Source organism: Anopheles coluzzii, chromosome 2, assembly GCF_943734685.1.
Source record: "Anopheles coluzzii chromosome 2, AcolN3, whole genome shotgun sequence".
NCBI classification, from domain to species: Eukaryota; Metazoa; Arthropoda; class Insecta; order Diptera; family Culicidae; genus Anopheles; species Anopheles coluzzii.
In genome coordinates, this window is record NC_064670.1 from 78884964 (window position 1) to 78953208 (window position 68245).

At 40.0% G+C, this 68245-nt stretch overlaps 3 protein-coding genes across 3 annotated transcripts; all 3 read left to right on the plus strand.

The window, feature by feature from the left end:
- The first annotated feature begins 23051 nt into the window (after positions 1-23051).
- LOC125908387 (uncharacterized) lies at positions 23052-45658 on the plus strand. The gene is made up of 4 exons (XM_049611110.1): positions 23052-24149; positions 28912-29247; positions 34503-34566; positions 45024-45658. Exons 1-4 carry the CDS (start codon positions 23076-23078, stop codon positions 45656-45658), a joined length of 2109 nt encoding a protein of 702 aa, XP_049467067.1. The 5' UTR covers positions 23052-23075.
- Positions 45659-47409: 1751 nt separating this feature from the next.
- On the plus strand, positions 47410-49494 carry LOC125906578 (uncharacterized). Its single transcript, XM_049606067.1, has 2 exons — positions 47410-48178; positions 48253-49494. Exons 1-2 carry the CDS (start codon positions 47486-47488, stop codon positions 48256-48258), a joined length of 699 nt encoding a protein of 232 aa, XP_049462024.1. The 5' UTR covers positions 47410-47485; the 3' UTR covers positions 48259-49494.
- Positions 49495-53173: 3679 nt separating this feature from the next.
- On the plus strand, positions 53174-54920 carry LOC120961289 (uncharacterized). The gene is made up of 4 exons (XM_049611111.1): positions 53174-53551; positions 53937-54342; positions 54425-54732; positions 54817-54920. The coding sequence occupies exons 1-4, from the start codon at positions 53422-53424 to the stop codon at positions 54918-54920; spliced, it is 948 nt and encodes a 315-aa protein (XP_049467068.1). The 5' UTR covers positions 53174-53421.
- The last annotated feature ends 13325 nt before the right edge of the window (positions 54921-68245 follow it).

Below are 68245 nucleotides of genomic sequence, written 5' to 3' on the forward strand. Positions count from 1 at the left end.
TTTTCTCCCACAAAACACGGTGCTTTTGCACCTCGGCAATGAAGCGGAGGCTTGTTTCATGATCCTGGAATGAAAAAGAAAATTCAGTTAAATACTTCCCTTTTTTAATTTAAATTAAAACAACAGAAAGGTCGATAATCGCGTGATAATTCGGTCATGCTAGCCGTTACACCGGAACCGCAGTGATAATTATAACACGTGCTATTTTTATATTAAATGTATACAAATAGGCCGGTAAATTTTGCTTACAATTTGATAAAAAAACGTTCTACCAAGTAATACGACAAAGCCGTTCCTCATGAATAAAAAAACACGCTCTATACTAAAAACCGCTACAATACCAAAACCAACAACCAGTTTCACACACTCTGCAATGTAGTTTAAATGATGAAATAGATGGACAAACCCTACACCAAATTATTTATGCACTTGTGAAACCTACAAACACAACATTTCATATAATAAAATCAATCAGTATGTTCAATATGAATCAATAAAATGCTCAGCACAATTGCGGCCCCGAGCCGAGCCTTAACTAGGCGACTCACAGACAACAGTTCACACACACGCACACACATACACGCACGCACACACACGCACGCACACACACGCACACACACGCACACACACGCACGCACACACACGCACACACACACACACACACACACACACACACACACACACACACACACACACACACACACACACACACACACACACACACACACGCACGCACACACACGCACACACACACACACACACACACACACACACACACACACACACACACACATATATTTTCAAAAAAACATACACAACAAAATATCGAACATACTCACCGAGCTGTTTGTTTACTGGTTTGTGATCAAAAGTATAGGCTCCTCGACCCAAAACGCTTTTTGACAGATACAGGCGGTCCCCGAGATACACGGTACCTCTTATACGCGGATTCGGAGATACGCGGTTTTCTAAATTTGACAATTCTTTGAGCAAATTGTACTGATTTGACACATCAATTTCAAATTGCCAAATAATTTCCGTTTTGATCGAATGTTAAAAACTATTTCAAAAGGTTTAAAACAGTTATTTTCAATCAGAATCATATCAAATAATTCATAAAGGGACTAAAACCGCCCCCTACTTGCAAAATTACACAAAAATTTGTGATATTTTAGCAGGAAATCACGAGATTCGACTTACGCGGAAATTCGAGATACGCGGTATTTTGCGGCCGTTTTCGGTCCCCATTAACCGTGTATCTCGGGGACCGCCTGTAAATTATACCAGCCTCTAGCTTCGACCCGCCGCTGCTAGATGGCGTACGCGTTCACAAAAATTACACTCAGGAGTACAATCAATGTAGCCCGGCTGTAAGCTTTTTATTATTTAAAAGCAACAGAAAATTTATACGAATATTACATAGTAAAAAGAAGGGTGTGCACATTTCTATTAATCGTCTTCCAAGTATTCCTCGTGCATTGCCGAATAATCAGGATATTCAGCAATAAGCTGAATAATTCTGTTTTCAATTATTCCCCTTGTCTATCTAATAATGTTCTTGTATAATTTTCAAACGTTTCTTTTTTACGACGAGTAATGTGGTATTTCATTACTTCAGTTGTTAAATCAATAGCCTCATTCAATTTGCTGTTTTCTCCACAGAGGGCATATCTTGACGCTCTTGATATCTTGCAACGCTTCGTCCCTCGATTTGTAATCGTGTCAGGTGTTTCATTTTCATATGAACTTCTAAACGATATTTCTCCCTTCAAGAAAAAAAAATACAATTCGTATTAATATATATTATTAGCAGCAAAGTATAGTTAGGTATAAAGTCATAATTGAAAATTTCTTGTTTCAGCTACCAGCTTACGAAAACGCATGGAAGCAAGTTATCCTCGGATTTCATAACAAATACAACTTCCCCCATGTAATAGGTGCAATAGATGGAACATATGTGAGACTACGGTGTCCATTTTTTCAACTATAAATGATTTTTCAGCATGGTGTTGCTAGCGATAGTAGATGCTGAAGGTAAATTTCTTTATGCTGATGTTGGTGGAAAAGGAGGCACATCGGATGGAGGAATATTGAGGAATAGTGAACTATACCATAAACTCGAAGAACGAATTAAGTATCACAGAGCCTGAGATACTTAGACTTCCATACAATATTAAGATCCCGTACACGTTTTTGGGGGACAAAGCTTTAGCTTTATCTAAATATTGTATGTGGCCATACAGTGTCGGACAAATCAATAGGACCACTGATTAATTTATTATTCAATTATCATATTTCATTACCTAAAGTGATATTTACTAAACTTTCATGGAAGCACTATTAGAATATTGGCTTTAAGGCCGTTTTTAAAGTTTGCATATAAGTTAACAAACAAAAAAATAACGATATAAAATGTCAAATAACTTCACAAATCGTGCGTCAAAATAATAGGACCAGTTCGGGAAATATTAATATAATAATCATTTATTATTAGTGTTAATTATTATTAACGACCGATTCGCTCGGAAGGTGTTGTTCCCAGTAATTATCGATAGAGGGCGACACGGCCCGCGTTTAGAGCGGTGGCAACGCTTTTTTGCATGCGATTTTATCGGACGGTCTGTCAAATTTTTATATGGAATTTGACAGATAACGTCGGACGACGAAATCGCACTTCCGACATTATATGTCAAATCCCATATAAATCTCGTTCGATAAAATCGCATCCGATCAACGTTGCCACCGCCCTTAAGCCCGTGTCTGTTCTCCATCGGATGCGATTTTATCGGAAGGCCTGTCAAAATTTTATAAGGGATTTGACAGATAACTTCGGACGTGCGATTTCGTCGTGCAGCAGAGCAGGGTAAGAATCAAGGCAAAAATGGTTACTGAGGTAATTCGGAATCACTATGCTCGAGTTAAAGATGAAAAAAAAAAGCCCTAAGTGAGGAAATGTGTAGTGAAAATAGTTTGTGTGTGTGCTTACACTAGAGCCACGGATTAAGGACATCGTGTCGTTTTCTTGTACATCTCACCCGTTGCCGGCGATGTAATAGTTCCTAAGGAAATTCGGAATAAGGCCGTGTTGAAGTGAAGTAAAGTAGAAGAAGTGACACTTAAAGGTATCACATTCGTAGTGTTGTATAAGCATACTTAAAACATTTACACTTTGTTCTATTAGTGAAGTATATTTAACATTGTATTAATGTTAGTGAGAATATTAATGCTAGTCATGGCAATTTGTTCAGCGAGTAGTGAACCGCCATTCTTGTCTACAAAAAAAAGCAATAAGACAGGGTAGAACTTACAGGGTTACACTTCTCCAGTGGTAGCGATAGTCGGTAACACCGCGGGATTCTAATCGTTTCTAGGTGAGGGAGGCAGCTGATCGATTCCACCCACTTTCCTTGAAGATCTGTTGGGATGGGTTCATCCCATCTGGCTCCACTTCTCCATATCTCTTGCAGCAATACCTTTAAGTAGAAAAGTAGACCGGCGATCAAACCTAATGGGTCGTAGATTCTCATCAATACTTGGAGGACTTCTCGTTTCGTAGGGACAGTCTTCCCTAGTAGAAGTTCCAAATCGTGAGCGGGAGTCCTGAAATGAAATGTATCCGCTTGGGTGTCCCACCACATTCCCAGGATCTTCTGTGCCACGGGTGTGGTACTAATGTCTAGATCTTTGTGTGTCTGGCCGTCTACACAGCTAAGGACTTCTCGATTGTTCGATAACCAGTTATGTAGCAGGAAACCTCCATCTTCATGTATTTCTGTTCTCTGTCGTGCTAGTTGTTTTGCTTCGTCGACAGTTTCTGTACTAACGAGCAGGTCATCGACGTAGTGATCGCTCTTTGCGGATTCTACTGCGCGCGGGTATAACGAAGCGTATCTGTCCGCGTTCGTATTTTTTACAAACTGCGCGCACCTCGGTGAACACGCTGCTCCAAACGTCGCGGATGAAGGGACCAAATGGTCAAAACTTGGCCACTATCTCACAAGCAGCGACTGGTTTACAGGACCATCCTTTCTTAGCCAACCAGAGTCGGAATGGCCTAAACTGACCATGAGCGAGCGAACAACAAACGAGGAGATTTGAAAAATTGTTTGCAATCATGTCGTCAAGGTGCTGGTGTTCGAAGCCGAACGATTCTCGGGATGGCTAAAACTAAAAAACGCTATGGGTTTTCTTTTTTTCGTTTCCTCAACAATTGCAAGGTGCCCAAAAGACAAAAGGATGGACGATCGTTCGGTCCCCTAAGCATCGCAGAACTGCAGCAGGCGGAGAGAAGTATATTGCGAGAGGTGCAACAGATGGTGTATCCGGAAGAATACTGCATCGTTCATAAAGCCAGAGACAACGCCGAGCCCACACTTTTCGTTCATCGCTCTAGTCCGCTGCGCAAAAGAAGCCCCTACATGGATCGAGATGGTGTCCTTAGGGTCAAAGGTAGAATCGACGCGTGCTCATTCATTAGCGAAGATACAAAACGTCCGGTGATCCTGCCCAAAGCTAATTTCGTCACGGACCTGATCATCGATTTCTACCACCGAAAATATCGACACGCGAACCACCTTGTCCTAATAAATGAAGTTCGCCAACGATACGATATTCCCGCACTAAGAGCAGCGTGTGGTCGAGTACGGGCTAGGTGCCAGCTATGCCGAATAAAAAAAGCGAAACCGAATGTTTCGATGATGGGAGAACTACCGGAATGCCGCTTGTCGCCCTGCACTCGACCCTTCACCTTTACCGGAGTGGACTATTTTGGACCGTTCACGGTAGTAAACGGTAGGAAAACGTAGAGAAGATGGGGAGTTCTCTTTACCTGTCTGGTGGTGCAGGCGATACACATTGAAGTCGCGCATACACTGTCCACTAGTTCCTGCATCCTCGCCCTCCGCTACTTCATAGCTCGCCGAGGAACACCAAACGAGATAGTATCAGACCGGGGCACCAACTTCGTCGGCGCCAATCGGGAACTCCAGGAAGGGCTAAAAGAAATAAACATGAGTAAGATCGTCGAGGAGCTGAACCTTACCAGCGTAAAGTGGACCTTCAATCCGCCAGAAGCACCGCATTTTGGAGGTGCCTGGGAGCGGCTCGTACAATCGGTGAAGAAAACATTGGCAAACATTCAGTTTACCAAACATCCATCAGATGCGGTGTTCAACAGTTGGTTGATGGAAGTGGAATTTATCATCAATTCTCGTCCTCTTACAGATGTTCCGGTTGATCGTGAAGAGGACTCCCCACTTACGCCAAACCACTCGGATCCTCGTGCGGGGCCAAGCCGATAACCAGCTACGATGTGTCGGCCGAGTCTATGGAAAACACCTTGAAGACATCGCAGGTGTACGCCGATATCTTCTGGCGAGAGTGGGTGTCGTGCTACCTGCCCACTCTTACCAAGCGGACCAAGTGGTTTGACACCGTGAAACCTATTACGGTGGGCGACGTGGTGCTAATTGTCGACGAAACACTCCCGCGCGGATGGTGGCCAAAGGGACGCGTAGTTCGAGCCATCGTATCGAGAGACGGCGCGGTCAGATGAGTACACGTGCTAACGGCATCCGGAAAAATAATCGAAAGGCCGGCTGTCAAGATAGCAGTAATTGACGTATCCGCATGAAAGTGGTTGCAATGTTTACAAACACTGGGGGCCAGTGTTGACGCCGTCAACCGTCAATTCGGATGCAAAAGCCTCCTTGCACGGGTCACGCGATAGAGGGCGCTGCCGGTCGCTTCGAAATCAATCGGTTTATCGAAAACCGACCATCGACGGCACGAACCGAAGCCCTAAGGGGGAATGACTGGTGCAGCAGGATGAAGAGCAGATTCCTTCGCGCACCCGAGCATACGCACGGGATTTTTTAGCGCCACCTTGCGAAATATTAATAAATTATACACGTTTCTAATTTCGGCTAAAAAACGTTTTGATTGATCTCTGGGTAGAAAGAATCGGTTGCTTCGCAACAATTAGCAATACGGCCTTTTTGGACCGTTACTCCTGAATAAAAAAAATAATAATTTTTTATTATTAAATAACAGTGTTCTATGTAATTACGTTGTCGGATAACTTAACTTAAATTAATGAAGAAATGCGCATATGTTTTGGGCACTCCCAGCGAAAAATCGCGGAAATACTTGGCCGATCCAAAAGATTTGTGTTTAACGCGCTGCATAGGACGGGCACGAAAAAATTAACGTGTCGCAAGACAACCGATAGGGGTATATATATGTATCACCAGTGGTTCTGCAATATGATACAGTTGCACCCTTTGTTGCTAACATTACGAATGTGGCAAGAAAGTATATTTAACAAACCTATCGTAGGATTTCTATTAAAACTAAACAATTCGCTTGATGCAAATGGTTTATCGAATACCAGCTCTTTTACATTCAGCTTATTACTTTCAATTTACATTTTTTCTAGTACTTCTGGTTGCAAGGATGCTGAATAAAACTTCATGATGCAGTTGTCTATCGTAAGAAACCAACAGTGTTTTTACGTTGTTTTGCAGCAAAAAGCTTGCATAACATTAACAGTCGTCTTTTTCCCTTTAACAATCATCGAAAGATAACAAATCGTGTTGGAATCTTTGGGCATATCAAAATTTTCTAACTCCGATATTCTGTTGATGACTTGTTTCAGATTCTTCCATCCACTGCGAAAAATTGAAATTTGGCCAAGAACGAATATGTTGAAATCTCTATTAAAGAACGATAACTGTTTAGGAATGTGTGTTACGGTTATCCATAGTCCGTGTAATTGAAATATTTCAACTGCGTTTTACGTAATTGCGTTTTTATCGGACTGTGAATATATTTGACAGTTTCTGCTTTATATGTATTGGTGCGATTAGGATAGCGGGAAAAGATCGATCGAATTAAGTTTAAGTTTTAAGTAAATATTAACACAACGTAGGGGTTTGCGCGATAAATACCGTTTAACTTCTTCATGTTGTAAATTGTGAACGTTGCTGTTCTTGTATTATTATTATTATTGTTATTATTATTTATTTATTTATTTAGATACAAATATCTGCCTCAGAGGGCTAAATATAGGGAAACTTATGGACTAAAACTTAAAATTAATGATAACAAACAAATACTTAAATCTAGCTAGACAAAACATATACTAGACAACAAGCAATTTTTAACACAGCCAACACAAGTAAGATGAACGTTCTTCTCGACGGAACTTGAAGGAAATCGCGGCGTCGAAGAAAGCGAGCAGGCGCGTACAGCGGTATTCTGTTAACACTTTGACCGCCGAGTCTGAAATCAATTTGCTTGCTCAGAGCGAAGCGTTCATGATAAGAGAGGAATGAGAGTCACAAATCTGCGCACATTCTGTTCTCTCGCAATGGTCATTGGCGCTCTGTGTTTCATGTCTCCTGCCACCTCTCTGCTGCTTGTAGTGGTGGATATTTTGGCAATGATAACGTGTTTTGTTTTTTTTCTGAGCAGCGGTTTGTGTAGGGTTTCCCATGGGATTGCTTGCCTGTATTTGTTGGCTATTTCATGATTTTCTTATATTTTTCAAGCAATGTATTGAGTGTCTCCCAGATTTTTGTAATTATTTGTTTACAAACCAACCAATCGTGGGAGTTGTAGAGATCGAGAGCAGGAAGGAAAATAAATATATATCATAGATTCGAATAGTGCAAGTAACAACCATTTCATGATGATCAGATAATCAGATAATCAGATAGGAACATACAAATATAAGTTTATTAAGTAGAAGATGAAAACAGTTACGATAGAATAGCGATTAACGAAAAGTATCGGTGCATTCAAAATAAAAATCAGGTTAATCGCAGAGAGAGTGAGATAGCGAGATGCGATACATCCGTTCGTACGGAAGTGTCAAAATAGGAGGCTTTTCGAGGAGAGGAAGAAAATCGTCAGTCTTGTAATTGATCTTAGCAAGGATGGATGCAACTACTCGATTGGACAAAATAAAAAGCTGTTATTAATAAAAATAATATTTCGGAAATCACCACAATGGCGCAAGTTGGTACATCGAACGCTTCTGGTGAAAACAATAAAAATGATCAGCGGATTGAGAAAATGGAATCGATACGGAGACCGGCTGTACGTTCGCATCAAACGGTTCATAGATGCATCATTGTTGCCACGGCATTTCGAAGATGGCTGGTGGTGGAATTGTGCGACGAAATGACGAAAATTGGTATGTACGTTCCTTGTTTTCTTTGCTTCTTGTGGCGGAGTGGAAGGTTCATTGTTTTAGTGCAGTTTTGAAAACGGATCGGTTTGTGTTTGATGGTAAAGAATTGTTAAATTTGCATGCGGTACTGCTTCTGGGGAGACGAAGCACGGCAAACAAAAGATTATTTTGACATTTGGAGTTGATCGCACAGTTGTGATGTTAATGGTCATAATACGATCATGCAAATTGATCACTATGGTAAAACAAGAGTTCAAATCTTAAAAAAAGTCAAAAAAAAAAAACAAAACAAAAATGTGTTAAATAACGGAAATTGAAATTATTGCCTATTGAAACAATTGAAATTAAGCCTATGGTAAGGTTAAAATTGTACTAAAGAATTGATCAACGCCTCTGAATGGGATATTTGAGATATGGCTAGAGTGCCTACTTGCTCACTCGAGAGCGACATATGAACGCATCTGTTTTTGAAAAATGTATACATACAAACCATGGACGCCTCTGGGCGGGCTAGAAGAAGTAATAATAAATAAATTAACAAATATTAAACACTAAATAACTAACTAATAACTAATCACAGAATCAAATAAAATGTTCAAATTCAATGACGCCTCTGGGAGGCCTATATTTGCAATGCAGAACAAACCAGAGAATGACGCCTCTGGGAGGGCTATACTTGTTATAACGAACTAAATCATGGACGCCTCTGGGAGGGCTACATGTAGTTATACTTAAAAAAATGAAAGAAACAATATTAAGATGATGATGATGATGATGATGATGATGATGGTCCCTCCACTTTCCCCTTCAAAGGTTCGAGAAGGACGAAATTATCTTAAAGATATTTAGGTATAAAAATGAAAGTAATATTTCTACATAACACTCGAGTGGATGATTGAATGTTTTCGACCCACTAATGAATCCGATAAGGTGCCGCTAAGTCCTATCATCTTACAACCAGTGGGTCCAAACCCCAAAGTCCACTATACGCGCGCGTGTCTCGAATCTTTGAAGACTCACATTATTTTTTTTTTAATTTTATTCTAACTTATCTTATTTTTTCATAATAGCTGTTAAACAAAAACAAATTAAAAAATGCACCATCATCATCAAGTAGATAAATGCGGTTATGATTAAATACTATTACACAATACAAACAAGCAAGCACTTCTAGAAGTATACATTCTACATTACACTATACTACTATACTAAAACACTTCACGACCACATTACTAAATAACCTGCTTCACATACAGTGCACATTCCTTTTTGAAATTTCCCAGACTTGTGGCGTTAACAACTTTTCTTGGCATCGAATTATACATTCGAATTCCCTTATAGTATAAGGAGTTCTGTGCTTTTAATGAAAGGTAGCTTGGTGTTCTCGGTTCATTTGATCTACGAGTAGGGTAACGATGGACATCCGTTCCTAGAACTATTTGTTCCCCGAGATATCTTGGTAACATTCCGTTCAATATTTTATGTATGAAAATCATTGTTTGATATATTATTCTTTGTTTTACTGACATCCATTGCAGGATGTCAAGCATAACGTTAGAAGAAGTTCTTGAACCAAGACCCAAAATCACCCTCATAATTTTGTTTTGGATACGTTGTAATCTTTGTATCTGTGTTTTATTGCCAAGAAAAAGAATAGAAGCACAAAAATCCAAATGTGGTGAAATAAGCGATGTGTAAAGTTGCAGTTTACCAAAAAAGTTTAAATCTTTGCTAAGCCTGCTAATGACACCACTTTTTTTTGCTACTTTCGCTATGACATTATCTATGTGGGGCCCAAACGTTAATTTATTGTCAATTATAACCCCTAAATATTTTATTTCAGCAGTATTGTCTATTTGTTCTTGATTTATTGAAATACACAGCTGTTCTTGATTATTTTTGTTTGATATGATCATGTATTTGGTTTTATTAATGTTTAGAGCCAGTTTTTTATATTTTAGCCAGCCATCTAAAACATTAAGTTCTAGATTTAATAGAGTCTCTGCTTGTTTTAAATTAGGTTTTGCGATGAATAATACTGTATCATCGGCAAACAGATTTACTTCACAATAATGCAATATTTTCTTTATGTCGTTAATATACATGATAAACAAGATTGGCCCTAAAACACTTCCTTGTGGAACTCCCAGGGTGTTTTCTAGTGGATCTGAAGAACTATTTAAAAAAGAGGTTATTTGCGTTCTTCCATCGAGATAATCTGTAAACCATTTTAGAGGAACTCCTTGAATACCAAAAGATTGCAGGGTGTCCAATAATAAAGGTCTCGCTATAGTTTCAAACGCACGTTTGAGATCCAAAAACACTGCAAGCACCTCATATTTTTGTTCTATAAAACCTTTCCATTTAGACAATACAAGATTAAGTGCAGTTTCACAGGAATGTCCTTCTCTGTATCCAGATTGTTCTGGTATCAATAAGCCATGAGTGGAAAGATGATTCATTAGCTGCTCTTTTACTACCAATTCTAATATTTTTTCAAATATATGCAAGATATTAATCGGCCGAAATTCTTCTGCCTTAATAGTACCAGGAACTTTTGGAATAGGAATTATTTTGGATATCTTCCACACTTTTGGAAATATACCAGTTACCAAAGATTCGTTAATTATTGATAAAAGCTGTCCTCCAATGATATCAAAACTATCCTTAATCACTCTTGAATTTATTTTCCCTATAGCCGCTGTATTTTTTAGATTGAAACAAATTGTTTTTAAATCATTCAGGGATATTGTTTTGAAGTTGAACAAATGTCTCGGATCTTCAGTATGTATTAGTTGATTTGGCTTAGGAACCACTTGTATGTTATCATTAATTGATTTTATGCTGGTAATGAAATATTCGTTAAATTTTGTTGCTATAGCAGACTCATTTATTTCTATTAGACCGTTAAACTTTACTACTGATGTGGATTTTTTCTCAGGCTCTATCAAAGATTTTAAGAATTTCCACAACTGTTTACTATTTCCCTTGTTTTTGTTGATTTCCTCATAATTATATTTCTGACGAGTTGTATTTAGTTTCTTGACATATTCATTTCTTATACATGCATAACGATGCCACCATATTTCACAATTAGTAGTAATGAATTTTTTGTACAACCTATCTCGTTTTTGTTTTAGTGATTTAAGTTCACGCGAATACCATCTATTTGTTTTCGTAGACTTAATCATTGTGTGTTCGGTTAGTTTATCAATCGCTAATTCCATTATTTTTTGTAATCCACTAGCACTTTCTTCAATCCCTACAAAGTTCGATTGTTCCAGTGCTATTGAAACTAACTGACAAATCCCTTGCGGTGAATAGTTCTTCCAGCTAATAATTGACTTTTTGTCCATATTTTTTTTATTTTCATTTATTTTTATACTAATTGTTTCATGATCGGAGATTTTTAAAGATGGTTCAGTTTGTACTACAATTGAATCAATGTTACTATAAACGTGATCAATTAAAGTTCTCGAGCGATTGGTGATTCGAGTTGGCTCGTTTACTCTTTGATGCATATTTACTGAACACATTAAATTTTTTAAATTTCTAGATTTTTCTTGATCCAGCCAATTTATGTTAAAATCTCCTACAATTATACATTGTTTAGTCCAATCAATGAAGCTATCCATCCATATTTCTAGTTGCTCAATCAATTTAGTTTCATTAGAACTTGGTGAATGATATATAACACCATATAAAGCTGGAGACATGCCTCGCAAAATATTGACACCCAAAAACCAATTTCCATCAATTGATTCGCTTAGAATTTGTTTAAAAAGAACAGAATCTCTGATATACAGCGCCACACCTCCTGTATGTCTTGAATGAGATAAACAAAAGGAACATCTATATCCAGGAATATAATATTGTTCAAATGCTTCACTTTCTATGATGTGAGTTTCAGAAATGAAAACTAATAAGGGTTTAATAGTTTCCACAGTTTTTCTTAGCAGAATATAATGTGTAGAAAGACCTGCGACGTTTAAGTAAATTATTTCCCCATTTTTTGGGGTGCTATTCTTTGATTGCTATTGTACAAGTTTGGACATTTTTTCTAATTCTTTTTTATATATTGGACACCATTTACTATTGGCTGCATGGTTTGTATCTAGCATGGCATTATTTTTTAGATTTTCATTTTCACAATTTATACACCTGAAGCATAATGATTTGCACGTTACTGTTAGGTGGTTTTCTCCACATTTTGAACATGTTTCTTCATTTTTGCAAAATGTTTTGGTGTGTCCATATTGTGAGCATTTGAAGCACCGTAATATTCTTATAGAACGGACCAGACGACAATCAGCAAACCCAATACGTATAGTTTTTAGGGTGTTTAGCATAGTGAATGATTTTTCATCTACATCAATAAAAACATTAAACTTTTCATACTTCAAATTTTTATTTTCGTACCTGCCAGCAACTTTGATTTGTACCCATGGTATCATAGAATTCTGCTTTTTTAAAAAGTTGATAATTTCTTCATCAGAGTAATTTTCAGTCATGCCCATTACTTTCATTCTAATCAATGGATTAGATGTTGAATATTCCGCTCCAAGATCCGCTTCAATGTCTTTACGTAATTTTTCTTTATTAGTGTTTAGTGGACATTGTACCATAATTTGACCCCCAGTACCATTTCGAAAATCTGAGAGGTTGTACTTAACAGGGTCCAATTTGGCTCGCAAATATGCTCTGGTTACATTGCATGATTGAATTTTATGAGGAATGATTACAAATTGGTTTTTTATTCTTTTACTTAGTTCTACAGTATCGAAGTCACATGATTTGTTGAGTGCATTGTGTTCACCTGAGTCAATTTTATTTTAAGACCGAAAATTAATAAGAATAAATAATCAAAAAATGGTGAAAGACAACGACTTTTCTAAGAGGACTCTACTTGCCATAAAGAACAAAACCATGGACGCCTCTGGGAGGGCTACATGAAGTAAAAAAAAATAGTTATACAATGACGCCTCTGGGAGGGCTATACTTGTTATAACAAATTAAATCATGGACGCCTCTGGGAGGGCTACATGTAGTTATACTTAAAAAAATGAAAGAAACAATATTAAGACTGAAAATTAATAAGAATAAATAATCAAAAAATGGTAAAAGCCAATGACGTCTCTGAGAGGGCTCTACTTGCAATAAAGAACAAAACCATGGACGCCTCTGGGAGGGCTACATGAAGTAAAAAAAAAAATAGTTATACAATGACGCCTCTGGGAGGGCTATACTTGTTATAACGAACTAAATCATGGACGCCTCTGGGAGGGCTACATGTAGTTATACTTAAAAAATGAAAGAAACCATATTAAGACTCAAAAATTAATAAGAATAAATAATCAAAAAATGGTAAAAGCCAATGACGTCTCTGAGAGGGCTCTACTTGCAATAAAGAACAAAACCATGGACGCCTCTGGGAGGGCTACATGAAGTAAAAAAAAAATAGTTATACAATGACGCCTCTGGGAGGGCTATACTTGTTATAACGAACTAAATCATGGACGCCTCTGGGAGGGCTACATGTATTGATACTGTATTTAAAAAAGAGAAACAATATTAAGACTGAAAATTTAACAAGAATAAATAAGTCAAAAAAATGGTAAAAGACAATGTCGCCACCGAGAGGGCTCTACTTGCAATAAAGAACAAAACCATGGACGTCTCTGGGAGGGCTACATGAAGTAAAAAAAAAAAAGTTATACAATGACGCCTCTGGGAGGGCTATACATGTTATAACGAACTAAATCATGGACGCCTCTGGGAGGGCTACATGTAGTTATACTTAAAAAATGAAAGAAACCATATTAAGACTCAAAAATTAACAAGAATAAATAAGTCAAAAATGGTGAAAGACAATGACGCCTCTAAGAGGACTCTACTTGCCATAAAGAACAAAACCATGGACGCCTCTGGGAGGGCTACATGAAGTAAAAAAAAAAAAAATAGTTATACAATGACGCCTCTGGGAGGGCTATACTTGTTATAACAAATTAAATCATGGACGCCTCTGGGAGGGCTACATGTAGTTATACTTAAAAAAAAGAAAGAAACAATATTAAGACCGAAAATTAATAAGAATAAATAATCAAAAAATGGTAAAAGCCAATGACGTCTCTGAGAGGGCTCTACTTGGAATAAAGAACAAAACCATGGACGCCTCTGGGAGGGCTACATGAAGTAAAAAAAAAAAATAGTTATACAATGACGCCTCTGGGAGGGCTATACTTGTTATAACGAACTAAATCATGGACGCCTCTGGGAGGGCTACATGTAGTTAAACTTAAAAAATGAAAGAAACCATATTATGACTCAAAAATTAACAAGAATAAATAAGTCAAAAATGGTGAAAGACAACGACGCCTCTAAGAGGACTCTACTTGCCATAAAGAACAAAACCATGGACGCCTCTGGGAGGGCTACATGAAGTAAAAAAAATAGTTATACAATGACGCCTCTGGGAGGGCTATACTTGTTATAACGAACTAAATCATGGACGCCTCTGGGAGGGCTACATGTAGTTATACTTAAAAAATGAAAGATACCATATTAAGACTCAAAAATTAACAAGAATAAATAAGTCAAAAATGGTGAAAGACAATGACGCCTCTAAGAGGACTCTACTTGCCATAAAGAACAAAACCATGGACGCCTCTGGGAGGGCTACATGAAGTAAAAAAAAAATAGTTATACAATGACGCCTCTGGGAGGGCTATACTTGTTATAACGAACTAAATCATGGACGCCTCTGGGAGGGCTACATGTATTGATACTGTATTTAAAAAAGAGAAACAATATTAAGACTGAAAATTTAACAAGAATAAATAAGTCAAAAAAATGGTAAAAGACAATGTCGCCACCGAGAGGGCTCTACTTGCAATAAAGAACAAAACCATGGACGTCTCTGGGAGGGCTACATGAAGTAAAAAAAAAAAATAGTTATACAATGACGCCTCTGGGAGGGCTATACTTGTTATAACAAATTAAATCATGGACGCCTCTGGGAGGGCTACATGTAGTTATACTTAAAAAAAAGAAAGAAACAATATTAAGACCGAAAATTAATAAGAATAAATAATCAAAAAATGGTAAAAGCCAATGACGTCTCTGAGAGGGCTCTCCTTGGAATAAAGAACAAAACCATGGACGCCTCTGGGAGGGCTACATGAAGTAAAAAAAAAAAAAATAGTTATACAATGACGCCTCTGGGAGGGCTATACTTGTTATAACGAACTAAATCATGGACGCCTCTGGGAGGGCTACATGTAGTTAAACTTAAAAAATGAAAGAAACCATATTATGACTCAAAAATTAACAAGAATAAATAAGTCAAAAATGGTGAAAGACAACGACGCCTCTAAGAGGACTCTACTTGCCATAAAGAACAAAACCATGGACGCCTCTGGGAGGGCTACATGAAGTAAAAAAAAATAGTTATACAATGACGCCTCTGGGAGGGCTATACTTGTTATAACAAATTAAATCATGGACGCCTCTGGGAGGGCTACATGTAGTTATACTTAAAAAAATGAAAGAAACAATACTAAGACCGAAAATTAATAAGAATAAATAATCAAAAAATGGTAAAAGCCAATGACGTCTCTGAGAGGGCTCTACTTGCAATAAAGAACAAAACCATGGACGCCTCTGGGAGGGCTACATGAAGTAAAAAAAAAATAGTTATACAATGACGCCTCTGGGAGGGCTATACTTGTTATAACGAACTAAATCATGGACGCCTCTGGGAGGGCTACATGTATTGATACTGTATTTAAAAAAGAGAAACAATATTAAGACTGAAAATTTAACAAGAATAAATAAGTCAAAAAAATGGTAAAAGACAATGTCGCCACCGAGAGGGCTCTACTTGCAATAAAGAACAAAACCATGGACGTCTCTGGGAGGGCTACATGAAGTAAAAAAAAAAAAAGTTATACAATGACGCCTCTGGGAGGGCTATACATGTTATAACGAACTAAATCATGGACGCCTCTGGGAGGGCTACATGTAGTTATACTTAAAAAATGAAAGAAACCATATTAAGACTCAAAAATTAACAAGAATAAATAAGTCAAAAATGGTGAAAGACAATGACGCCTCTAAGAGGACTCTACTTGCCATAAAGAACAAAACCATGGACGCCTCTGGGAGGGCTACATGAAGTAAAAAAAAAAAAAAATAGTTATACAATGACGCCTCTGGGAGGGCTATACTTGTTATAACAAATTAAATCATGGACGCCTCTGGGAGGGCTACATGTAGTTATACTTAAAAAAAAGAAAGAAACAATATTAAGACCGAAAATTAATAAGAATAAATAATCAAAAAATGGTAAAAGCCAATGACGTCTCTGAGAGGGCTCTACTTGGAATAAAGAACAAAACCATGGACGCCTCTGGGAGGGCTACATGAAGTAAAAAAAAAAAAATAGTTATACAATGACGCCTCTGGGAGGGCTATACTTGTTATAACGAACTAAATCATGGACGCCTCTGGGAGGGCTACATGTAGTTAAACTTAAAAAATGAAAGAAACCATATTATGACTCAAAAATTAACAAGAATAAATAAGTCAAAAATGGTGAAAGACAACGACGCCTCTAAGAGGACTCTACTTGCCATAAAGAACAAAACCATGGACGCCTCTGGGAGGGCTACATGAAGTAAAAAAAATAGTTATACAATGACGCCTCTGGGAGGGCTATACTTGTTATAACAAATTAAATCATGGACGCCTCTGGGAGGGCTACATGTAGTTATACTTAAAAAAATGAAAGAAACAATATTAAGACCGAAAATTAACAAGAATAAATAATCAAAAAATGGTAAAAGCCAATGACGTCTCTGAGAGGGCTCTACTTGCAATAAAGAACAAAACCATGGACGCCTCTGGGAGGGCTACATGAAGTAAAAAAAAAAAAAAATAGTTATACAATGACGCCTCTGGGAGGGCTATACTTGTTATAACGAACTAAATCATGGACGCCTCTGGGAGGGCTACATGTAGTTATACTTACAAAATGAAAGAAACCATATTAAGACTCAAAAATTAACAAGAATAAATAAGTCAAAAATGGTGAAAGACAATGACGCCTCTAAGAGGACTCTACTTGCCATAAAGAACAAAACCATGGACGCCTCTGGGAGGGCTACATGAAGTAAAAAAAAAATAGTTATACAATGACGCCTCTGGGAGGGCTATACTTGTTATAACAAATTAAATCATGGACGCCTCTGGGAGGGCTACATGTAGTTATACTTAAAAAAATGAAAGAAACAATATTAAGACCGAAAATTAATAAGAATAAATAATCAAAAAATGGTAAAAGCCAATGACGTCTCTGAGAGGGCTCTACTTGCAATAAAGAACAAAACCATGGACGCCTCTGGGAGGGCTACATGAAGTAAAAAAAAAAATAGTTATACAATGACGCCTCTGGGAGGGCTATACTTGTTATAACAAATTAAATCATGGACGCCTCTGGGAGGGCTACATGTAGTTATACTTAAAAAAATGAAAGAAACAATATTAAGACCGAAAATTAATAAGAATAAATAATCAAAAAATGGTAAAAGCCAATGACGTCTCTGAGAGGGCTCTACTTGGAATAAAGAACAAAACCATGGACGCCTCTGGGAGGGCTACATGAAGTAAAAAAAAAAATAGTTATACAATGACGCCTCTGGGAGGGCTATACTTGTTATAACAAATTAAATCATGGACGCCTCTGGGAGGGCTACATGTAGTTATACTTAAAAAAAATGAAAGAAACAATATTAAGACCGAAAATTAATAAGAATAAATAATCAAAAAATGGTAAAAGCCAATGACGTCTCTGAGAGGGCTCTACTTGCAATAAAGAACAAAACCATGGACGCCTCTGGGAGGGCTACATGAAGTAAAAAAAAATAGTTATACAATGACGCCTCTGGGAGGGCTATACTTGTTATAACAAATTAAATCATGGACGCCTCTGGGAGGGCTACATGTAGTTATACTTAAAAAAATGAAAGAAACAATATTAAGACCGAAAATTAATAAGAATAAATAATCAAAAAATGGTAAAAGCCAATGACGTCTCTGAGAGGGCTCTACTTGCAATAAAGAACAAAACCATGGACGCCTCTGGGAGGGCTACATGAAGTAAAAAAAAAAAAAATAGTTATACAATGACGCCTCTGAGAGGGCTCTACTTGCAATAAAGAACAAAACCATGGACGCCTCTGGGAGGGCTACATGAAGTAAAAAAAAAATAGTTATACAATGACGCCTCTGGGAGCACTACATATAGAAATAATAAAAAATAATGAAAGAAATATTATTGATGCTGTAAGACGTACCAGGATTACATAATTTACATTATATTCATCTGAGTTTGCTTGAATATCACATTTCAAACATTGAACTAAAACATGGACTAGGAGGACTAGAGGAGAAACTTCTAGAGTTACTGATTTAACGTACAAACACGATACATAGAGTGGATATGGGTTCATCCATTGAGGTTTTATTAATGCGATCCATAGTAGCGATCGTGGCTTTGCTCGAGATGGTTTACTTTAGACATCTTTTTTGGGTAGGAATATTGTTGGAATTGGACTGAAATAATTCTATATTTAGCCGTAAATTGATCGCATATTGAATATATTCCTACGATGAACATGAAAAATTATATATTTTAAGTTGATATTTTGTAAAGAAAGCATCTTTCATTTAACCTTGAATCCAAACGGGATGGATTTTTGCAATGTTACCCAGTTGATGGTCAATAATCATAATTAAAAAAAAACTTTAAAATGTATGAAATTATTTTTTAATCTATTTATCCTTGAATTGTCATCAAAAATTATGGCAGATATTTTAATTAATATTGAGAATAGTTAATGGCAAAGAAAAATGTTTAACATCCAGAGATCGGTAACTACTAATAAGGCCTTTACAGAATCGCTTACTGGCATTACCGTGGACAAATTAAGAATATACAGTTTTGAGATCTTTTCTAAGATGAACTGGAATTGAAAGAGCTGTGAAACAACCAATAGAAATTAGGCAAATTGAAGAGCCAGTTAGAGTCACTATAGTATTCACCTTACCGGTGCAGAACTTGTCTAAATAGTTGTTTCAGCAAGGTAATCACAATAAGACTCTGGAGATAGAGTTGATGGCTGGCTAATAATTTTCAAGTGTTTGACAAAACAATCAGACTACTCAATCGATAAAATATAACGTTAATTAAAATATAATTCAAGAACAAAGAATAATATAAACTTCTTAACATCTAGTAAAAGATAACAGTTATTGACACAACATTATTGAAATATTAATTAAAATTAATGAAATGAATTGAGACAACAAAAGAATAGTCTACAAGGGATTCGTAGTTTTCGCTTACAACAAAGCTAATAGATATAAAGGGGTTGCTGAATAACTGTCTGTTCGTCAATCCTATGGTGAAAATATTGGAATATCAATGAAAATTTCCTAAAAATAATGTGCAAGTAGATGCTATCTAAGAAGTAGTTCTTCTTTTTTTGTGTTTATATACCAGATTATAAACATCATACAATGTACAAAGAAGGACGTGGATTCTGGTTTAACTAGGGTATATGATCGAACGCGGCGCATATAATTTATTTTTTTAGATGTTTAAATGCAATGGAACCTTAAATGGAGCAATACAGAAATGAGAATAACACTAGTAAAGCACATAACGAACGAGGTTGCTTTAGATAAAAATGTTGATGACTAAAATAATTTAGAGAGAGGCATAGATTCGAAAACTAGAACAAATTTAGAGAAAATTTACATATAATAGATTACCAGGTTTAAACTGTACCTGTGCCCTCAAGTAATGAGTAGGATAATGATTTAGAGTATCAACAGATGTGAATTAGTTTTATTAAAAATATATTGAGTGTAGTATGCCATATTGCCTGCACCTAATCCGACGTTAGCTAATGAACAACAAAATTGTTCAAATACAAAGAGGACAGGGAATTCCAACACGAATGGAAACAAAACTAGTATCTTTTTCCACAACGACTTCGTAGTAAAAATAAATGATTACAAGCGGAATGGTTACAGCTAACAGACATCGAAAAATCACATTTTTCAATATAACGTATCAATAAAAACTACAGTTTATATTGTATATTACAGATATAAAAGATCTACTCCGATGACAATAGCAGAAGAATGAAAAATCGACAAGAACAGCAAGCTTCAACGGAACTTGAATATTTACTGCGATACATAGAACCAGGAAGAACGGACCAAAATAGAGGAAACCAGGAACCAAAATAACGTTAACAGAAACGAATTGTATTAGAAAATTCATATGTTCATAATCCACGTTATCCTTTCTTTTCAGTAAGGACAGCCAAATAAAGTTTGGAAAATTGACACCGACATCACGTCTTCACGATGGAAGGATAGCAACAACATTTTATTATGAAGACATAATGGAGCAATGCGGGGGCAGCACAAGGATCATGAATTCAAAAATAAGACTCATGGATATACAACAAGATAGAAATTTTCAAGAATTCAAGGAAATATGTCATGACTATTATACGGCTTTTTGCAAGATCAGCGCCATATTCGGGAAAACGAAGTCAGAATTGATGTAAATGGCGAACATTATTACTGATTTTATCATCTATTACAAAACCAAAAATCACGAAAATAACAAAAAAACAACTTCAGGCAAATTGAGGAAGCAAAATTTTCCTTATAGGAAAATAAGGAAATAGCAGCAGAAGGTAGTATTTTTTATTATATATTTCATATAATCTTTACGAGATTACTATGGTCTGGGTTACTCATAAAAACCAAGGCCATAGAATCATGAACAAAATCAAAGTTATCGCAAGATATACGTAGTCTAAAAAGTAAAGTAGATTAAATTAAAGCAAGAGATTAAACTGAAGAATAATATTCTACAAACCCATATTCGGAAACTACAACTACTAAAACATAAAGAGTAGGGGAGGAGAAGAATGTAGGGATCGAGAGCAGGAAGGAAAATAAATATATATCATAGATTCGAATAGTGCAAGTAACAACCATTTCATGATGATCAGATAATCAGATAATCAGATAGGAACATACAAATATAAGTTTATTAAGTAGAAGATGAAAACAGTTACGATAGAATAGCGATTAACGAAAAGTATCGGTGCATTCAAAATAAAAATCAGGTTAATCGCAGAGAGAGTGAGATAGCGAGATGCGATACATCCGTTCGTACGGAAGTGTCAAAATAGGAGGCTTTTCGAGGAGAGGAAGAAAATCGTCAGTCTTGTAATTGATCTTAGCAAGGATGGATGCAACTACTCGATTGGACAAAATAAAAAGCTGTTATTAATAAAAATAATATTTCGGAAATCACCACAGGAGTGTTTCAGAAATATGTGAAAAACAGTCAATAAAACAAGAGATGACCCAAACACATTCGGGAAATAACAGAAAAAAAAACATGGGAAGCCCTGTAAGAACAGCTGTTTGATGATCGGTAGCACGCATCGACCGTAGTGAGATGGAGGCAGATCTGAATTAGTGATGGGTAAAGTTGGCAAAAATCCGGAGTCGACTCCGATCCGACTCCGATAAATTCGGAATCGACTCCGGAAGGTAGGTCCGCGCTGCAATATCCGGAGTCGTTCGGAATCGTCCGGAGCCGTACGGAGTCGCCCGGAGTCGCCCGGAGTCGCACAGACTCGGAGTCATCCGGAGTCGTTCGGAGTCGTTCGGAGTCGTTCGGAGTCGTTCGGAGTCGTCCGGAGTCGCCCCGAGTCGGAGTCATGCGGAGTCGCTCAGAGTCGTTCGGAGTCGTTCGGAGTCGTTCGGAGTCGTTCGGAGTCGTCCGGAGTCATTCGGAGTCAGAGTCGTTCGGAGTCGTCCGGAGTCGTTCGGAGTCGTTCGGAGTCGTTCGGAGTCGCCCGGAGTCGCCCGGAGTCGTCCGGAGTCGCCCGGAGTCGGAGTCGCCCGGAGTCGGAGTCGTCCGGAGTCGTTCGGAGTCGTTCGGAGTCGTTCGCCGGAGTCGGAGTCGGAATCGAACTAACAATAGTCGGAGTCGGATCGGAGTCGTGGGTGCGCTCCATACAGCACATCACTAATCTGAATATTTTGCAAAATTCTATGAATTCAAATTGAATAGTTTTATCGATTTCCTCCTCCATGGTTTCGTCTCTACGAAAACAGCAAATTGATCAACTCATATCACAGTTGCAAATTGATCAACTGGTTCAGTAGCATTTGGATCAGTGTTATCATCAGTAGCGATTTTATCAACAGTTTTGCCAGTATAAATTCTAGATTTCAATTTAAAAAATTGTGCGAATAAGTTTTACAATATTCCTGCCACCTTCAAACACAAATACGCTAATGGAAATGAATACGCACACGGATTTTGATACGCACATGGATTTGGAAACGCTCACGGATTTGGATACGCACACGGACATCTATTCTGATACTGATACCGACACCGATACAAATGTATCATATGACAGTGATCAGCTCGATGAAATATTGAAAGAACTTGCGGACGAAGAAGAGAAAGAGGAGAGCAATATTGAACTACCTTCGTCGTTAGAAACTATAAATTTTACAGAATTTTTGGGTAGACAAAAAACATTCCAATTTACTGGCAAGGGAGGTCTGAAAACAAGCCACTATAAAAACATCACGCCTGGAGAATCATTATCTTTGTTTATAAACGATTCGGTTCTCAAATTGATTGCGACGGAAACTAATAATTATGCCCACAAAAAATATGCGAATGGTACAAAAAAAACACGCTCGGGGAAATTATTGGACACCGACTAATGAACACGAAGTAAAAAAAATCATCGGAATCCTCATTTGGATGGGCTTTTTCCAATTTCCTCTCGAAAAATATTGGTCTGAAAGTCCAATATTTAATTTTTCCTTTCTAAAAAAACTCATTTCCCGCCAACGTTTTCAGCTAATTATGTCAAACTTTCACCTTTCTGATAACGAAAGAATCGAATCTCCAACTAGACTAGATAAAATTTCGCCACTGGTACAACTTTTGATCAATAACTATCAAGCCGTATATACTCCTGGTAAAGATATTGTTATAGATGAATCTATGGTACCTTTTAAAGGATGCCTTATTTTTAAACAGTATATTCCAACGAAAGCTCATAAATATGGGATAAAACTATTTAAACTGTGTTGTAATGAGGGCTACACATGGTCCATGAAGGTGTACGCAGGAAAAAATGATAAGGAGAAGACCAAACTAGGTGTCGGTACGAATGTTTGCTTTGAACTTGCCGAAAAGCTAATGAATGAAGGGCGCACTTTGTACATAGACATTTTTTTTAAGAGTTACGAACTAGCGCTAAAATTTCTGCAAAACAAAACTCATGTAGTAGGCACATTAAGGTTCAACAAAAAATATATGCCTAAAGAAGTTATGGTATCGAAACTGAAGAAAGGTGAAATGATCTCAAAAGAAGATCCGAATGGAATTGTCGTCTTGAAGTGGAGGGATGTTAGAGACGTACGTATGATTTCCACCAAACATGCCCCAGTGCTAGTGTCAACAACAAGTGCAAGTAAACCGCAATGTACAGAAAAACTTAAGCCAGTCGCAGTTATAGATTACAACCAAGGAAAATGTGGTATTGATAAAAGTGATCAGATGATCTCATACGCCACACACTCAAGGAGAAGTCGAAAGTGGTACCACAAACTTGCTCTATACCTGCTCACAGGCACATCTGTTGTGAATGCGCATATCGTTTATCAAAAAGCTAATAATATAAAAATAGGGATACGAGAATTCAGGGAAAAGATTGTACACGAATGGCTTTGCTCAGAGTATCCAGATATTGAGGAAGAAAATAATAACAATAATCATTATTTACAAAAACGTAAAGATTCAAGCAACAAAACGCTGCGACGGATGTGTGTAAATTGTTATATCAAAATGCGACAATGCTCGTCACGCAAAGACGTACACAGAAATGCGAAGTACGCAACAACGTTTTGTGCCAAATGTCCAAATACACCTCAAATGTGCATGAATTGTTTCAAAGAGTGCCACTAATGTTGTTTGAGCAGTTATGGTGTTGAAAAACAAATAAAATATTGATCAGTGTGAACTAATAACTTTGCGTTCCTTTTATTATTTCATTCCAAATCATATGAATTCATTTGAAAATGTTTTCGTTTATTCAATGCATTTTTTGCAATATATATCCAATCATGTAAACAGCTCTTGAAAAAAAACAATGAACTTTCATATTTTGTATAGGTAGGCTGCAAAAAAATCCAAGTATATTCAGAAACACAGTAGGAGTTTGACTTCGTAAACGTAAAATAGACAAGTAAGTGTACGTCATCCTTTGGCCTAAAGCTACCTTCAGAGTAAACGGTGTTCACATGTTAGCGAACACGTTCAGCGAACACTTGCACACCAAGAGAACATATACATACAAATAACAAGCCATGCTCCTTGTAAGAGAGTATAAGCGCTCTCCAATAGTCCAAACGTTGAAAAACAGGGTTACTGTAGAATTTACACTTGCTGCATTTTTTTTTTACTGGAGCGTAACAACAAATCTTTGGCAGGCAAAGTATATTTTGTGATGTACACAATGGGCTCTAAAATAGTTGCTGTTGATTTCAACCATTCGATGTTTTGTTAGCAATGCCAATATGTTGCAATCGATTCAAAATCAAACAATAAAAGTTATCTGCCAACGTTGGCTGCAGAAAAAGAAGACAGTATGCCGAACGAAACCCTGCATATTCATTCCAATACACTCTCAGTTCAACGTTCAGCTCAATACGCCAAAGCGAGCATTATCTTTTATTTCTCTTCTTTCCACTCTCTTTCGTTGTGCTGAGAGTCACTGAGAGACCGATGCGCGGACGGAGATTGAACTTTTTGGTGTCATACGTTTTCATATGCCGCGGCGCTTAAAGTGTTAAGTAGTGAAGGACAATCAATCTCGTTTCGAAGCTCGAGATTGTTGTTGTATTGTTCGTCGTATACGTTGGGGAAATTGGTAACAAATTGATGCAGCAGTTGTCGAGCTATTGCCCATTTTCTTCGTAAACTCTTGATGAAAGCAGTGTCACCACACAAAACAAGAGCATAACATGATCGTACACATTTTCTGGCCACCACCACTATAGCTGGATAATGTAGAAAAAATGCACATTCTGATCCTTTCCAGTACTTGACGTATTTGATTGGACGCTGCTTTCGGTGCACTTCGAATGGCTGATGGGTTTTATTAAATGCTGCCGATATCTGCACACACTGCCTGTTGCCTCGAGCAACAGAATTTTCTCAACTCGAAAAGTCCGCGAATAGTAAACGCAAAAAAGTTCTCTTAACACTTTATTGAATCGGAAGGGTTAAAAAAATACTCTTTCTTACGGGACTTAAATACGCGAGAAAAGGGCGTTTCTTCAGCCGTCGTTCCTTAAATAACCTTTCGCTGGTTCCCGCTCGGCGCTACGGTCGATGCCCTTTCCCTTCGGTGGTTCTTCGGTTAATCTTCGTGTTGCAAATATGGCTGAGTCGCGTTGAATTATTTCGCCCTACGATCGTGGCATCGATGCCATCCTCTCTACGAAGACAGCGCCCTCTGTGTTTATCTGTTCAAACTAGCATCACGATGAACGGACCGTTGATGCTTGTCAACACTGCCCTTATAACCGATCTCCCACAATGATATAGAGTAGGGTTCAACGTACCTAAAGTGATGGTAGTATCAATAGTTATGTTATTGCACTAAAATGAGTTCCATACGATAAATTAAAAGTAATTAGCGCGTGGCCACGGAGCTGAAAAAATGTTGAAAAAATTTTCAACTTTGTCAAAATTGCTTGTCAACTGCAAAAAAGAGCTTTTCTCGTGGCCGCACCAAAAACATACACAAGAGCGACAAAAAGCTCCCACATCTGAATATCATCGATATTTTGTTTAAGTAGCTCTAACTAGGTGCATAAATCAATTAGAATCATGCATTTTAGCATTATTATCATAACAATGGGTTACAACTGCGCCAAATAGCTGTTTGTTTACGCTTTTTCACGAACGTCAAATTTTGTCAACTTTTGTCAACTTTTTTTCCTGGCTGCTCCAGGTCACAAAATTTTGACAAAAGCTCAAAAAAGTGACAAAAGCTCACATTTTGAAAAATTTGTCAGCATTTTGTCACTCCCGTGGCCTTTCGCTTAATGAAGTTATTTTTGTCAGTGTGAAATGTTATCTGATCTTTTACAAAAGGTCTAAAAGTTAAATGGGGCCATTTAATTTCTTAATGACCTAAAATTCATTATTTTGTGTAATGTGATAACATTTTTCCAAAATCGTTAGGATTTCACAACAAAATTCATATTTTTGTTAACATTCTAAATTACCACATAACAACACAATTATCTTTTTTTTAAACATAACTGTTATGAAATATTTTTGCCTTACTCAAATTCATTGCCTGTTGACCATATTTACGTATAGTTAGTGTTTTTTTTTATCGTAGTGTATTTATAGGTACACAAAACAGGCATGTTCCTATAGTGGCTTTAGTTAAAAAAATCAATAAAAACAGGTTTTTTAGGGGATATTTTTAACATTTAGTATCGATTCCACTAAAATAAGCAACAGTAAGTAATTTACCAAACATAGGCCGAAATTCGCATATCTGGTAGAGTGAAAAATCGACTTTGAATCAAGCGTACTCATCCATGTGTTAGTTGAGGACATTTGTTTTACAGTACTTCATCAATCAATTTATGCGTTTTTTTACGATCAAATTATGTAAGAACTCAATATTATGGCTGTGATTCTTGCTATTCATATGAAAACAGCTTCTACACTTAGTTCCATTGATATTATACACTGTTTTGAGATATCTTTATTTACCACCACTATAGGAACACAATACGACGACTATAGGAACCATACCACCATTATAGGTAGAACAAAGCAGTCACAAAAATATGTATTTTTTTGTAAAAATTGTTTGCAAATTTAAAATTTTTTGGGTAGTGTGTTCGTCTATGCATCTTGGAGGAGATTGATGAAGCATGAGGTTACGATAGAGGTGCACCACGTTCCGAGCATCCTAAGCGCGACCAAGGCTTAGACATATTTTGGGGATGTCGGACTCGTGCCCCATCTAGAAGAGGTACGACAGCGACCCGTTGTTTGGCACGAGAGGCGGAAGAGCACAGTGAAATCTATAGCTGGATTAGGTGAAATCGGGTGCCTACATCGATGAAGCAGCATCCAGGTTCCGAGTATCCTCGTAGATTATTATAGATAGGATCTTTTTACGACGACGTGCTCTATCATAACCAGGCCAATTAGGAAAAACAGAGCCTCCAGTGTCCAATTTCTTCAATAGCAAAATGAATCGGTCCATGCGTTGTGTCGATTGGAATTGGAATTGGATTGGATGGGAATTTACACAAGCTTATTGCGAATAAGCTATGAATTTAAAAAAAAAAAAAAACACAATACTTTCTGGTTGTGTGGTGCTGCTGGGCTATCGAGTCTCACGCTTTCTTTTAACTGTTGTTTTTTGTACTCCGGATCCCGGAGGTCCCTTAATTAAAGGTACTTTTACAATAACAAAATTAAATTTCCTTCGTCCACACGCAAGTACGACATGGCTCGTAAAGAAACTTGTTCTTTTGTTTTCGATAAAAACAAAGTTCCAATCAAATTCCCATCGAGAATTTTTTTCATTTTGCTACGCCGCCTGTCATGCAACCCTCGACGCAAGAGTTCTATGGAGAACGAAGTCGCACGGAAAGCGTGTGCGACTTTTTTGAGCGCCTTGTCTTGATTTTGTGGCGGCGCGTTTCAACGGATGTATTGGTTAGCTAATACCCTCCTGCGAGTCCTCCCCCTCCCCACCCGTAACGCACGGTGCGCTCTGCAGTTGTTAATGTGTTAGTGTTCTTTCCAGTCATGCTACTAACACATCTAAAGATAGTTGTTTCTTTCGTTTCTCGTTTTCTTTCATGTATAAACACGATCGGAAATGCACACTTATTCTAAAAGCAAACACAAAACGATCATTTTTGGTCACAAACATAACAGTTTATTGAAACATACTGAATACTTTCACAACATATTTATATCCTTTCATTCTCACACATGACGTCATACTGCGAGATGTCGTTATGGCTTGGAAGATTTGTCGGCAATCTACGTCTGTACACACTGTTTGTTCACTTCACACTTAACCAAAACACATCGGCGCACGAGATTTAGAACGAAATGCGCACCAACGTACAACTCTAACGTGCGGGACTTAGAACGAAATGCGCTCAACCATCTCCTATAAAGCGTCGCGCTGTACTGGTGGTTTCGTATGCCGCTCCCATCGCAACTCAGACCGCTGTTCCCACCGCAACTCGTACCGCTGCTCCCACCACAACTCGAACCACCATTGCTTCAACCGCCGCTCGGACCAACACCGCTTCAACCGCCGCTTGGACCATCACCGCTTCAACTGCCGCTCGGACCATCATCACTTTAACCGCCGCTCCTCGGACCATCACCGTTTCCACCGCCGCTCGGGCCACCGCTCCAACCACAACTCCCACCGTCGATTTCACCGCTCCCACCGCCGTTCCTTACCGCCGCTCCCCACCGCCGCTTCCCACCGATTGATTCAGCCACCGTCCCCGATATGTACCAGTAGCTAAACCAGCTCGCCGGCCAGACAGCCGACATCAATCGCCGTTTGGACGTTTTAACGGTGCAAAACAAATCTCTGCACAAAGAGGTCGTCGTTGTCCGGAAAACTACGGCGGTTATGGTGAATCAAATGCAACAGACAATATGTGGCGATGAGGATGGAAGTTCGTCTCCCGTCCCAGAGGACTTCACGCTGCAGCCTGTACGGTCGGAGGACGAGCTGAACGACATGGAGCGCAAGTTGAGCGACAAACAGTATATGAAGAATTTCGAGGCTTGGCTGCACAGCAACATCATGGCCAGAAATGTGGACAAGCGGCTGAAGGAGGTGAAGGAGTTGGTACTGGATGCCACTTTTGTTTTGCGTTGCCGTTGGTCTGGGAGGAACGAAAAAATAGCGTTTTCCCATTTCCCGAACGTGTGTGAGCTGTTCCGGAGAGTGGCATTATCGGCGAATTCGTCGAATGCATCAAAATACGTTTGCGATTTTTTTCAAACGCGTATTGCGATACGTTAAATAAGCCGGTTAGTTAATGTAAGTTTGAGTTTAAGTATAAGATTGTGTAGTGCAACGATTTAATTAGGTTAGTTAGTTTCAATTCTTTCACAAAACAACCAACCAAAAATTGCTCATTATTCACCCGATTGATCTGAAACACAAAACGCAAAGTTGGGCTCTGGGGGAAGTACGCGAAGAGGCATATTTTTTACATTCACAATTAACACCTGTGTGACAAAACAATTGCTCATTATTTACCCTATTTATCTAAAGTACAAAACACAAAGCTGAGAAAAAGTATATTTTTCTTTTCTTCTTCATCACCATAAGTGTGTGTCAACGGTACAAATGTTTATACCCTTTCCTGCGCTGTCTGCACTGCAGATAACTTGCACATGAAGGTACTGCTGGAGTAGTGCTTTAGGGTACCGGTGTTTAAGTCGGCTATGCTGGCCGAATAAATATTCGCCTCCGTCGAGAGGAACGGTTCTATGAATGCATGCACCTGCTTAAAGAAACCATACCCCGGCACTGTGATTTCGTTGCCCGTTTTTGTGGCCGTTTCGTACCGGACCACCTCGCCCGAGTTGGCGGAAATTTTGCCGCAGCGTGAAGCCCTCCCATACGGTCGCTATGGTGTCGACACCAACCGTCCGCACCGATTGCTCGTCCACCTTTCGTTGGTTTTGCTGGCGCTTGGCAACATTAATATGTTGCAGTTCCAGCAAACGATGGACCGCTTGGACTAGGCTGTGCCTCCCGGAATGTACCAACTTTTTGAGGTCGTGCAAAAATGCCTCAAAAATGAAGGCCGATATGGTTTTTAAACCCTCAAACCTGCACACGTCTTCGTACACGTGCAGCAGGTTATGCACGTTGCTATTAATAAGCACTGGACTGTACAAATCTCCATAGGCTGCCACAAACCTATGCAGAAATGAGTCAGCCAGTGCCCATTTTGCGCGGTGGTAGGTGGTGGTCATGAATGTTACAGCCATCGTCAACAACATGAAGTGTTGGTACACTGCATCGTCAAGTCTACCCCCTCCAGAACCACGAAGCCAAAAACCAGCAGAAACATCCTATACTCGCGAGCTTTGCAGAGTTGGACGCATCACAACTCGCGCAGCTTGCGTTGATAATCAGATGGGAGATTTAACAGATGATAATCTGACGTTGTTGCCGGCGTGGAAAGTAACACGGAACGCCAGGGAAGCCTTATCAACCAATCGATGAACTTGGCCTCTACGCCCTTGTACAGTAGGTTCATATATTCGGCCGACACAAAATCGGCCTCGATATCACAACCTAATAGTCTGGTAAAGGGGTGCGTTTGTTGACGTGTGTCGGATATTTGACTTCGCAAAAGTCGCTGTGGTTTCGTGGCTGGCTTTCCGCATCATACGTGAAATACATCCGGTGCCCGTCCAACACTCCTACGATCGTGCACTTCTGACACCCGCTTTGTGCATTATGCCCTTTAACACCTGCAAGAAAATGAAACGAAAAATAATTAGAAATAATGCATGGTACCGTATTTCACAGTGCATGTAAAGCGGACACACATTCCACTGTAAATGTAGAAGGCACTTTATTAACAATCTACCTTTTATGAGTGCATGTGCTAGAGCATCTGCTATGATAGCACGCGGGGCCCAGTATAAGCGGAATCAAATTACCAGGCCGTTCATAAAAAGCTGGTTCATTTTGTTCACAATGTGATCCAAAAACTCCTCGAGGATTAATGGTTTTGATTCGCCACAAAAAATCGCAACCTTCATCACCGGAGTATTTGGCACGATGTGAACCTGTATCAGTATGGGCCAGAATTAGGCCCAGCTGCTTTTGTACAGCGGCAGACTGTTCACAAAAAAATTCAACTCAAACCCCTCCTGGGTTGGCTGAACATCACTGGAACGATTAAAAAAATGGGATTAGCACTTTACCAAATGCACGGTTAGTTTAATATTCTTACCGAAAGTACGAAAGAAGGCATTTCCCCACACCCTGGTACCACAGCGTCCCCCCTGCGATAGGCGTAATGGCTGTCTCCGGTGCTCTTGACGCGGGCGTGTTCATTAACGACCGAGCATCCTTGGGCAATCTGGCGTTAGGAAAATGCTGCCGCAAATGGCCCAGCAAAAGGTTCAAACTACGATCAGTGTGCCCAGTTTGCAGGGCCCACAGCCGCAAACCTTCCTCGCACGAAAGTTCGTACGGTTCGGATTTTAATGAGTATTGTATAATTTTAGGCTCACAGCCGCAAACCTTCCTCGCACGAAAGTTCGTACGGTTCGGGTTTTAATGAGTATTGTATAATTTTAGGTTTCTAAATCTTCGCCAAAATCTTCTTAATTGCCAAAATTGTGAAGGATGTGTGTTTGTTTAAATAAACATTTGCGGAGCTTTGTAAAGGTATGTTTTTATAAATATTTTTTAAATATTTTTAAGATCCCACTCGAGCATCGTCTGCCGCAAATGATTAGTGTTATCGTTTTGTTGCTCGGGAGGTAAGTGATTCAACCATGCCCATGGCCAAACAAGGTGAAATAATTTCCCATCGCTGGGGAGTTGATGCTGGAGTTGATGCTGGAGTTGATGCTGGAGTTGTGCTGCGATTGTTGGTTGCGGCGGAATTAAGGAAAAGGAACAAGAAGGGATTGGGTGGGCTTGGGTGGAGGTGTGTCGATCTAGGTCGTCTTCGAACTAAAAAGAGAGATAATAAATAATGAGATAGCATCATCAAAAAAGTATTAACAAAATAAATAAGGTTGCATTGCTATCCAACGAAGAGCAATACATATGAGTTAAATTTATGAAATATACAATTCATTTATCTTTCTATGTGTTATTATTATTTCAGATGCCGTCCACAGCAGAAGAATGGAAGGAGAAATCAAAAAAGTTTGAACAAAGGTGGAATTTTCCGCACGTAATTGGGTCCATTGATGGCAAACACGTACAAGTAGAAAAGCAAATAAAAAAGTAATAGTGGATCAGAGTATTACAACTATCAAAATTATTTCAGCATTGTATTACTTGCGGTAGTAGATGCCGATTACAACTTTTTACATGCAGATATTGGAGGAAAAGGTGGAATATCTGTCGGAGGTGTGTTTAAAAACACACGCTTGTACCAGAGGCTGGAAAACAACAGTTTGAACGTTCCGGAACCTGAACCACTGCGAGTTCCTTATACAATGCGAATACCTTACTTTCTTTTAGGTGATAACCCGCACGACAAAATCGAGCAGTTTTGTAGCTCGGATTTTCGATCGCTTTCCGCCAAAAGCGATCGAAAAAGCGAGCAGAAATGTCAGGGAAAACGCTTCGATTCCGATCGAAGAAATATTTCAATCCTAAAATTTCAGAGCTGAAAATTTCGAAATATTTCATTTATAAATTTGCAACAATTTTGAATGCGAAATATTTCACAGCCATGGGCTGTGAAATATGTTTGCAGTTTGAGTTGGAGAAGTTTTCGATCGCTTTGCGCAGCGGGAAAGCATTTGCTTATAACAGGTAGTTCATTCGACCATTTGGAGGTATACATGCGGAAGGGACAATTGAAAGAGTTTTCAAGAAACGTCACTCTCGTGCTCGAATGATCGTTGAAAATGTGTTCGGGATTTTCGTCACTCTCGTGCTCGAATCATTCTCAACAAACGTCACTCTCGTGCTCGAATGATCGCGGAAAATGTGTTCGGGATTTTAGCCAACCGTTTCCGCATTTATAAAAGTCCGATTCTGCTAGAGCCAGGAGATGCTAAAACGGTTATTATGACAACAATACATCTCTATAATTTTCTTCAACAAAGTGCTTGACGCAATACATACACTCGCCCTTCTTCTTTTGACAGGGTCGTCAATGGGCATTTTGTAGAAGCTGAGAGTGCTCCAGCTACAATGAGCGGACTACAAGGCATACGTTTACACATTGCACATGATGCCATTTATTAAGCTGATAAGTAGTTATTAAATCGTAGAATGTGCGTAGATTATATGCAGTTACACATTATATGAATAATATGCTAACCCACATCGTCGCTAGTACACTCGTACCTATGCATTGTCCACCCACCATTGTTTAGATGAAAGAATGGTTCAACGTGAATCACGCTTGGCAAGTTATTAAGATAAAACAATTTATTTGCGATCGTTTTAGAAACATCACATTAACGCATGTTTATTGTAGGGAACACGCGTATGATTCAGGCTCCTGTATTAAGAATTGTTTGTTTTGAACGCTGAATCAGTGGTTTTATGCTTGTTGGTTTTTGTTTCCAAAAATAAATTCCTTTATGAGAATAATGAAACATGAACTAGCAACAGAAATTGTTGGAACCTTACAACAACAAAATAGGATGGTACCAACGACCTGTGGATATATGCGTTAGGAATTGGTGAGAGACGGGAAAAGATATGGGAAAAAGAGAGAATATGCTTAAGGAAATAGGATAAAAAGATTCGCAAGATTAGCCAGAGCGTTATTTACAAACGAACTGGCGGAATAAAAAGACATATTTTTTGGCAACAGCTAAAGTACAACCAAAAAGCTTTAACGTGTTCGGCATTGAATTATTTTTCCGCTTCGTTTTTTAACAGAAGTACTAATACAACTATTTGTTATACTCATTCCACGGAAGCTTCGCGTATTGAGCAAAATATAATGAAATAATATGAATAAAATATGAAATAAAATTTGATAGTAACGCGCTACGGAGCTTACCAAATTTGAAAACATTAATTTATCGTCATCATACATCTTCTTTTTGGCGTAGACGTCCTACGCGGACTTGCCGACCTATACAGACTTTCAATGCTTAATTCAGTACAACGCGAGTCCTTGCTATACGGGAACGGTCCATATAAGGCTTCAACCCATGACTTACCATGTTTATAACAAAACAACTTACCGTATCGAGATGCGTGCCTTCCTTCATGGTATCATCAAGGAACTTCATCGCGTCGAAGGCGAACCATCTTGGCCGAAAAACGTCCTCAGCCGCTACGAATGATAAAATTTTGTCATTGAACAGTTTCATATTATTTTAAATTTGATGAGTACCTGTTCCGCTTTGCTGACTTTTACGCAGCTTGGACTTATATGTCCGGTAGCTGGTCAGCAGCTTCCTCCACTGGTAACTGGACTCTTCGACGGTAAGTTCCAAGATTCCACCAATCTCGGTCCACGCATCCCTACGCCGAATTCCGTTCTTGTAAAAATCCGACCGCTTTTGCCATAAAGCAGGCCGTCTTTCCACCTCGGCAATTAGCCGAAGGCTTTGCTCAACAATCTGGAAGCAAATCAATAATAAAACAACTATTAATCTCGACTCAATTACTTATCATTCACCATCCCCATGACCCCGTTATTATGTTGATGGCCCGGAAGATGCAGCAGTTGTCTTCCATTATCAGTCCTCTAACTCGAAAGAGCTGTAATATAAAATATTTAATTACACATAAACGTTCCTGTAAAAATAAGAAACTTTTTTTTTATCGCAGCGGCAACAGCAATAGCTTCCATTGTAGCAGTTGGGGTAGAGGTTGCAGCAAAAATGGTGCAGGAAAACAGGGCCAGAAGGAATAGTTGATTTTCCGGATTAGATGAAATTCTTCCTGTTGGAAGAAGACCAAAACCGCATAACCTAGATTCCAGGATTCTTAATCATTATTAGTGTATGCGGACTAATAAGAAACACAACATCCCGTGGTACAGCCAGGTCAGTTCTCAAAGAGCTGCAATGTACAAATAAAACATTTCAGTTCAATGGTATATTCCTGTAAAAATAAAGACTTGCTAGGTACATAACATTAGTACAATTTTTACAATCTTCAATTTTTACAATTTCAACTTTACAATCTACAGTTTTTACAATTTAAATTTTTTACAATCTACAATTTATACAATTTTTTCAAACAAACTCCAAAGCAGCTGTCGTTTTAAAAAAATCGCCGGTAGCTGGAGAAGCAGAGGTTATGTTTTTTCTAAGCCGGAAAATAATCAAAATTGAACAATAATTCAATAGTTGCCCATATTTATAAATTGCTACCGCATACACAAATCACAAACACTGAACATATACGATTTAAGTAAAAATAAATCTACAAAAATACACCCAAGAATTGCTTGAACTACAAAAACACCGGTATCAAAAACAGAATGATTTTATATTTACCAATTTTTCATAGTTCCGGCGATTCGGCACGTTCGGCAATTCGTTCTCCATGGCTGAAATCAAAATGTAATTAGATTTTTGGTTCAAAAATCAACGCATCATCTCATATTTATTCGTTTCAATACCTACCGCTATACGTAAACAAACGTATTATTTCAAGATTACGCTAAGATTGCGCCTAAATTTTCGAGATTTTTATGTCCGAGATATATAAAATTTCTTTGACAGATATAATTACAGAATGATTATATATTTACAAATTTTTCATAATTCCGGCGATGCGGCACGTTCGGCAATTCGTTCTCCATGGCTAAAATCAAAATATAATTAAATTTTTGGTTAAAAAATCAATGCATCATCGCATATTTATTCGTTTCAATACCTACAGCTATATGTAAACAAACGTATGATTTCAAGATTGCGCATCGTCTATTGCTCATCGATCTGAGATTGCGCATCGTCTATTGCTACGGTAAGAGAATGATTTTATGTTTCCTGGTTTGGCATTTTGGATATGCTGTAATTCAAACAGCCTACGCTCGGGAAATCTATAACATATTAGGCTCGATTATTAAACACAAATTGTAAAGACAAGTTGTCAAAATCGGAAGATTTGTATTATGACATACGTTTGTGTTGTGTGTTGGAAAAATATAATTTGACGAAACACAAACTCACAAGTACACTGCCAAGATATGTATTATGAAACACAAACGGAAATCCAAAATTGTCAAACTGCTTTCCGTCAGCTTTTTGTCTCGGAAAGGCGCCAATCTCAGATTGTTTGACCGACACAACACAACAACAGAGTTGTTACTGTTGCTTTCACGACAAAATATAAGTATTTTATTTCAGAAATTATCAAATTTTAACATTTTAAACAAAAAAATTGTATACTGCCATATCCATACAAATCGCAATATGCTGGAGATACTGGTAACGTGCTGCTGTTTTGGATAAAGAAGCTGCTGTTATTTCCTTCCTCTGTTGTTCTTCGCCGTTGTGAGCCGGTTTCGTAGTACAGTCGTCAACTCGTACGATTTAACAAAATGCCCGTCATGGGTTCAATCCCCAAATAGACCGTGCCGCCATACGTAGGACTGACTATCCTGCTATGGGGGGAATCAATTAGTCACTGAAAGCCAAGCCCACAAGTGGGTAGAGGCAGGCCTTGACCGACATCGGTTGTTGAGCCAAAGAAGAAGAAGAAGTTGTTCTTCAATGGTAGTCGAAAGATGAAGGGCTGACGCACTCGGTTTGCGTTCAACAGCATTGGATTCCAGCAACTTCTTCAGTGAGTGACTGCTTCAACAATCAACAGCATAGGCACATGTAATTATCACATCTAATACTGCATACACTTTTAGGAATAACAAAGACTTGGAGGGCTCGATCTCCGCCAGAATGTCAAAGAAAATTTCCTTCGGCACAAGATTTTTTTTCTTAAATCTGAAATTAACAACCACGAAATGAAACATAATAACTCACGCTTGGTTAGAAAGCTGTAATGGGTCGAAAACATTTCGAAGCAGTCGGCGCTGTTTTACCAGATCTACCGTTGTTTCTTCTTCACTGCTACTATCGTCACTTACGAAGTGGGAGAAAATCATTTCGAAGTTTTAAACAAAGATTGTTAGCTTGATAAACGATCGTGTCTTAAATAAACTTGTTTACGTTTTTTATTTTGATTTTGAACATTTTGACACATCGACAAAGGCTTTGACACAGCATTAACGAAGGAAAAAATTTAATGAAACTTGTGTATCACAAGAACGGTTTCAAAATGCATATCTATTTTCCGTTTGTCTTGACGCACTTGTCTTGTGTCATTTCCGTTTGTGTTTAATAATCAGGTCTATTGTCACAATAATTCCCTTGCATAAGGCCAATGTTCCTCATACTCTTAGGAGTTCAACAGTGCCAGGGCACAAAAATAATGCATGAAATGTGTATACTCCCTATCTGTTATACTGTCCTTTTAAATAATCGAACTAGCATTGTGTAGGAAGTAATTATACTCCATTGCTTCCCAGAACTGTATGTATTTTAAAGTTCAAACCTTGCGAGCGAATTCTAAAGGTAACTTTAGCTGCTCCAGGCCCTTCTAACCAACAGCTGCCTCGCTTTGGAAGCTTTTCGAAAGCTTTGTGCCATTCGAACGGATGATTCGAACATATGCGGCTCGAATAGCTGCAACGGCCAAGCTACACGTACCGGACGACATCGGACGATGCCATAAAAATTGAGCTACCTAGGACCGCAGACAAGCGAATCACGTCGGGCTGGGCCGCGTCGGACGCCCGCTGTCATCCGATGTCATTGTATTGTGAAGTTTGTAGTGTAGTGATATGAAACTTCTAACCACCAAAAATAGAAGGACTTGATAGTTGTGTAGTTACTTGGGGTTTTATTCTTCGATATTTACTCGGGCAGCGTTTCCTCTTAGATCGAACTTTTGTGAATGACCCTAAACCTCAACCTACCCGTAATTTATATTCGCTCGTTCGCGCCAAAGTCCCTTGAATTTATTCCTGATTGGCTAATCCTAATTATCGCCGTTTTTACCGTTTCCTATTTCCTATCCTTATGCTATTCTATTCTACCATAACCTTAATTGTAGTTGTATTTAGTTAAAATTCAGCTAGCTATAATTATTATATGCGCGTTGCAGGCGCTACGGTATATTTTCTTTGCTGAAAGTCGTTTCATTTTCTTGATCAAACTAATCTCTCAAGTGAATTAGGCAAATTGTGTATTAACCAAACTACAGATTCTCTTAAAATGGATTCGAAACCGAAAAATTTGTATAAAACCGCTAAGTGAGAAATAAGTATTTGATTCCCTTTTATTCAACGATGTATTTCTATGATTGTAATGCTATGCAAATGCAACAAATTCATAGAATCGGTGTTTACATTGAAAAGGCCGGGCTACATTCATCGTACTCGCAAGTGTAATTTCGATTTTCTCTAGCGCATCTGGCGGCGGCTAAACGAAGCATTTTGTTAAACAATCTGGAGCCACTCCAGAAAATACGTTATTTTTCTATGTTTTTACTTTAACTGGACTGAAAAAGCTTTGTAATTGATAGATAAATATGTTGTGCAAGTATTTCAGCCGTTTTCGCATCAAAAAACAAAATTTATGTTAAATATTAAAAAAAAATTCTACAAAGTTTAGCTTACCATGTTTGCCGCAATTTTTATTCGAACTACCCCCCCTCCGCGTTGATGGCCGCCTGCACCCGCTTCCGGAACCGCGCGCAAGCCCGGACAACCATGTCTCTGGGGATGGCCGCAAACACGGCCTTTATTCTGGCCACCAGCTCCGCTTTGGTATTGCAGGACGCCCTGTTGGTTTCCCGCTCAACTGTGCCCCACACCAAGTAATCCATAGGATTAAGGTCTGGGGAGCTGGGTGGCCAAACGTCAGTGCTGGTGTATCGGTCGAAATTGGCATGGAGCCATTGGCGTGTTAACGGCCGTATGGCATGGTGCAGAATCCTGCTGCCAAACGTACGGCCACCGTATTGTTTTTACGGTGTTCAACGAACACATCGCCGCCTTTCGAATTTCGGCATTCGTATGGCCGGCACGAACCATCATAACACACGTTACGCGCTTGTACAATTCGGACGGGTTCCACATATTTACGGAGCTGGACATTTTTTATACTTGTTCGCACAACTTTTAGCAATCGAACGACATATCAATCATTTCGATACGTCAACTCAACCCTGAGATATAAACCCAAAGGCCAGGTGTCAAATTAAGCCCGCACACCCTGTATATCATTTTATGTTAGGTTCTAATGAAATATTTAGACCAAATTGGTTCGAATACGAAGTGTGGTAGGTTCGGCGCGCATTTTGCTTACCAGAACCGTGTGCGGTAAGCCGATGCGCGGAATGTGGAGGAAGAGTGCAGAACGAGGCGGGGTATCGAGGCGAGAACGTACCGTAGTTTGTTAAATTGCGAATGAATCATATCATTCGTTTACTTCGTTAGGAAGATGGTCAAGTTACACTTATGCAACGGACGGGAGGGACTACGGAACTTTACTTGCGCGATGGATCGGATTCCAGGCAGCGTTAAACGCTGCGGGAGTATTTACCGATTAAGGTGCAAACTTGCACTTCTTCCGTAGAAGGGGTATTGCTGATCGGTCAACCGACTGAACAGCTGATAACCAAACGTGGTTACCAATTGGGCAGAGCCTTCGGCGGCTTCTGCTAATGGGGAGAAACACTAAACACGAATGATCTACGTGTCTGAAACTAGTGAACTGTCTCACTGTTTCGAATAAGCTGCAGCCGTTCTGAGTTGCGAGGCGCGTTTCATGTTACCGTCGCGTTATGTTTTTATAAGTTGTCGGTTCGCGCTTCCTGTCCTACGGTTTGTGTGTGCTAAGCATTTATTGCATGGTAGGTTTGCTGTCTCACCTGATTTGATTGCTGGTTAATTTGAATGTGTTTTTAGTTGGATGGTTTTGGTTAGCAACGATTATGTTGAGGTGGCTTTAAGAGTTGGTTCAACTGTTAGCAGTAAATCTGCTACAGAAGCGATGCTGTTTCTCAACGAAACTATAATTGCTGGTGACAAAATTGGTACGTTAATGCAATTAATTATTTATTTTCGTGTTTGTGGCATAATTTGGAAGTATAATTTTGGAAGTATCTGGCATAGTGGTGTAAAAGGACGCGTGATGTTGAACGTGTATTCAATTGGAATGAACAAAGTATATAAAGCATTGTTGAGACACGGCACGCAAACCCTGTCATTTGTTGTATTTAACAAAACACGAAGGTTATTTCGTCGAGTTTTGAGCTTTCGGCTTGGGCGAATAGTTTATATTAACTCGTCTAATTTTACAACTGGACAAGCCCCAACCGCCGGTAAAATTAAAGTAAAATTATAACGTAAAGAATAACTACTGAAAAATTTTATTGCACACCATAACCTAACGCTCAGTTCTGATTAAAACCAACTACTGTGGAGCGCCGTTTATCCGTATACCTTTTAACCGGTTGTCCCTGAATCCAGTCCACTTAAAAGTTTGATTCGCCGGCAAAATTTGGAAGCAACACGCAACCCTTCCGAAATACCACGGCTATCCCCGCCGTCTAGCGTGACGAATCTTGATGGAGCAGTACCAGGCACGTCGGAGAACAATGGATTTCTTGGTCAGCATATACCAATCAAGTCGAACAAGGGGGACCGCGTTTCCAGCTTATGCCTGGAACGTCGATCGTACGAGGACAGCGTGTCCAAATTGTGTCAAACGCGACATCGGGACAAGCGTTGCGATTTCAGCCGATACCGGTCATGTCGACTAGCCAGGCTGCACCAAGATATTGATGGGAAAAATGAATCTTAGAAGGGAATCGAAGGGATTCTTTGAATCCCAATCCCAATCCCAATGTGGTATAGCGTTTTATTCTATTTTGCTGCGGGTGGGGGAGTTGGATTTAGTTAAAGCTGGAATAAGAGATAATTCTGTTTTAGTGTTAATTATTTAAATGTGCAGTACTTATGTCATAATTAGTACAGGTCCCTTAGAAACGCGGACCTTTTTTCAATATCAAATCAAATAATTTATTTAGTGACTATAACTTCTCATTAAATTCTACATTACACGAAGATTTGCTATATATTGATTGAAAACTGCGTGATTCGACTTCGAAAATTAGAGATACGTGGTTTACCTCGACCCCCATTAATAGCGTATTTCGGGGACAGCCTCTTATTTCAATCGCAATCCCAATCGCTATCCACATCGCAATCAGAATCCCAATTGCAATCAGAATCCCAAACGAATCGCAATCCCAATCCCATACAGAATCCCAATCGAATCCCAATCCCAATCGAAACGCAATCCCAATCCCAAACAGAATCCCAATCGAATCCCAAACAAATCACAATCCCAATCGAATCGCAAACGAATCCCAATCGAATCGCAATCAACTCCCAATCGCAAAGGAATCTTTTAGGGATTCAAATCCTACCAACGTGATCCGATCCGATCGAATCTGTCTAGGGATTGAATCTTCGAATCTTGCGAATCCTGAATCTCCCAACACTACACCAAACACACTTGTTGGAACACAAGTTCAGGCGCAACATGCCACATCGACGGGACACGAATCGCGCGGTCAGCCAGTTCCGATGACGTCAACATATCAAGCGGTAGTGGTCCAGTGCCTGCGCCTAAACGTATGGTCCAAAACAGCCGAAGTCATACAAAATCATGAAAATGTCTGCGCCCTTGTGTTCCGGCGTCCTCGTGAAGTTTACCGAGCCGAACCGAACAGTTGTGTTCGATAAATATGTGTGCGTATCAGGTAGCAGCATTTGTACTGCTTACCTGCCGTATGCAGCTGTGATACCGAGCGAGACGCAGAGACAACGCATCAAAAGGACATGTGTAGCCGTGAGGAAATTTTTCTGTGTCTCTTTTGCCTTGTCCTTGCCTTTAGATCCTGATGAGTGAACCATGCATACCTTTCGGGTACGTTCGGGGTATTAGCTCTGTCCCTCTCATGTTAATGGGTAAGATAGAATCGTATGCCATCGGCTCTGCATTCGGGCGTGGGCAGGCCCGTGGACGCTGTCTGTTCGCACACAGTCAGGAACGAACACGACCACTGGCATACCTGAAACTATAACGGACCAGGGAGTACGGGTCCATTCGGAACTGGAAACTTCGATGAACGAAAAACAAGAAGAACAACCCAATAACGCATCGTCACAAAATGCTCCACGGCTCTCTAGACAAGCTAGAGTTGATGGAAATTTTTTGAGCTGTCTAGAATATCTTAAGAGTTCATATCAAAAGATGCAAGAGCGAGAACTCGTGTCTGCGTTTTTAGATTTGGTAGCCGAACGAATGCTGCGTGGAAGAAAAGAGGATTTGAAAAAAAATGCAAAATGAGATTTTGCAGGTCATTGAACGATTTGAAATCGATGATAGAAATGAAAAGTAGTAGCTGTGTCTTTGGAATAAGAGATCTTGTTTCCAGTGAATAAGGAGGGAGGGGCATCGATGGATAGGACTCCGTTTGGTAAGACCGCTTACCGTTAAGCCTACAGCTGGTTGTAACATAACTAAACAGGTCAACGGCTATGCTACGCAAACGTACTGCATTTCGATACGGACATTTATGTCAAAAACAAATATAAAAAGCAGCGTCATCTGCACAAACTATCTAGCTGGCCCTGTTGAATTCAGAACCAAATTAGTGTAAGTTTTTTTCTTCATTTTAGTTTAAAGACATTCTAACAACATGTCCCTCACGGGTTTAAGCCCCGAATGGACCGTGCCTCCATCCGTAGGACTGACTATCCTGGTATGGGTGAAATCAATAAGTCACTGCAAACCAACCCCCACTAGTGATACATCAAGGCCTCGACCGACAACGGTTGTGGTGTCAAAGAAGAAGACATTCTGAAAATTGGTCCTTTCATTAGGAATCAACACGAGCCGCAGAGCTGAGCGACTTCTGAAGGAAATGAGGGAAAGAGATAGCACCTGAGCCTGCTTCGAATGTCATTTTGGCAGACAACAGGCCGAGACGTATGAAGCGCCTGGATGCGGGGTGGAAGAATGGTTGCCAAATTCGTATGTGACGTGAGAAAAAGTAAACAAAATAGAAAAGCGTTAAACAAACATTTTCGTCGTAAATAAGGTCTAACGATCACAGGCGAGACAGAAATACAAAAACGGAAAAGCGATATGCACACGTTTGGAAAATGAAGAATGGGAAGTAGAGAACGATTCAAACTAGCAAGTTCATGGTGAGTATATTTGGTGCTACAGATTTTAATACAGAAATGAGGGTAATGAATTTTGCTCCAATGTGCAGTTTGTGTGTGTACACGTTTAACGGTCCAATCCTCCAACCAATCTTTCCAATTAGATTGGGGCGCGGGGGGAGGGGAGTCAGGGTCCACAGGGACGGTTGTCAACTTGAAAGACTTAACAACATACCCGTCGTGGGTTTAAGCTTCATTTGGACCGTCCCCGTGTAGGACTGACTATCCGATTGCGAGGGAGTGAATAAGTCTCGGCCTGTATGGACCGGATTGTTCATGTAGGACGTTACGCCAAATTGAACACGGAGGCAAGAGTGTCAGGAAGTGTCCGATACCGCTCACGGTCTCGAGCCTTCGTCTGCCAGTTCGTTATCCCAGCCTTAATGGGGGACGACGCCACGCCTCCTCTGTCCTTGTGGACGGCCTTAAAAGACTGTCTTGTATATAAACTTTTATTACATTTAATTTATATCTTTTACCTTACACAGGTCAACCGGATACATCTAACATCATTTATCACCTATGCACCTGCACATACCGACCAGACCAATCCAACTTAGACTGCGGAGCATCGGATGACACCGGACTACAGAGAACACGGCGTAGCGAACGAGACACCAGTGCATGCGTGGTACCAACGTGACCGAGCTTCCATCAGAACCAGAAAGATCTTACGATCGCACTTGCATTTTGACATCTAAATAGCTTAGCAAATAGACAGAATTAGGCAATAGCTTAGCAAATAGACATAATAAGGCATAAGTTAGACACAAAAAAGTCAGGACATGTAATGTAATGTAAGTTTTAAGCAATATCATTAGATGGAGAAGTCTATTTTCATTTAGGTCCTTTAACGCACACATTTTAAGAGTAGCTAGCTAGTTAGAGAGTGCAATAGAAAAAAAGGCAGAGAGTAGCTTTATTTCAATATTTAAATTTTTGTTTATATTACTTTTTGTTATCAGTTGGCTAGCAAATGCTAAGATTCATGCGTATCTTTAACTCCTATTCCAACCTCCTCGTCGTGCTAGCAGAATTTTAATTGAAGCATGCAGATTGATTGCTTCACAATTATTAACTAATAGGAATGGAGTAACTTTTTATGTCAATAGATTTCGTACATAAATAAATGTTGATCTTGATTTCCTAGTAAGTTTTTTTTAATATTTATTAATTTCGTTAATACTTGTTTCAAACTTACTTTGGACTAATAATTATCTTAGCTTCTTAAGTTATGCAACTTTGCGCAAAGTTTCCAAGATCCAAAAAATGCGATTTTTGGATTTTTATTACCCTTATTCCTGACCAACATTTAGAAAAAACATCTTTAGTAAACAATAGATCTATTATTTGGTATTCTTTTAACATATTATATAATCTATTGTATTCAAAAGTGAGCTGAGCATCTCAGCCACATACATGTTAGCTTCTAAGTTAGCATAAAATGCTTCTAATGCCTCTTCTGTATCAATGGCAGTAATGGCTGCATTGCGTGATGTTGTCCCTGCTATTAGTATCCATTGCGTAAAACATAATTTCGAGCCGTAGTCTGCTTCGATAGCTTAATAAGATTGTCCACTTGTTTTCGAGTTATAACACACTCATGTACCGGATGATGAAAAAGTATCAGGTAAAGACGGCAGACTGGTTGAGGATGACGATCCGGAAGAGAATCGCTGTCCCGGCATAGCTGACGAATCGGGCAAAGATCCATCGATAAAGAACGTACCGGAAACATCAGGGATGGTTGATGGTGGCGATGAAGCGGTCAACAATAACGTTCCGGAAGAGAATCGCTGTCCCGGCTTGGCTGATGAACTGGGCATTGATCCTTTGAACAGAAACGAACCGGAAATATTAGTGATGGGTGGTGGTGACGATGGGACGGTCAACAATGACGGTCCGGAAGAGGATCGCTGTCCCGGTATGACTGACGAACCGGGCATAGATCCACCTAAAAGAAACTTACCGGAAACATCACAGATGGGTGGTGGTGACGATGGGACGGTCAACAATGACGGTCCGGCAGAGGATCGCTGTCCCGGTATGGCTGACGAACCGGACATGGATCCACCCAAAAGAAATGTACCGCAAACATCACGGATGGGTGGCGGTGACGATGGAACGGTCAACATATCTGACGAAACGAATATAGGTGGTGGTGTCGATGAGACAGCCAACAATGTCGAAGCAAGAATAACAGGAGTAGCGGGCACGACCGATGAAACGGACGTCAGAGCAGAAAAAACCATTAGATAGGACGTAGTTCCATCATTTCAGTACTCGGTTGCAATGCAAATGATGCATATCCGTGATCATGATCCATGTTTTGCATTTTTCTAAAAAGATAATTGTATCAATAACCTTTGATTCATATTAGATTCAAACGTGATTCAAAGCACCTCATCAACTCACCTGGGTGTATAAGGTTCTGGACAACCACAAAGCCTATATGGAGTGAAGTTTTCGTAAGTATGCCGCTTGATAAAAGATTTTCCTAAATAAGCTTTATTCTATTCACAGCATTGAAATGCGGCTAACAGTCGGTACATATAGACACGTCATGCTTGATGGAGTGAATATGACGATGACGTCACGGCGGGGCCTATGTGTGTCTACTTGTGTGAAAGAGATAAAGCATACCTCAAACATACAGAAACCAAAGTGTTCAAAAAGATGGGGGGTATGACTATGTTTTTTTGCACTAGAGCATTTTTTTATACCAACTGTCGTTTATTGAGCTAGCGGCAGCCATGATGGAAATTGAGTACCCAAGATGGCTTCAAATTGAGTACCACTGAGTTCCCCCGCGAAATAGCATTTCGGGGGATGTCACCGTAAAGCTGTCAAAAATCACCCATCGTTATGGCTCGGGAAAGTATTAACTACTTACCGCAACATAATCAGCAAGTACCTCAATCAACGCATCACAAACTTCTGGCACTATTTTGCGGATAGTGGAAGGAGATACCTTAAAATATGTATTTAAATAAATTGTGCTTTATGTCGATATGTTTTGTTAAACTTAACGTACACGAAATAGAAACTGCAAACTTTTAAAATTTTCTCCAGTCGCAATAAATCTTAAGCCGATAATCAAACGTTCTCGTACTGCCTTTTTCATGTAAGTATCATGTTTACAAAGTTTTGGAGTTATTTTCTGAATATTAACATATTCAAAGTCCTCCTCCGTCATCCTCAAGAACTGGATAATTGTTTCATCGGCAGCTTCTTTGGCAATATAAGCTAACAAATGATTCCCGGTCTCGTTGCCCTTATAAAGCATTGGTCGAACCCACCATCGGCAATGACGACTTCGCACCAAACCGTGCAGATCAGAAAATATCGCTGTTGTAGAAATTAGAAATTCGAATTTGTATATACCTCACACATACACCTTGACATCCTTACACATACACCTTTTCTATATGTACATCTTGTTTGTGCGATCACACCTAGGTTTAAGTATCTCAGGCAATACTGTCAAATAGAGATGTCATTCGTGATTGAGCGCTAAAACAGAAAACACGCAATTCTTCAGCCTTCAGTTAATTCTTCCGAAATTAAGAAAGATTACAATTCAGAAGTGGGATAAACCGTTTGTGCCGAAAAATGCTTACAAAAGAGGAACTTCTTTGTGCTTTGGAAGTTGCTAACATCGAAGTGCCTCCGAAAGCAACTTTACCACAACTACGCATGTTGTACGAGCAAAGTGTACCGAAAAACAAAATGGAGGAACAATCAACCCAGAATTTCATTTCTCAAAGAGTGTGTGCAGATGAAGACGAAGTGACGAACAATGGAAACCACGTTGCAGCAGCCGCCATCTTGATGAAAGACAAAGCTGCTCCGACATCTTCGACGCAAGGTGCTTCATTCGACGCAACTTCTCATCAATTGGAATTAATGGCGCTACGAGCAAAAATTATGGAAATGGAACAGCGGCAGACGTTTACGGATGGTCGATTGGTTCATCCCGAGGAGTTGAAACATTTGATACCAAAATTTTCTGACGGCCTCGGTATCAATAAGTGGATCAATACGATTCGCTACAATAGCGAATTATATGGATGGCAGGATCGCACGATGCTTTTATATGCAGGCAGTCGGTTGACTGGAGCAGCAAGCGAATGGTACAATGGCTTCCGTAACACTTTGAAGACATTCGACGAATTCGCTGACACAATTAAAAAGGCTTTTCCTGATCGCTGTAACGAAGCCGTTATTCATAGCCAATTAGCATCGGTCTACAAGAAAATTTCTGAGTCGTACACAAGCTATGTATACCGAGTAAATGCGCTGGGAATGTCAGGCCACGTGAGTGAGGAGGCTATCATAACTTATGTCATCAGAGGACTTTCTCGTGACCCTCTCTATGATAGCCTTGTGACCAAGGATTACCGCGATATTTACGACCTGATTGACAACATTAAGCGATATGAATCCCATCTTCTGTTGCGCAAAAACCCAGAACGCCGCAGCCCATCTCACATCAACACCATTTCCCCGAGACCGATTCCACCAAGACAAACGACGACAGAACCTCTTCGATGTTATAACTGCTCGAATCATGGACATCATTCATCGCAATGCACACAACCTCGCCGAGCTCCGGGTTCCTGTTTCCGATGTGGTAGCACATCACATGTCATTCGCAACTGTCCTGTCCCAGATAGACGTCAACTAACGGTTGCTGCGGTACAGGGCAACGACAATGAAACAGCGCATCTAGATTCTGGGGAAAATGGAAACTTCGTTCAACTTGAGGCCTATCAGGAGGTAAGTGTAGCTTTTAAGAGAAACAATGTTTGGAGCCCAGGGTTAATTATAACATCTCTTTTTGATTCCGGTAGCTCTAAAAGCTTCATAAATGAAGCCATTGTTCCGGTTACAAAACTAAGCGCTCCCCAACCAAGTGGATTTCGAGGAATAGGAAATGTGAATTTACAAACTCTTGGAACAGTACAGCTAAAACTTAGTTTTCGTAATCAAACATTCATTCACAATTTCTATATTTTACCAAAAAGCTACATGTCCCTATCCATGATAGTAGGGAGAGATTTGTTATCAGAATTTAACATCACACTCGCTCAATTCCGTAAACATTACAGCAAACTTATGCTGATGAATTTAAATAAAGATAAAATTCTGAACTTAAAAAAACCGGGTTTTTACCATAAGCTCCAAACGTTGGGTCTTTTACGTAGTTCGATCCAGGCTCCCTTACCAGAGGTATGCAAAGATTCGAAATTGTCCGATCCCAATATTTCTTCAAAATTCATTTCGATATCAGACAAATCTGAACATAAACAACAATATGACACAACTTTTTCTGAAATGTGTTCTATAAATATTAGCGATGAGGCTAGCACTATAAATGTTGGAGAACATCTTTCTAAAGAACAAGGCATTGCTTTAAGATCAATAGTGTCCAATAATTACATTAATTTTCCGGATAAACATATAATACCATCTGCTCATAAAATGCGAATTAGCTTAACTCATGATACTCCTATTTTCACAAAGCCTAGACGACTTTCTTTCGATGAAAGGAATAAAGTAAAAGTCATTGTGAAGGATTTATTAGAGAAAAATATAATAAGACCCAGTAACTCTCCTTATGCTTCCGCACTGGTACTCGTTAGGAAGAAAAATGGCGAAATTCGTAAGTGTGTCGACTACCGACCTCTTAATAAAGTAACAATCCGCGACAACTACCCGCTTCCACTCATAGAGACGTGCCTAGAACACTTGGGCAATAAAAAATTCTTTACGTTACTAGACCTAAAGAGTGGTTTTCATCAAGTGGCAATGGACGAGGATTCAATTAAATTCACAGCGTTTGTTACTCCAGACGGCCAGTACGAGTACACGCGTATGCCCTTCGGATTAAAAAACGCGCCAGCTGAATTTCAGCGTTTCATTAATACAATTTTGCGGAAATTCATCGAGAATGAAAAGCTGGTTGTATACATTGACGACATTCTCATAGCTTCTCAAGACTTTAAAGAACATCTTGAAATAGTTAGTGAAGTTTTGCATACTCTACGAAATAATGGGTTGGAGCTACGGCTTGATAAATGTAAGTTTGCTTACGATGAATTGGATTATTTAGGATACAAGGCCAATCATTCAGGTATATGTCCTAGCGATAATCATGTAAAAATTATCAAAAACTATCCTGTTCCTCAGAACACAAAACAGGTACAACAATGTTTAGGTCTTTTTTCGTTTTTCCGGAGGTTTGTTCCACATTTCTCTAGTATTGCAAAACCACTTACTAATCTTTTGAAAAACAATGTTCCATTTATTTTTGATGATGAGTGTAAAAAAGCATTTGAAACACTCCGAGATAAATTGATAGTAGCTCCGGTGCTTGCCATATACGACCCTAAACGCGAAACTGAACTTCACTGTGACGCAAGTTCGATAGCTTTTGGTTCTGTGCTTTTGCAAAAACAGGATGATGGTAGATATCACCCTATTTCGTATTTTTCCAAAACCACTTCGGCTGATGAAGCTAAATTGCACAGCTACGAGCTTGAAACATTGGCCGTTATATATGCGCTCAAACGTTTCCATACCTATGTACACGGCATTCCAATAAAGATAGTGACTGATTGTAATTCTCTGGTAGAAACGCTTAAAAATAGAAATTCGTCCGCAAAGATAGCACGTTGGTCACTGTTCCTGGAGAATTATAATTACATTATTCAACATCGCCCTGGATTAGCAATGAGTCATGTAGACGCATTAAGCCGACTGGAACATTTGGCTGCCTTCGATGATGTTGATATTGACTTCCAAATACGTGTAGCTCAGGCTAGGGATCCGCTTATCCAAACTCTGAAAAAAGAGTTAGAGACGACGGATGTCGAAGGTTACCAATTACAAGACGGTATTGTATTCAAACGATCACCTTCTAATAGGCTAAAATTATACGTGCCAACAGAAATGGTTAATAATCTGATACGATCAATACACGAACAAATAGGTCATTTGGGAGCCGAAAAATGTTGCAACCAAATAGATCAGAATTATTGGTTTCCTAACAGAAAAACACGGATAATAAACTTTATAAATAACTGCTTGAAGTGCATTATTCACTCTGCTCCATCTAGAGTAAATAATCGGAACCTTCATAGCATCCAAAAAGAACCTTACCCATTTGATACCTTGCACATTGACCATTTTGGACCGCTACCTACATCATCTTTAAAGAAAAAATACTTATTGGTAGTAATAGACGCATTTACGAAATTCGTTAAATTGTATCCAACAACTTCCACTAGTACAAAAGAGGTGTGCAATGCTCTAAAACAATATTTCTCTTACTACAGTCGACCTAAAAGAATAATTAGCGATCGAGGTACATGCTTTACTTCAGCCGCATTTTCCAATTTCCTTTCTTCTCGCGGAATTAGCCATGTGTTGAATGCCACAGGATCACCACAAGCTAATGGTCAAGTGGAAAGGGTCAATCGCATTATTCGTCCCATATTGAGCAAATTATCAAATCAGACCGACCATGTAGATTGGGTGACCCATTTGCTATCTACAGAATACGCTCTTAATAATACCATTCATTCGTCCACTCGTTTTTCCCCTTCTATGCTATTGTTTGGTGTTAACCAACGAGGCCCTTCAGTAGATATATTGACCGAATATTTAGAAGACAAAAACAAAGCATTTTCAGATTTTGAAACTATACGTGCAGAAGCATCATTCAATATTTTAAAATCACAACAAAATAATGAGAAACAACATGCTAAACACCATCGCCCTGCTCCCGTATTCAATGAAGGAGAGTTTGTTGTAATTAAAAATGTAGATAACACACCAAATTCAAACAAAAAACTCATTGCCAGATATAAAGGTCCATACGTTATCCACAAACGTTTACCTAATGACAGATATGTTATACGTGATATCGATGGAATACAAATGACGCAAATACCATATGATGGAGTGTTGGAGTCGGACAAGTTGAGAAGATGGATAGTGCCTCTGGGGGGAGCTTGATCGGAATATGTTCATAAAGCTACACTTAAGATTAAGGGTAGGGCTATACATATGCAGGAAAAATTGAGGTCAATTTCTCGTCAGGATGGCCGAGCTGTAGAAATTAGAAATTCGAATTTGTATATACCTCACACATACACCTTGACATCCTTACACATACACCTTTTCTATATGTACATCTTGTTTGTGCGATCACACCTAGGTTTAAGTATCTCAGGCAATACTGTCAAATAGAGATGTCATTCGTGATTGAGCGCTAAAACAGAAAACACGCAATTCTTCAGCCTTCAGTTAACCCGACAGACAAAGAGAGCGAAATTTACAGGCGAGGGGCATGTAGAAACAGGGGGAAGGGGTTCGGTCGATTTTGTATTGGCCGCCATAGTCGAGCGGAAGCGATTTTTTTCCGAATTGAGAGTGAGCGCGCGCAGCGCTCTCTCGCATGCCTTCAAATTACACGGGGCGCTCTCGCGATACAAAACAGCTGATCAGCTGATATCCCCTCCCTCCCGTTTCTTTCCTCTCGCGTTGCGCTGGATGCGCGGATCAGCTGTTCTTGCTCTCTCGCGTTTCTTTCGGTTTGCGCTGCGCTGTTGCCGCACTTGCGCGCTACGCTGAACACCCCCTCCCCCTCGTTTCTTTCGTTGCGCGTTGTGCGCTGTGCGCTTTCGTTCACTTAGATTTGCTGCGTAATAAAATCGCATGCATCGAAATAAATTTAAACACATCAAACTCGTTTGATATTTTTACACTTTATTGAAACTTAAGGCACAGTTCCACACATCGCGAACCACAATCTTGCCACAAAACCACACATATTTTTTATTATAAATATTAAAAAAATAATCGTCACATCAAGCACCCGCCTTACTGCCTGTATGTTGTTTATGTTGAATACTGTAAAAAAGCATTGAAATAAAGCAGCATAATTTACATATTCATGTTGAATTATGAAAGATTAACGCTGCTTTATTTCAATGCGCACAACACTTCAACACTTGAAAATACGACCGAGGCCGTAATAATGTTAATTGAAATAAATAACACTTCAACACTTCACTTCAAATTACATCGAGCGCCCGGGACTTAGGCTAAAACGCGCGCGGCCTCACGCTACGAAGGCTTGAACTGTTCTGACGATTTTGTGTGGTAGCAAGAAAGGGAACGCACGAGGAACACGCGCTGCACTAGTGCGAGCGAGACACCGACACCAGCAAGCCGCTGCGAGAAAACCAAACTGAGCGCGCTGGCTGAAAGTGAACGCACACATTCACACATGTGTGATTGTGTGAGTGCGAAAACTGTGTAGAAGGCAAAACACGCTCTCGCCGCCGCGTAATTCCGCGTATTTCCAACCGTCTCCCCCTGCTTCTACATGCCCCTCGCCTGAAAGACGCACACTTTTACATTCTCATTGCTAGTAGGGAATTCTTCCGAAATTAAGAAAGATTACACTGTTGATTCGCAAATATACCACCGATCCATATTCAAAATATCCGGAAGATCAACACGGCACGTTCAAGCTATTTACAAAATTTGCTGTTGACAAAGTTCTATATTCATACTGGCAAATGAATCCAAACATTTTAAAGAAAATAACAACTTTTTTTTTTCAAGCAAGAAAATACAATTTGAGCAATTCTGAGCGCGGACTTAGTTCAAACTACATGTACCGGACCGTGTCGGATCACAGCGGGCCGATTTTTGTATGGGATTTGACAGATGCACAAGTAACAATTGACAGCTAGATCTGGGACAACGAGGGTGGGAAATATCGACATACAGGTAGCGAGGGGGTATGGTGACTTCGAACCGTTCAGATGATGTGTGGAGAGAAAGAGACAGGCACATAAACGAGCGAAAGCGAAAATGACAGTCGGTCAAATTTGAACGTAAACAAACCGGCATCATCATTCCAGCATCGTTGTCGGCCAAGTCAAGTTAAACATTGTTAGTTCAGTTAACAAAATAAGAGTTTATTCCAAGTGTTTTAAGTGAAAATGAAGAACGTGAAGCGTGCTAGGAAAAGTGGTATGCTAAGCAAGCTTGGGCAGGCGATAAGGGAGGAGTGCGAGCGAGAATGGGAAGCGGAAAACCAACCAGGAACCAGCCGACGCCAAGAAGCACCAGGTACATTTTCTTTATTATTTTGTGGCGTCACTTTAGCTAAAACCCCAAGTGAAAGCTTCAAAAAATGCTTTAAAAATAATAAGAAAAATGGTGTTCAAAAGTATCAGTGATATTAAATAAGATCAACCAGTGCAGTGTGTTTAAATGCATGACAAGTGGCATTTGAAGCAAAATTTACTCGACAACTATATTCCTTCATGTCACGCCAGATTGTCTCAGAATTAACGCGTGTGATTACCGTTAAAAGCCCTTCAATATCGGGAAGGTGGTAAAATGTTCATACATGCATCTGTGACAAGCCGGTGGCTTCTATTTTAGATAACTTATGCTTATTGCTGGCCCTTAAGTGTTTAACGTTCTGTTTCTTTTTACATTTCACTTTCAGTGATTGAAATTCCGCATGCTGGTTCGGAATTCGTTGATGAGAATGCCTCCGATGAAGAAGTATTTGACGACGATGAGCCCGAAGAAGAATGGTTGGAGGAATGGCTGAACGAAAGTGACGAAGATGAAGGCGAAGATAATCAGCATACAGAAAATTATGTTACGGATCCTCAATCTGAAAACATATTATCAAGGAAATTACGAATGTGGGCCCTATCTCATCGAATAACCCACACAGCTATAAATGATTTGCTTGGGATCATACGCGAGACAACGGAATATTACGTTCCAATGGATGCAAGGACGTTTCTGAAAACTCCCGTGAACGTCAGACAAAATATTACCACAGTGGCAGGAGGACAGCTATGGTACCAAGGGATCGAAAAGACGCTTCAGTGTCATTTTAAGTAATAATTAAAATCTAAAGTAACATGATTTTTCCATCTCACAAATGATATATACATACATTTTTTTTTTCATTTATTACAGAAACACGACGCCTACTGTGGACAAATTTGCTTTAAATCTCTTCGTAGATGGGCTTCCGTTACATAACAGTGGCCCTACGCAATTATGGCCAATAATGGCGCAGATTCACGAGCTTCCGGAGGTGCCTGTCTTGGTGCTAGGCATTTTCTGTTATTCGTCGAAACCTGACAACGTGGAGGATTATCTTCGTCAATTGGTAGACGACCTTAATCGTGTTATGGACCAAGGAGTCACAATCAACAAAACAAAAATTGGAATTGATCTTCGTGTTATCATCGCCGATTCTCCCGCCCGAGCGTTCATAAAAGGTAAGTTTATCAAAGAAAAATGTATACATCTAATTTGTAGTGTTTATTACTAAATTCCTCATTTTTTTTTTATTCATTTGTCAGGTGTGGCGAATTTCAATGCAGCGAACGGGTGTATAAAATGTAAAATTGTGGGAAAAAGGACAAAAAAACCCACAGAATGGTATTTGAAGGAACAGCAGAAATAAGCCATCAGAAACGACCAACACCGTTATTAGATATTAAGGATAAAGATATTATTAAGATCTTAAGCATAGCAGACGATTTACACTTACTACATTTAGGAATAGCAAAAAAATTAGGAAAAGGATATGCCGAAGGTAGTTTAGCACCATTTCCGAAGTGGAACGAAGAAGATAGAGAGGAAATTTCTAAAATTCTAGCAAAGACAAAGTTACCTGCAGAGATAAATAGGGCAATGAGGCCACTGAAATATTTAGCTTATTGGAAGGGGTCCGAATATCGTACATTTCTCAATCATATTAGCATAGCATTACTTAGAGGTAGAATTCACGATGATGCTTATCATCATTTTAAACTCTTTTATGTTGCAATTACATTGTTTTCCAGCAATCATTTTAAAAATCATTGGGATTACGCGGAAGCTCTTTTAAAACAATTTGTTGAGGATTTCGGTTTAATTTATGGCAAATCTCACATTACCAGTAATGTTCACAATCTTTTACACATAGCTGAAGATGTACGTGAATTCGGACCCCTTCCAACAATATCCTCATATCCCTTTGAAAGTCGGTTAAATTTTCTTAAAAGGCTAGTTAGAACAGGTCATAGAACGTTAGAACAAATAGTATGTAGGTTAACAGAACTTAATGAGCTAGAAGCAAGTGAAAGCAAGGAGAAAATGGTTTATCCAATTATTAAACATAAGAAAGATGAGGTTAAATTGTACATAACAGATAAATTTCAATTAAGGAAAGGTGATAGGAACGGTTGGTTTTTAACCAAAGATAATAAGCTTATTAGGTATAGTAGCGTTAAGCAGGTTCCAGGATCGTATATCATAGAAGGACATCAATTAGCAGAAACACAACCAGCATTTAGTTATCCGAACCGTTCGGAAGTTATTTATAATTATATAGGTAGAGTATCAGATATTCCAACCGACGTAGTTAAAGTAGATTTAAACAATGTAAAAGTTAAATTGGTAGCGGTTTCTGTTGATGATGGCGAATCGTTTTATTTTAGTCCGCTCATGCATACTTTATTGGAATAAAACATATATTTAGTGATCTGTAGCCTGGCTAGTTGGATTACATCCTACACATGAATGCATGTATTGCTCTCAAATAAAAATAATTTCAAGAAAGGAGTCTTATTACCATAAATACAGAACTTTTCGAATAACATATAATTTAAAAAATATAAAACAAGATATATCCCATCCTTGAGTTCCATTATTTATCACATTTAATTTCAGTTTTGATATTCGTAATACAGTTGAAAGAAACTTAACCTATTATCCCTATTTGGCATAGTTCATCACAGTTCATCATAACGAAAGGAAAAAAATATCTAAAAAGCTTATAGCTAATAACTATATCCCTGATATAAAAATTACGTTTCTGATATTCTTCGTTTCTTTGTCGTTTCTAACTTTTCGATTTTTGAAGGCTTGCAATTGTAAAATTTTTTGTTTAGGAATGTTTTTACGTAGGCGTCAGTAAGCTCTGTCAATCGATTGCCTCCAATCAATTTTAGTAGACTTAAAATTTGCGTATACTTCGAGAAGCAAATTTTAGGTCCCTGCTTGCCTTCTCCGGTCCAGCAACATTTCTTCAAAAAATCTTTTTCGAAAAAAAGATCGAGAACAATTGTTAACCGTTTGTCAAAATCTGTAACATCCGTTAATATATGCACGATTTGACAAACTAGGTTTACCATATACGTACCATTTTGTAACGATTGTTCAAATTTGTTTAGGCTATGTTCATCGCTTATCCTGTCTACTTCAAATGACCTAGGGACGGTATATTCGTTTCTACACACGTTGTTCATTATCATCGAAACCTGCGGTGATAACTTCTCCAGCATTTTAACAGCAATGTCAATCTTCCTTTCCATCCTTTCTTCTCGATTCATCTTTGAATATGCGATATCAGTTGCAGATACTGATGGTTTAGGTGCTATTGGTGGTTTGGATGCTATTGCCGGTTTTGGTGCTACTGTAGGTTTGAATGTTGTGCTAGTTTTTGGAGCCATTGGAAGTTTAGGAACAGAAGCAGGATCAGAAAGAACTTTGGGTTTAGGAGGAATCGCAGGTTTTGTTGATCCTGGTTGTGAGTGAGGACGAGAATGCGTTGCTGTGGATGTTGATTGTAGGGGGGCACTAATATGCATAAAAGCTGGCGGAGATGATGATCGGGAAGTGCTGGAATGAACAGCTTTCGGCGGAACTATCAATATGTTGTCTATGATGGTGATGCCACGAGACGAAGTCGGTAGAACTGCTCTGTTTCTTTCATTATTGGGTGTCTCATTATTATCAGCCATGTTTCTATTATATCCGCTAATCCTAAAATGATGAATCAATACCATTACATATTGATTAATAACACCCATGATGGCAGGACACCTGAATGGCCGTGCGGTTAACAGACCGGACTACCAATCAATCAGTCCCATTTCAATTCTAATAACAACCTCTTTCAAATCTTTATCCACAGGAACACCAAAGGAGCGACACGACGCAACGATATCAAGCGAGAATCACTGTTGAAAGAAAGCGACAACTGGAACGACAATACAAGGCAGTGCAGATGGGTGGGGGTGTAAACAACAAGTGCTGAGGAAGGGGAAAGTTCGCTTTTTTTATGTATTCAATTGTAAACATGTACAAAACAAGGTTCTTCCTTTGTTCAGACCAGTGTAAATTTTTTCCGCCATGACAGTCGATATAGCCGCCATCTTGGATTTTGAACATCGGCCTTTCGACATGCGCAAACATTAACCAACCGTTCCTCCAAATGCTGAAAAAGAGGGATCGTGGTGAATTTGGCAGTGGTGAATTGTTACTTGTGTTGCGTTAACGGATTTATGGCATCGACCGATGTCATCCGGTACATGTAGCTTGGCCGTAACCAAGGATAATTTATTTAGAAGGTTGATTTTTATCGCTTTTGCTGGTCGACATTGTGGGGGATATCTGTCACTCTCTGCATACAAATTTCATTACCCCGCACCAGCCCTCCCCGATTTTTATACCGGAGCCCCCGGAAGAGAAATGTCAAGTCGAGAAATGTCATTTTGCTCTGAACAACTTCACCTTGTCATTTATAACACCTTTGCCGTAACAGCCAACCATAACAACAACTTTGGCTGTCAACTAGGGACCTCGTGTTAACATTCCCTACCCCGTGAACACATCTGCTTGCACGTACTTGTTGTTCATTAATTTACTTTTTGTAGTTATTGTGCTTGTGGTTCTAAATATTAACCGTTCTTGATCTACTTCTATGTTGATTAGTGCTTTCTTTACTGCCGGATGCTTAAATGCTGATGTTGTGCGTACTAAAGCTTGATTTATGATGCCGTCTGTTCCCGGGAAAATTTCTTTAACAATCGCGCGCATCCATTCTTTTCTCGGTCCCTTTGTGATAAAAACTAAGTCTCAAGGCTTAAGCTGCTTGCACGGCTCAAGCCACTTTGTACAGCGGTTTAGTGTTGGGACGTATTCTTGCTGCCATTTATCCCACATTGCTTCGGATAATACGATTGCTCGCTCTTAGTTGCTCTTAAGGCCTTATAAGATGGAGGAAAATACTGTCATTCGATTTTGGAATCTATCCTTCAAACAGGGTTTGACAGATAAATGCTAGTCGGAAAATAGGAATTGGGCATGCTCATTTCCGATTTGCTCGCGAGTAGATTTTTGCTGTCAATGTCGATAGAGCGAATTGGATTCTCCTGATTATGATGTACAAAAACAACATAAATGGGAACCAACGAATGATTATTTCGGATAAAGCCAAGAAAATCAATAAAGTAAATAATAAATTTAAAAGGTGACAGTATAACTCTCTTCCTTTATTACACGTATGAGAGGCATTTTTGTGCCTAAGTCTTAGTTTGACAGATAAATTCCAATCGAGAAATGACAGTATTTTCCTTCGTCTAATAAGGCCTTTAAGGGCGTTCTCTAGGTCTAGTATCACTCGCAGTTTTTCTTTTCATCCTGTTGAGCTGCCGATTGTTTTGGAATCACGCAATTCCTCTTGTAGATCCGTGTTAGGTCCCTCATCGCGATGGAGTTCACGGTAGTTTTCCGGTAGCATCTCTTTCAGAAGACCGTCTTGCGTTCCCTCTTCGCGGATTTTTCCGCAGGAACTCTCTTCTAGTTACCGGGTGATTTAATGCTTTCTCAGCATCGTCCTTTCTGTCCTCGCGTTGTTTGGGTCGTAGATAGCCCAGCCCAGGGCGTTCGTCACTGCCGATAGAACCAAGTTTCCAAAGGTCGGATCAGATCCACATCATTGAAACCGATCAGCAAGGATGGTTTCGCGTTCTCCAGGGATGATGTTGGAAGGTGCTGCAAGTGTAGAAAAGATCTTATCAGTGCGTCATAATTCACGTTATTGGACGGTAGACTTAGCTGTTTCATGGTGTGGGCGGCTGCTACAAAATAGCGCCGCCCTTCCGCCTTCGCTGATATCTGGAAGCTCACTTGTCGCGATGTAGATTCCCTCCTGATCACATTGCCTGTCCAGCAGAGCTCCAATGGTTCCACTTCTCCGTCGAGTCCCAACTCTGAGGCTAATTCAGCCTCCACCAGGGCGATCAACCTCGCCCAGGAAAGCTACGGCATCCACGGCTCGCCCATTGTTGTAGACCGTCACTGGCACGATGCAGAAAATAGCTGGTTGTTTTGTGTCGTGGTGCGTTTGGTAGTCCACCTGTTGGATGTTTTGGCCACGGTGTAGCAAAGTATGAAGTCGTCCGCTGCATCCTGGTACACGACACAAAAATCGTGATCTACACGGCTTGGACCCGTGTTTGTTAAGGCATGTCGAGCAGAGCTGTAGCCTTAATACGCTTTCACACCGCTCATCCACATTCATCGGTTTAAACAGCTCACAATGTTTGGCAACGTGTCCACGAATGGCACAAACCAGGCACTTAACGTCACTGAATTGTGAGGCGCTCGAAACACTTGTATTCGCTTCCGTTTCGACAGATTGTGAGGGGACGTGTGAGTGGAAACTCCTAGACGTCCATGGATGATCTGTTCGGTGGGGGTGGGGGAGGGGGGGTTGGTTACGCGGTAACGTCGCACGCGTCATCCACCAAAGCCTCCATGAACTCCTCGAAATGTTTTAGAGTGAGGTCGGCAAACTTATTTTTAACCGATACTATTCCAGCCTCCTCGTAGCGGAAAGTTTTTCCACCAAATCGGCTAGGAGCTCAGGGTTCTTGAAGTGACTTTGCATGTTGCTGAGCGTCAGGTGATCACACAAGTTTACCATTTCTAGTCCGAACGTGATTTGACTATTCAAATGTTCTGATTTCGGTGAATCTATCCTCCGCACACTATCCGTAAGATGCCTTATTAGCTGAGCCTTATTTCCAAAAAGCTTCTCCAATCGCTTGATGATAAGAGGCGCGGCGTTGGGCAGTTTTAGCTTTGACTGAACGGTATCTCGAGCGGGGCATTTTAAACACTCTACTACCCTTATAGTGTTTTCAACGTCCGTGTATCCGCATGCCCTTGTCGACTCGTTGTAGCAGTTGTAGAACATTGCCCATTCCTTCGAGCATCCCGAAAATATAGGAACATTTTCGGGTACATATCTCGCGCGATGCTCTGCGCTGTCGCTCGCACAGGAGTCTCATGCCGGATTGATGAGCTTGTGGGTTGCCTGCTTTGCAATGAGGTTTCATGGGTTTTGGTGCGTTGCTCTGCGTTGCCGCTGGAGCGGGCGTCACTATCGGGGTTGACGAGCTTGCCTGCGGCATATGCTGCGATGAGGGCAACTTTGTATTGAACTAATGGGAAAGTTGGTACTCCTTGCTGCTTGCCTGTGTTGCTTCACCCATCACTGTCAGCTGTCCTGTCGGTTTCAGTAACGGATGAATAAACCGATGGGTTCTCCGGCTCGTATTCCAAAGCGTTGCGTTGGGTTTCGTGTTGCAACTGCAGCTCGGCAATGTTCGCCGTAATCTCGGTCTCCATTTTCTGCTTTTCTGCCAGTAATATCTGCTTTTGCAGCACTTGCTCCTTTTCTAAACGTTGGAGTGCCACTTACACTGGAGTGCCACTTGAGTGCTGGAGCGCCAACAAACGCGAAGAGTTGGAGGCGGTTTTTTTAGTGGCTTGTTGCTACGGTAGGAATTTTAAGAGGCTTAGCTGACGGTTCTTCGCTTGTACCAGGCATCGAATCTGATATCTCTGTACTTTTAGAAGGATCGGGCTGCTGGCTTGGTCCTGCAGCAACCGCCATCGCTTTTTCACTCTTCGGGCGCCTCGTGTTCATCGACGGTCCTCGCCCTTTTCCTCGGCACTTTTCGCACACCCAATACTCTTCTGCCATACTTCCACCAACTCCAACGCAACTAAAGTGACACCACTTTTTGCAATCGTGGCACTGTACCTATTGCACACTGCAACAGGACTCTTTCTTTCGCCAGTTGGTAAATATTTTTTTAATTAAAACAAGTGTTTTCCAAGCTGTCTTATTTTATTTATTTTTTTCGTAAGAGACGCTAAAAAATCCGTCACTTGTCGTGGGCTTTCTAATATTTATTTATTTATTTATTTATTAATAAGGTATCGAGCCTCCATGGCCTACATACACAAATACAACTAATGTCTTAAACTATGGGTTCCTAAAATTAGACGTAATGCAGTCTCGTATGACGCTAGTACATTTCGGTACACTAAAGGACAGGTCTACAAAATTTGAAAATAAATTAAAATTCTTGGACATTAATAACAATGGATCCCTAGCACAGAAAAGACGATAACGAAAACCAGTTATTAAAAATTGTCGAGTCTTTAAAAGTCCAGTAGGGACATAAAATTTTACATTACTTAGCAATAGAGGTGCATGGACTGGAAGAATCGAGTTAATAGTTTAAACATAAACATTCCTTGGGCAACCATTCTTATCTTTTCCAATGTTTCAAGTCCTAACAACTGAGACCTCGTATGAAGTTCGGTTATTTGCTACCAATTAACTGTTTAGCGTTCAATTAAAAATATTGCAACTAAACAGTGGCCAACTGCAAAATTCTTAGTGCAGTTAAATTAAAATAAACCAAAAATACATACAGCAATTATCCGCAGTACGCGATACTATATAGGGTAAATGTACCAATAGTGGTGCAATTTGTGGTGGTACAGATGTATTTTTATGGATTTAAAGTGTCAGAAACGACAATTTCTGAATATTTCAACACATAACAGTTTTATCTTCGTAATATTAATATGTTTAATCTTCGTAATCAAAACCATTTTTACCATAAAACACATCGAATCTACGAAAAAATACATATTTTTGTGATTGCTTCGTTGTACCTATAATGGTGGTATGGTTCATATAGTCGTCGTATTGTGTTCCTACAGTGGTGGTAAAAAAAGATGCCTCAAAACAGTGTATAATATCAATATAACTTAGTTTTGAGGCTGTTTTCGTATGAATAGCATGGATTACTGCCATAATAATGATATCTTTCGTAATTTGATCGTAAAAAATGTATGAATTTGGTTGATGAAAATATTGACTGAAGTACTGAATAACCCTGTCGTCAACCCATACTCAGACCCATACCTGTCGTCAACCCATACCTGTCGTCAACCCATACTCAGAAGAGTTTGCTCGATTTGAAGTCGATTTTTCACTCAGCCAGATAAGCGAATTTTGGCCTTTGTTTCATAAATTACTTACAGAAAACTAATTTTTGTTGCTTATTTTAATGAAAACAGTACGACATGTCAAAAATGTCGTCGAAAAAAAATCTAAAATTAGCTGTTTTTATTGATTTTAGAACTAGGACCACTATAGGAACATGCCTGTTTGGTGTACCTATAATGGCACTATCGTAAAAAACATTTAAAAATACGTAAATATGGTCAAAAGCCAATGAATTTGAATAAAACAATATGATTTGATAACAATTATGCTAAAAAACTAACAATTGCGTTGTTATGTGGTCATTTAGAACGTTAACAAGAATATGAGTATCGTTATGAAATCCTAAGGATTTTGGAAAAATGTTGATACTTTTCACAAAATAATGGATTTTTCGGTCACTAAGAAACGGAATGGCCCCATTTCATTTTTAAATCCTTTGTAAAAGGCTAGAGAACATTTCACACTATCATAAATAACTTAACTACGGTTAATTTATCGTATGAGACGCATTTTAGTGCAAAACCACCACTATTGGTACTAGCACCACTATAGGTACGTTTACCCTATACGTGAATTCGCAGAACGCGATTCCTCTAAATTTGACAGCTCCATGTGTTTTTTGCAATTATTTTAATACTTTCAAATATTTTATGCTCTTTTTGGATTTCCTTAATGTTCTTAACGCATTTTGCAATAAATTTGTGCAAAAGATACCTGTTTTACAGCAAAAAAACATTAATGCAAAACTCTTTGGCGATATTTTTCATCCCTCGAACCGGTAGTGTAAACTGTTTTTCCATAGGAAACCGCTATACGCGAAAACTCGAGATACACTATTGTGCTCGGTCCTGTACGATAGCGTATATCGGATAATGACTGTACATACATTCATGAATAAATGTGTAATGTGCTTGAACGTGGCAACACCAAATCTGGCTGGTTCGACGATGAATGCAGACAAGTGACCGAACGTAAGAATACTGCATACCGAGCAATGCAGCAACGGCATAGAACGCGGGCATGCGCAGAGGAATATTCACGGCTCAGACGCGAAGAGAAAAGAGTTCACCGCTCCAAGAAGCATGCTTTGGAAGAGCAAAACATGCGGGAACTCGAGCAAACCAGAGAGGCGTACGGACCGACACGAAAGTTTTACCAAGCGATAGCAGGTCATCGAAACAACGTTGTACATAAGGTAACCTACGGTCGCAACAAGGATGGAGATCTGGTTAGTAACCAGCCAGAGATCCTCTCGCGGTGGGCTCAGTATTTTTATGAATTACTCAACGATCAGCTTAACGATCAGCTAGAAGCGCCACTAGCAAATAGTGTCATGCTACTGCAACCTAGCATAGAAGAAACACGAAAGGCTATCCGTCGGCTGAAAAATAACAAGGCACCCGGAACCGACGGAATTGCAGCCGAACTGATCAAGAATGGAGGTGCACGACTAGAAAACGAGATTCATCAAATTGTTACTGAGGTGGGGGATAGCGAATCGATGCCTTGTGATTGGAATCTCGGCATCATCTACCCCATATACAAGAAGGGAGATAGGTTGGACTGCAACAACTACAGGGGTTATACGGTGTTGAATACCGCCTATAAAATATTCTCCCTGATCCTCCAGAATCGCCTTGTCCCGCACGTCGAAGAGATAGTAGGAAACTATCAAAGAGGATTCCGGAACGGAAAATCAACCACTGATCAGTTCTTCACCATGCGGCAGATCTTGGAGAAGATGGCTGAATACAGAAACGACACGTACCATCTCTTCATAGACTTCAAAGCCGCATACGATAGCATAGCCAGGGTAAAACTGTACGACGCTATGAGCTCATTTGGAATCCCGGCCAAACTGTTAAGGCTAGTTAGAATGACTATGACCAACGTCACATGCCAGGTGAGGGTGGATGGAAAACTCTCAGGACCTTTTGCTACCACCAAGGGCCTGCGCCAGGGGGACGGGCTCGCCTGTCTCCTATTCAACTTGGCGCTAGAGAGGGCCATCCGCGACTCGAGGGTGGAGACTACGGGAACCATCTTCTATAAGTCAACCCAGATCCTGGCATACGCTGATGATATAGACATCATTGGTCTGCGGCTCTCCTATGTAGCAGAAGCCTACCAAGGGATTGAGCAGGCGGCAGAGAACCTCGGATTGCAGATAAATGAGGCAAAGACCAAACTGATGGTGGCAACATCAGCGGACCTACCAATAAATAATCCGAATCTACGTAGGCGTGATGTACAGATAGGTGAACGCACTTTTGAAGTCGTCCCAGAATTCACCTATCTTGGGTCAAAGGTCAGCAACGACAATAGCATGAAAGCTGAGTTGCGCGCAAGGATGCTGGCTGCCAACCGGTCATTCTACAGCCTGAAAAGGCAGTTCACCTCAAAGAACCTGCCGCGACGGACGAAGCTGGGACTATATAGTACCTATATAGTACCAGTACTCACGTACGCCTCTGAGACATGGACACTGTCCAAGTCTGACGAAACCCTCTTAGCCGTGTTCGAGAGGAAGATGCTCAGAAGGATACTTGGCCCCGTATGTGTGGAAGGACAATGGAGGAGCCGATATAATGACGAGCTATACGAGATGTACGGCGACCTCACTGTCTTACAGCGTATTAAGCTCGCCAGGCTCCGGTGGGCTGGCCATGTTGTACGCATGGAAACGGACGACCCAGCCCGTAAAGTCTTTTTAGGCCGTCCACAAGGACAGAGGAGGCGTGGTAGGCCCAAATTGAGGTGGCAAGATGGCGTGGAGGCGTCCGCCTTTAAGGCCGGGATAACGGACTGGCAGACGAAGGCGCGAGACCGTGAGCGGTTTCGGACACTCCTGAGGCAGGCCAAGACCGCAAAGCGGTTGTAGCGCCGGATAAGTAAGTAAGTAAGTAAGTGCTTGAACGTAGGTGGGGAATGAGGCAACGATCGAACCCGGTTTTACGGTACGTTAGTTTCTACTGACGTGAGCCGAAGTAGTGCGAACTGGTTCTAAGCGAACCAATGGATCTTGTCGTCCAGGTCGGTTTCCCTTACTGGAACGGTTTGGAGCATAGAGGCCTTACCATGCGTAGGGCTACGTTTCTAAGGTCATGAAATGAGATTACGCAGGCGTGGTTATTAGGAAGCGTATCGTCCTATCTGTTCGGACAGTCCGAACGAATCTGATCTGCCATGATCGCAAAATGTTTTATTTATACCCGAACGAAGTAATGGGTTTGGTGTAATTTTCTACAAATTGAGGACATTGGTTTGTTTTATTAACAATTCATTGCTATCGTTCAACTTCTGCTCGATGTTGACAAAAGCTCTAGTTGCTGTCACTATAGGCCATGAAAAATCTGTCTTGTCGCCCATTTCGTAAATAGGAACCATCCAAGATTTCCTCCATATATTTGTATATTTGTATATTTATAAAATGATCGACGGACCTCATAAGCCCTCTCGATATATGTAAGGGTACAATAGGAATATAACAAAAATAGTCACACTTGTTACAATAACACAATAATAACAAGAATAACAATTACAAGGACGCTAAAGATTCTGGCGAGAGGCGCGAAGTAAATTAATGCGACTCAACACATTTGCCATCGTCATGCCGGGCTCATACGCATCAGATTCCGCATTCAGAGCAAGACATATACGCAAAAACGGGTCTCGGGAGGCGAAGGCGGTCCTTGTCTCTGGGATGGCCAGCATCGCCCGAGGGCGGAGAGTTCTTGCAGGCACGTACAGCTGTATCGACGAGAGCAAAACCGGACAGTCGATGCTACCATTGAGAAGCCCAACGATAAAAGCCAGCCTAGCATTTCGTATTCGGTCGTCGAGTTGGGGTAACCCGAGCAACAAACACCTTGTTGTGTAGTCGTTGTTGCTGCCCCACGAACGGAGCGCGAAACGGGTAACCCTACGCTGGATGGACTCCAAGCGCGCAACCCCCCGAGCAGAGGAGGGCCACCACACAACGCTGCCATACTCCAGCACTGATCGAATAAGAGCACAATAAAGAGTTTTGGTGCAGATTGGGTCAGAGAGCTCGCGAGTCATGTTAACGACTAAACCTAACAGTTGACTGCATCTTGACACAATCGACTCTCTGCAAAGTTTGCCCGTTTAGCGTGTAGTCGAAATGCACTGGAGAGCGCGAACGGCTGATGGTGATGGTAACACACTTATCAACACAAATGGTTAAGGAGTTTCGCGTGCACCAGTTATCGAATTCTTCTAGTGAAGCCTGGAGTATGCGATGGTCGTCTGGTCCCTGGATTTGCCGAAAGATTTTGGTGTCGTCCGCATAGAGCAGGTGATTATCCGCAGGAAGGATCGTGGAGACATCATTTATGTAAAGGACAAATAGTAAAGGTCCCAGATTGCTGCCTTGAGGGACGCCAGAAGATGCACGGAGGGATCTAGATAAATGGGGCCCCATCCTAACGGAATAAGTGCGGCCCATTAGGTATGATCTCAGCCAAGCAACTAGGGGATCTGGGAGGCCGAGTCTGTCGAGTTTTGCTAGTAATATGACGTGAGATATCCTATCGAAGGCGGCTTTTAAATCGGTGTAAATGACATCTACTTGAAGGCGAGCATCAATGGATTTATGGCAGCTACTGACGAATTGCATAAGGTTTGTGGTTGTTGATCTGTTAGGGACAAATCCGTGCTGATTCGGGCTGATGTAATTGCGGGCAGAGGCCAGTAACGGTTCATAAACAAGCAGCTCAAGCACTTTTGCGATGGCCCCTAGCGATGTAATGCCCCGATAGTTAGAAGCCTCATTCTTGCAGCCTTTCTGATGGATTGGTGTTAACCATGAGACCTTCCAGGAGACAGGAAAGGTGCATGAACGTAGTGATTCCTCGAAGATTTTTACTAGTATTGGAGCAATCGACGCAGTGCACTTTTTCAGGATCACTGCCGGGATGCCATCAGGGCCGGCGGTGTAGGACATCTTTATGCGGTCTATGGCGCGGGTGACTGACGAGGTATTAATGACCGGAAGCATGGGACGAAGTGCATCTGCGGGTGTTATTGTTTAACACAGGAAAACATCGAATGTCAGCGCAAGTGTCAAGCAGTGACATTTGACCCACGTTACTGCTCGACTGTGGGACTGCTCGACTAACGATGAGGATCGCAAGCCCGCGAATTTGCAATGGTGGAAAAGCCATAAAAGGGAAATTTGGGAAAGCACTTCCTCTTTTTCTCGTCATCACCGCGGAACCAGAAGCAGTGGAATTTTTTTAACCACTTTGTTATAAGTAAATTTACAGTACCACCGTTACGTACTGCGTTAATAGAATTCAATAAAGTGAAGTTAAGAGAACCTAACTAACGTCGCGAGTGAATCATTTCGGGGAAAAAAATATCACCGGTTAGAAAGTGCAGCATGAAGAGCCTCGGGGTGCATGTTTTCAGAAACAAAAGTGTCCTCAAAACGTGTAGCAAACAAATCGCACATATCTGGGAGTCTGCAAGCTCGGTTCCCCTTGTAGCGGATCAAACATGGGAAACCGGAAGATTTGCGCTTATTGTTTGCGTAGGTCCAGAAGTGTTGAGGATGCACGCGCAGCTTTTTTTCTATATTACGTAGGTACCTGCGGTGGCAGATTCTGTTATAACGTCGATAA

What these genes read in the sequence shown, in the direction of transcription:
- LOC125908387 (XM_049611110.1), top strand. Translation starts at nt 23,076, where the DNA reads ATGGGCTTTTTCCAATTTCCTCTCGAAAAATATTGGTCTGAAAGTCCA. An exon ending in TGAAGGAGGTGAAGGAGTTG is followed by an intron (nt 29,248 to 34,502) that starts GTACTGGATGCC and finishes ACTTTTACGCAG; the next exon opens with CTTGGACTTATATGTCCGGT. An exon ending in GGTAACTGGACTCTTCGACG is followed by an intron (nt 34,567 to 45,023) that starts GTAAGTTCCAAG and finishes ATGATGAAAAAG; the next exon opens with TATCAGGTAAAGACGGCAGA.
- LOC125906578 (XM_049606067.1), top strand. Translation starts at nt 47,486, where the DNA reads ATGCTTTTATATGCAGGCAGTCGGTTGACTGGAGCAGCAAGCGAATGG.
- LOC120961289 (XM_049611111.1), top strand. Translation starts at nt 53,422, where the DNA reads ATGAAGAACGTGAAGCGTGCTAGGAAAAGTGGTATGCTAAGCAAGCTT. An exon ending in CCGACGCCAAGAAGCACCAG is followed by an intron (nt 53,552 to 53,936) that starts GTACATTTTCTT and finishes TTTCACTTTCAG; the next exon opens with TGATTGAAATTCCGCATGCT. An exon ending in ACGCTTCAGTGTCATTTTAA is followed by an intron (nt 54,343 to 54,424) that starts GTAATAATTAAA and finishes CATTTATTACAG; the next exon opens with AAACACGACGCCTACTGTGG.